Genomic DNA, 72,089 nt, shown 5'->3' with positions numbered 1-72,089 from the left:
CACATTTACATGTTTTTGGAGTTTTTTTTTTACCATTAACTAATGATTGTCTTTATCCGTATTAGTGCTCTTTTTATATCCTATTTTTTTCTGATATTACTTCTTCTGTATCACCTCCTTCTTAGTAATGGTATTTTTTTGACTATTAAATTTTATGTGTGTTTCTTATAACATCAATTGACTGGATTTTGTTTTTTATCCAAGTTAAGAGTCTCTGTTTTAAAATAGGTAAGTTTAATGTGTTTATATTGATTGAATTACGAATATACTTATACTTATTCTACCATCTTCTTTTGTATCTTCTATTTACTGTATTTTCCCTCCTTCTCTTTCTTTGTTCTCCTTTCCTATCTTCTTATGGGTTTTCTTTATTCCATTTTTCTTCCATAATTTTTATTTATTTTATTTATTTTCTTAAAGGGGAAATCTCTTTCTTTTAATGAAATGCTGACAAATAAATATAGAAGGAATGATAGAATTAGTAAAAACCATTTTAAACCACTACAGCAGAGATTGAGGCAAGAAAAAATCCTCCATAGATGCTAAATCTGGAAAGGAAATTTTGATAAGGAATGGGTTATTTATATGGTCTCAAAGTGTCTCCCCACAAGTTACTTATTAATTACAAAAGGACAGATTTTAGGAAGATGGCGGCGTAAGAGGACGCTGGACTCACTGCGTCCTGCTGATCACTCAGATTCCACCTACACCTATCTAAATAACCCAGAAAACCACCAGAAGACTAGCAGAATGGATTCTCTGGAGCCAAGTACAGATGAGAGGCCCACCGAAGAGGGTAGGAAGGGCGGAGAGGTGGCGCACTACACGGACTGGAGGGAGGGAGCCAGGTCAAAGGGGCAGCCCGCTGGCCAAGCAGAGGCCCCGAATCTGGCTTGCAAAAACAGAGGGGCCAGACAGAGTGTGTTCAGACAGCAAGCGGGACTTAACATCTGGAAGGTTATAAGCTAACAGCTCTGCTCGGAGAGCGGGAGGGCTGGAGGACAACGGGAAGAAGAGTTGTTGAGCCCTGGACACAGAGCTCAGCATGGCGGGGAACAAAGGCGCTCGCCAGTGCCATCACCCTCGTCCATCCCCCAGCCAAAATCCCAAAGGGAACCAGTTCCTGCCAGGGAACTTGCTTACACCACGCAAACACCCCACGCTGTGCTTCTGCAGATCCATCCCTCTGGGGACAGGTCTGACTCCCTCCCGGTGTCGCAGAGCCCCTCCAGAAGCGGATCACCGATGGATAAGCGAGTTGAGCCTGCCCCTCCCGCCCCTGTGCACCTTTCTGATCCACCCCAGCTAAACCGCCAGATCTCTAGCACCACAAGCCTGGCAGTGTGCAAGTAGCCCAGACAGGCCACGCCACCCCACAGTGAATCCTGCCCCTAGGAGAGGGGAAGAGAAGGTACACACCAGTCTGACTGTGGCCCCAGCAGTGGGCTGAGGGCAGACATCAGGTCTGACTGCAGCCCCGCCCACCAACGCAAGTTATTCAAGACAGCACAGGGGAAGTGCCCTGCAGTTCCGCACCACTCCAGGGACTATCCAAAATGATGAAACGGAAGAATTCCCCTCAAAAGAATTTCCAGGAAATAACAACAGCTAACGAACTGATCAAAAAGGATTTAAACAATAATAACAGAAAGTGAATTTAGAATAATAGTCATAAAATTAATCGCTGGGCTTGAGAACAGTATAGAGGATAGCAGAGAACCTATTGCTACAGAGATCAAGGGACTAAGGAACAGTCAGGAGGAGCTAAAAAATGCTATAAATGAACTGCAGAATAAAATGGAGATGACCACGGCTCGGATTGAAGAGGCAGAGGAGAGAATAGGTGAACTAGAAGATAAAATTATGGAAAAAGAGGAAGCTGAGAAAAAGATAAAAAAATCCAGGAGTATGAGGGGAAAATTAGAGAACTAAGTGACACACTAAAGAGAAATAATCTACACATAATTGGTATTCCAGAGGAGGAAGAGAGAGGGAAAGGTGCTGAAGGTGTACTTAAAGAAATAATAGCTGAGAACTTCCCTGACCTGGGGAAGGAAAAAAGCATTGAAATCCAAGAGGCACAGAGAACTCCCTTCAGACTTAACTTGAATCCATCTTCTGCACGACGTATTATAGTGAAACTGGCAAATACAAGGATAAAGAGAAAATTCTGAAGGCAGCAAGGGATAAACGTGCTCTAACAAATAAAGGGAGACCGATAAGACTCGTGACGGATCTCTCTACTAAAACTTGGCAGGCCAGAAAGGAATGGCAGGCAATCTTCAATGTGATGACCAGAAAAAATATGCAGCCGAGAATCCTTTATCCAGCAAGTCTGTCATTTAGAATAGAAGGAGAGATACAGGTCTTCCTAAACAAACAAAAACTGAAGGAATTTGTCACCATTAAACCAGCCCTACAAGAGATCCTAAGGGGGATCCTGTGAGACAAAGTACCAGAGACATCGCTACAAGCATGAAACCTACAGACATCACAATGATTCTAAACCCATATCTTTCTATAATAACACTGAATGTAAATGGACTAAATGTGCCAACCAAAAGACATAGAGTATCAGAATGGATAAAAAAAACAAGACCCATCTATTTGCTGTCTACAAGAGACTCATTTTAGACCTGAGGACACCTCCAGATTGAGAGTGAGGGGATGGAGAACTATTTATCATGCTACTGGAAGCCAAAAGAAAGCTGGAGTAGCCATACTTAGACAAACTAGACTTTAAATTAAAGGCTGTAACAAGAGATGAAGAAGGGCATTATATAATAATTACAGGGTCTATCCATCAGGAAGAGCTAACAATTATAAACGTCTATGCACCGAATACCGGAGCCCCCAAATATATAAAACAATTATTCACAAATATAAGCAACCTTATTGATAGGAATGTGGTAATTGCAGGGGACCTTAACACTCCACTTACAGAAATGGATAGATCATCTAGACACACGGTCTATAAAGAAACAAGGGCCATGAATGATACATTGGATCAGATGGACTTGACAGATATATTTAGAACTCTGCATCCCAAAGCAACAGAATATACTTTCTTCTCGAGTGCACATGGAACCTTCTCCAAGATAGATCACATACTGGGTCACAAAACAGCCCTTCATAAGTATACAAGAATTGAGATCATACCATGCATACTTTCAGACCACAATGCTATGAAGCTTGAAATCAACCACAGGAAAAAGTCTGGAAAACCTCCAAAAGCATGGAGGTTAAAGAACACCCTACTAAAGAATGAATGGGTCAACCAGGCAATTAGAGAAGAAATTAAAAAATATATGGAAACAAACGAAAATGAAAATACAACAATCCAAACGCTTTGGGATGCATCAAAAGCAGTGAGAGGAAAATACATTGCAATCCAGGCCTATCTCAAGAAACAAGAAAAATCCCAAATACAAAATCTAACAGCACACCTAAAGGAAATAGAAGCAGAACAGCAAAGACAGCCTAAACCCAGCAGAAGAAGAGAAATAATAAAGATCAGAGCAGAAGTAAACAATATAGAATCTAAAAAAACTGTAAAGCAGATCAATGAAACCAAGAGTTGGTTTTTTAAAAAAATAAACAAAATTGATAAACCTCTAGCCAGGCTTCTCAAAAAGAAAAGGGAGATGACCCAAATAGATAAAATCATGAATGAAAATGGAATTATGACAACCAATCCCTCAGAGATACAAACAATTATCAGGGAATATTATGAAAAATTATATGCCAACAAACTGGACAACCTGGAAGAAACGGACAAATTCCTAAACACCCACACACTTCCAAAACTCAATCAGGAGGAAATAGAAAGCTTGAACAGACCCATAACCAGCGAAGAAATTGAATCAGTTATCAAAAATCTTCCAACAAATAAGAGTCCAGGACCTGATGGCTTCCCAGGGGAGTTCTACCAGACATTTAAAGCAGAGATAATTCCTATCCTTCTCTAGTTATTCCAAAAAATAGAAAGGGAAGGAAAACTTCCAGACTCATTCTATGAAGCCAGTATTACTTTGATTCCTAAACCAGACAGAGACCCAGTAAAAAAAGAGAACCATAGGCCAATATCCCTGATGAATATGGAGGCAAAAATTCTCAATAAGATACTAGCAAATCGAATTCAACAGCATATAAAAAGAATTATTCACCATGATCAAGTGGGATTCATTCCTGGGATGCAGGGCTGGTTCAATATTCGCAAATCAATCAACATGATACATCACATTAATAAAACAAAAGATAAGAACTATATGATCTTGTTAATCAATGCAGAAAAGGCATTTGACAAAATTCAGCAACGTTTCTTAATAAAAATCCTTGAGAAAGTCGGGATAGAAGGAACATAGTTAAACATCATAAAAGCCATTTATGAAAGGCCCACAGCTAACATCATCCTCAATGGGGAAAAACTGAGAGCTTTTTCCCTGAGATCATGAACACGACAGGGATGTCCACTGTTACTGCTGCTGTTTAACATAGTGTTGGAAGTCATCAGCAATCAGACAACAAAAGGAAATCAAAGGCATCAAAATTGGCAAAGATGAAGTCAAGCTTTCACTTTTTGCAGATGACATGATATTATACATGGAAAACCCAATTGACTCCACCAAAAGTCTGCTAGAACTGATACATGAATTTACCAAAGTTGCAGTATACAAAATCAATGTACAGAAATCAGTTGCATTCTTATACATTAATAATGAAGCTACAGAAAGACAAAGAAACTGATCCCATTCACAATTGCACCAATAAGCATAAAATACCTAGGGATAAACCTAACCAAAGATGTAAAAGATCTGTTTGCTGAAAATTATAGAAAGCTTATGAAGAAAATTGAAGAAGATATAAAGAAATGGAAACACGTCCCGTGCTCATGGATTGGAAGAATAAATATTGTCAAAATGTCAATAATACCCAAGGCTATCTACACATTCAATGCAATCCCAATCAAAATTGCACCAGCATTCTTCTCGAAGCTAAAACAAGCAATCCTAAAATTCGTATGGAACCACAAAAGTCCCCAAATAGCCAAAGTAATTTTGAAGAAGAAGACCAAAGCAGGAGGCATCACAATCCCAGACTTTAGCCTCTACTACAAAGCTGGACAGCATGGTATTGGCACAAAAACAGACACAAAGACCAATGGAATAGAATAGAAACCCCAGAACTAGACCCACTAACGTATGGCCAACTAATCTTTGACAAAGCAGAAAAGAGCATCCAATGGAAAAAGACAGTCTATTTAACAAATGGTGCTGGGAGAACTGGATAGCAATATGCAGAAGGTTGAAACTAGACCACTTTCTCACACCATTCACAAAAATAAACTCAAAATGGATAAAGGACCTGAATGTGAGACAGGAAACCATCAAAACCCTAGAGGAGAAAGCAGGAAAAGACCTCTCTGACCTCAGCCGTAGCAATTTCTTACTTGACACATCCCCAAAGGCAAGGGAATTAAAAGCAAATATGAACTATTGGGACCTCAGGAAGATAAAAACTTCTGCACAGGAAAGGAAACAATCAACAAAACTAAAAGGCAACCAATGGAATGGGAAAAGATATTTGCAAATGACATATCAGACAAAGGGCTAGTATCCAAAATCTATAAAGAATTCATCAAACTCCACACCAGAAAAACAAATAATCCAGTGAAGAAATGGGCAGAAAACATGAATAGACACTTCTCTGAAGAAGACATCCGGATGGCCAACAGGCACATGAAAAGATGCTCAACGTCACTCCTCATCAGGGAAAGACAAATCAAAACCACACTCAGATATCACCTCACGCCAGTCAGAGTGGCCAAAATGAACAAATCAGGAGACTACAGATGCTGGAGAGGATGTGGAGAAATGGGAACCCTCTTGCACTGTTGGTGGGAATGCAAATTGGTGCAGCCACTCTGGAAAACAGTGTGGAGGTTCCTCAGAAAATTAAAAATAGACCTACCCTATGACCCAGCAATAGCACTGCTAGGTATTTACCCAAGGGATACAGGAGTACTGATGCATAGGGACACTTGTACCCCAATGTTTATAGCAGCACTCTCAACAATAGCCAAATTATGGAAAGAGCCTAAATGTCCATCAACTGATGAATGGATAAAGAAATTGTGGTTTATATACACAATGAAGTACTATGTGGCAATGAGAAAGAATGAAATATGGCCCTTTGTAGCAACATGGATGGAAGTGGAGAGTGTTATGCTAAGTGAAATAAGCCATACTGAGAAAGACAGATACCATATGTTTTCACTCTTATGTGGATCCTTAACAGAAACTTAACAGAAACCCATGGGGGAGGGGAAGGAAAAAAAAAAAAAGAGGCTAGAGTGGGAGAAAGCCAAAGTATAAAAGACTCTTAAAAACTGAGAACAAACTGAGGGTTGATGGGGGAGGGGAGGGTGGGTGATGGGTATTGAGGAGGGCACCTTTTGGGATGAGGATTGGGTGTTGTATGGAAACTAATTTGACAATAAACTTCATATATTGAAAAAAAAATTACAAAAGGACAAATAATAACTGTACAGTAGGGAAAGCAGAACAAAATACAGGCTGTTCCCTCAAACATGTCCAAAGATTTTCACTTATTCCTTACTAGGAAGGGAATGAGGAATAAGATCAGATCCCACTGACTGTATCACATACGTCTTTGTTATAAATTCTATGCTTGAGTTTACCACACAAGGTACGTACACCTAGAGGTAGGGTCATAATTAACTACTCCCTTTACCCTTTCCATAAAGCCTGGGTTTTGTTAGAGAACCGTGCCACATCCAGATTGAGCCCCACCTGATCCTCCTTCAAAATCATCAGCATTCAGTATTGAGAAACAAGGCAAGGGACTGTGAGTGAAAGTGAGTGAGTTGAGCCTTCACTGATGGAACCCTAACAATGCCAAGGGCCCTCAGGCAGACAACCAGCACATATGTGTGCTACCACTTCTGTGCCATTCAAATCACCTTCCAGTCCTGTTGTATCTACCTAATATTCAAACATCAAATTGTGGCCTATGTGTCTTTCTCTACCTCCAGCAGAAAACCCCAAAGGTTAAGGAACTTTTCCTTTTTTTTAAATTTTTAAATGTTTTTTTTTTTAATTTATTTTTTAGACAGAGACAGAGCATGAGCAGGGAAGGGGCATAGAGAGAGGGATACACAGAATCTGAAGCAGGCTCCAGGCTCTGAGCTGTAAACACAGAGCTTGACGTGGGGCTCGAAGTCACGGACAGTGAGATCATGATCTGAGCCAAAGTTGAATGCTTAATCTACTGAGCCACCCAGGTGTCCCTATTTTTTAACTATTTTTCACATTCATCATTTAATATCAGAAATTTTTAAACTTCTTTAGCAGCAGGTAGTGGGCTGAATATATGTCCAGTCCACATCCTAATTGCCAGAATGAGTGAATGTGATTTTATTTGGAAAGAGACTTTACTAAAGAGTCTTTCCAGCTATTATTAAGTTAATTAATTAAACTACATTAAACTGATCTTTTTAAAAATATAATTTATTGTTAAATTGGCTAACATACAGTGGGTACACAAAAATAAACTCAAAATGGATGAAATACCTAAATGTGAGACAGGAAACCATCAAAACCCTAGAGGAGAAAGCAGACAACAACCTCTTTGATGTCAGCCACAGCAATTTCTTGCTCAACGCATGTCCAGAGGTAAGGGAATTAAAAGCAAAAATGAACAATTGGGACGTCATCAATATAAAAAGCTTCCGCACTGCAAAGGAAACAATCAACAAAACTAAAAGGCAACTGATGGAATTGGAAAAGATATTTGCAAATGATATATTGGATAAAAGGTTATCCAAAGTCTATAAAGAACTTACCAAACTCAACACCCTAGAAACAAATAATCCAGTGAAGAAATGGGCAGAAGATTGAATAGACACTTTTCCAAAGAAGAATCCACATGGCCAAGAGACACATGAAAAGCTGCTCAACGTCACTCATCATCAGGGAAATGCAAATCAATACCACACTGAGATACCACCTCACACCAGTCAGAGTGGCTAAAATTAACAACTCAGGAAACAACAGATGCTGGCCAGGATGTGGAGAAAAAGAAACCTTCTTGCACTTTTGGTGGTAATGCAAACTGGCCCAGCCACTATGGAAAATAGTGTGGAGGTTCCTCAAAAAATTAAAAATAGAACTACCCTACAACCCAGCAATAGCACTACTAGGAATTTATCCAAAGGATACAGGAGTGCTGATTCATAGGGGCACATGTACCCCAATGTTTATAGCAGTGCTTTCAACAGTAGTCAAATTGTGGAAAGAGCCTAAATGTCCATCAAATGATGAATAAAGAAGATGTGGTTTTTACATACAATGGAATACTACTTGGCAATGAGAAAGAATGAAATCATGCCATTTGCAGCAATGTAGATGGAACTGGAAGGTATTATACCAAATGAAATAAGTCAGTCAGAGAAAGACAGAGATCCTATGTGGACCTTGAGAAACTTAACAAAAGACCATGGGGGAAGGAAGGAGGAAAAATAGTTACAAACAGACAGGGAGGGAAGCAAACCATAAGAGACTCTTAAATAGACAACAAACTGAGGATTGATGGGGGTGGGGGAGAGGGGAAAATGGGTGATGGACATTGAGGAGGGCATTTGTTTGGATGAGCACTGGGTGTTGTATGGAAGCAATGAATCCCGGGAATATACCCCAAATACTAAGAGCATACTTCTTCCATAATTTTTAAAGTTAAACACTCAATTTCTATTCTTCTTTTGATTATCTTATTTTTGATATGCATTTATAATTTATATTTTAAAAAGGCAAAAAGCTAATCAATATGTTTGTCTTATTCTTCAAAAAGTCAAGGACATCTAACCTTTCTTCCATTTCCTACATTATTATTATCTAGTATTAAAGCTTCAGCATGTTTTTAATTGTCTCTCCAGAGTAAGTTATGATTAAAATTTTAAGAGCTACTTTTTTCTAGTTCTACCAGCAGGTCATTCTAATATTTTTGCTCAACATTGCTTCCTGCATCCTACTCTAGTTCACTTTTCTTCTTGCTAAAGCACTGCCTTCATGGGTCTTTGAGCAAGAGACCAGAAGATAGTAAAATCTCTTAGATGTTGTTCATCAGAAAATGTATTTATTTTAGTTTCTCACTTGAATGAGAGATTTGCTAATCATAAAAATCTAGGTTTTCAGTTATTCTTTTCTATCACTTTGAAGATATCATTCTGTGGTCTTCTGACATTTGTCACTGTTAATGAGGAATCTGAATACTATTCCTTTGTAGATAATCTGTACTTTTCCTTCAGTAATCTGTATTGCCTGCAGTAATTTTTAAGATATTTCTTTGCCTTGTTTTTGTGTTATTTTTTTTTGTAAATTCATCTATTTTTTTTTTGTATATTTGTTTTCCTTGAGATATGGCACAGTTTCAATATAAAAAGTCATCCAAATTACATTATTAGAGATAATCTGATGAACCTGGAGTTGCAAAATCATAGAATTAAGTTGTCTAAGCACATAAATTTAGAGGCATGTTTTAAAAAACATAAACACACAGCTACAAAAAGATAGCCTATAACACAGAGCAGAATCCTGAGCAGATAGGAGAGTTTGCTGTCCATTTAATCATGAAAAAGTTTCTGCTCTTTACCTTTCTATGATTTTGTTTGCTCATGCTGAAGGGTGCAAAGAAGAGGACAGAGGTAATCTTGTGGTTGCAAAGGAAATGGCTAGATATATATTTAATTAATACAAAGCTGCTGAACAGGAAAGATCAGTTATAATGATAATTTTTAGAAGGTTACAAATAAGGAAAGTGACAAGGCAAGAATAAACCCTCTAGTGCCGGATTTATAGGAAGTATCATTAGGAACTCATGGTTTTCAATATAAAGGTAGATAGGTAGGTAGGTAGGTAAGTAGTTAGGTAGATAGATAATAGAACTCATGATCTTCAATATAAAGATAGATAATAGATGATGATGATAGACAGATGATAGATAGATACAAATATGTGTCTATGTATGGGTTAGTATAAAAAATACATTTATTTTCTAGTCCTGTTTGCTTAAAGGGTCTAGAAACTATGATACACCAATAGCAATGAACGCACATAGTGCCCAGATCTTCATTTCTAAATACCAGTCTTCAATAAAAGGAACCAAAGATCCATGAAGGACTGACTGATTCCAGGGCTAGGATAGGATAAACGCAATAAAAAGTGCCAAGGACATATTGCAGTACCAGAAAGTGAGGAAATGTTCAAAAAGGGTGGAGCTTGTCAAAAGGGCATGGAGAAACCAATTGCCAAAGCTGACACAATTTTAGCAACAAAATAAATAGCAAGAGCATTAGTTATAACCTACAGAATAAAGTCAATATTTATGAGTCCATATTAATAAATACGTAGTTGAGTAAATAAATATTATGGGGAGAAAAGACAGCTCTTCCTTACAGAAAAATTCCAATTAGTAAAGGTACAAAGAATGAAGAGAGTAGAAAATGGCCATTAGAAATCACAGAAATAGTTATTGCAGACAAGATCCTCTGATGGGTGTCAACATTAGTGAGCCAAAGTTTGAGGAGAAATGGGATATTTGCATAGTCTCAAAGTATCTCCCCCAAGATAGTATTAATTATAAACGTAAAGATAGTAACTTTAGAGTGGAGAAACCCAGCTGACATTACTTTAACCAAGTGCTCAAGGTCAACAGCAGTAGTAAGAGATAGCGACATAATTTTTCCCTTGATATCATGCGCTGAGGAGGGCACATCAATTTTGTGATATTCTTACCAAAAAGGTAAAACCTTAATTATCAGACAACACCAACCTGAGGGGATATGCGACAAAAATAACTGACTGGTATTCTTCAAAGTGAAAGATTATAAAAGATAAGGAAAGACTGAGGAATCACCAGAGATTGGAGGAGACCAAGGAGCCATGATGTCTAACACAAGGGGAGCCTGAGCTAAGTGATTTGGGGCAGCTCTTCAAAGGTGGAGGAAGGTAGGAAGACAAAGGCATACTTGAGAAAATATGATTAAACCACTTGGTAATTCTTCAATTATGTATAATAATGTAGGATGTTTAAGGTAACTGTCCGTATTTTAGCATTCAGTTTTTTTTAAAAAAATCCTGCTCTAAAATGAATTCTATATTTTTATTTAACAGCATAAAATGTTCATGTTTCATTATTGCACTAAAACCTTCTGCTTTTAGTTTATAATAAAAATATGATTGAACTGAAAAGCACATGAGGCTTAGTTAACTGTCCCTCCTTGATGAGCCACGGCCTCCTCACCATTCACCTGGTGGGGGCTTATCCTAACATCTGGCAAAACATCACAGAAAATGAGCCATTATATGCAAGTGTGTGTTCTTTTTTTTAAGTTTATTTATTTATTTTGAAAGAGAAAGATCAAGCAAGCAGGGGAGAGTCAGAGAGAGCCAGAGAGATAGAATCCCAAGCAGGCTCCGCACTGGCAGTGCAGAGCTCGATGCGGAGCCCAGATTCACAAACCATGAGATCATGACCCAAGCTGAGATCTAGAGTCAAATGCTTAACCAACTGAGCCATGCAGGTGCCCAGATGCAGGTTGGTTTTGTAAACCTGCAGCTTTAAAAAGGCATCCAACAGTACAGACCAAAAGCCTGAGCAGAAAAGAGTTTGCTGTTTATGTAGTCAAGGAAAAAATTTCTGCTCTTCCCTCTCTACAATTTTGTTTGTTCACACTGAGGGTAGCAGAATCCTGAGGAAAGAAGCAGCAGAGAGTTCAATCATATCTTAAGAGCATTAGCAGCCTGAGAGGATGGGGCCTCACCTAGAATTTCCCTACTTTACCAAGGATTCTTGGGGCAGGCTCTTCAACCCCCTGAAATCCTATAGAAGATCTCCTCCCAAAGTAAGACATGTATACATGTAGACAGCAGGTCCTCTTCATGATTCCAGAAAAGAATGGTCCCTCCACCCAATGGAGAGAGCGCCCAAGGACAGAAAAAATGTCTCTTTTTTTTTTCATAGAAATGTCTCATAGACATTGTTTGTAGAAATGTCTCATCTTTTTTCCCCTAGAATAAAATAAGTAATTCATGGGTCCGTGAGATGCAGATAGTCTTCTGGTGACTTTGGAAGAGTGGAATCTTATGAGAAAAACCTTGTAGTCCTTCATCCATCAAGGTTTAAGTACTGCCTGTGCCATGCCCAGCACTGAGACAACTTCTTAAGAGAGTAACTAGATAGTTTTGTTCACCAGAAATACTGAGTAAGAATTTCTTAGAGGAAAGTTTTCAGTGTTAATGAAGGCCAATGCGCAAGAAAGCCAGCAGCAGAATTCCTGAGGGGACCCTGCAGTAGGGGTGAGTTGAAGGCAGGATGGAAGAAAAACAGGAAGTGGGTGGGGAAGCAGCATGGCAGTGTGAAACCAGGAGATGGGAGAAGGAGAAAGATCTAGTGGGTGCTCCCAGTATGGAACTTTGGAGGGGAATAACATATAAGGTTTCTGAGAGGCTTACTCTATGGTACACTCTGGTACACTGTTTAAACCCCTAGAAGGAGCCTCATTAAAACAACAAGTCTACTGCATTTCTTTATTATTCCTCTGGGCTAAAGTTCTTTGTTTTTTGTTTTAGTTTTTTACATATATATATATATATTTTTTTTCTTTTTTTGGAGACAGAGAGAGAGACAGAGAGAGTGTGAGTGGGGGAGGCACAGAAAGAGAGGCAAACACAGAATCAGAAGCAGGCTCCAGGCTCTGAGCTGTCAGCACAGAGCCTGATGTGAGGCTTGAACCCATGAACCGTGAGATCACCACCTGATCTGAAGTAGGACACTTAACTGACTGAGCCACCCAGGTGTCCCTGGGCTTATGGTTTTTAGTTGCAATCCATATGGAGACTGGGCCTGGGTGGCCCTGGCAATTTACTATGGCTCCAAATGATGGATTCTGAGATTTCTTCCAAATCTAATAGTTAATTATTGTATGCTTTCTAGAAAACAAAGCTAAGACCGCACAAGCAGACAAAGTGAAGAACGAAGACTTTATCTGAATATTAAAATCACTCAAATTCTTCTCTGAAAAGGGGGGGGGTGCATTCAACAGTCTGGATTAGAACAGTAGCCCAACTCTACATCATGATGTCATCAGTCTCTCACTTTGTTCTTTTGCTATTTTTATGAATAGACATTATATATATTTTTTCCTTTGGCTTGGCCGTTAGCAGGAGACGATGGAAGCTTGTGAACTGAGCCTTTAAGGCATCTGTCAGGTCCTCCTAGGGAACCTGGATTCCTTCCTGCAGAGGCTTTCCTCCCCCCCACCATGTCTATTGACGCTTAGTAGGAACCAGACCTTGTCTCCCCATTTCCCTGTCCAATGGGCTATGGCACTTCTCCCTTCTTTTTTTTTTTCTTCTTTTTCTTTTGTTGAAAATCACTTCTCAGGCTGTTAAACATGAGAGAGACTAATCTTTCCACTTTTTGTATTTTTGGCTATTTTCCCTCAACTTAGAGATAAGTTCACACCCCGTACTGTGATTACATGCTGAGTCATTCATTCCTGCCACCCTCTCCTTCCCAGACTTCATAAGATTCATGTTGCAGAGGAACATCATGGAGCCAGAGTAGGCTGGATGAGTTCATAAACCTTCCCAGCAATGTTTTCCCAGAAGTTGCTTCAATGAAATGTGAGAAATGCTGAAAACATTTAAGGCCACAGAGCAGGCAGACTTTCTGCAATCCGGTCCCCATATAACTTTCTAGTCTTATTCCCCACTACACATCCACTTTGTCAATATCTATTAAGCCATTGTAGGTGCTGGGAATTGAGCTACATGCTGAGGCTATAGGGGAACAAGAACTAAATCCCTGCCTTCATGAGGCTCATAGTCTAGTGGGAGAAAGGAATATTCAACACTGAATTGCACAAATAATCCATTTTAGCTGGGAAAAGTGCTGTAGGTATTGTCGGTACAATGAAAAACTGTATCTGGTTTTTGTCTCAGTTCCTGGCACAGAGTTGCAGAAAGTTTTAGTATTTCCTGGGTGACAGGAGTGTCCTTGTTATACTAGTGAGGTAACCTTGGTGGCTCCTAGAGAGCTTCAGGATGGGACCGGTCACCAGAAAGACCAACCACGTGATTTGGAAGTTGGAATGTTTAGCTGCCCAACCCTCAGGGAAGGCAATGGGGCTGCACATTGAGTTCAGTTGCCTGGCCAAAGATTTAATCAGCAATACCCATGTAATGACACCCCAAAGGACATGAAGGCAGCGAGGCTCAGTGGAGCTTCCTGGTTGGTGAATACACTGATGTGCTTTGAGAGTGATATGCCCGGATTCCACAGAGAGGGCATGGAAGTTCTGTGTTCCCTCCTTCCCCCATCCTTGCCCTGTGCTGATCCTGATTTGTATCCCTTACAATAAAATCATAATCATAAAGATAGCACTTTCCTGAGTTTTGTGGGTCTCTCTAGGAAATTATCAAACCTAAAGGGAGGTGTGGGAACCCCTGAATTTGTAGTCAAGCCAGAAAAAAAGAATGTATGTGGCCTGGGAACCCCCAAAGTGCAGCTCCCATGTAAAGTGAGGATAGTCCTGATGAGACTGTGCCTTTTGATGTGTGCAATTTGATGCTGACACCAGGTAGTTAAACTGAGCTGTAGGACACCCACTTGGCATTGGAGAATTGGCATCAGAATACAGCAGCACGTGACAAGAGGAATGGGCCTGCTGAAAGGGTCCAGGAATGCTTGAGTCATGGCACTTAAGCTGAGACCCATGGATGTGTTGAAGAGGTGAGGGGAATACTTAGTCTTTGGTGCTCACTCATTCGGCTCTTGCATCTGGAATTCCTCCTCCCCCGTCCCTCCAGATCTGACTCAGAGTCACCTTCCATATGCTTCTCCCTGCCCCGCTTGAGTCCCAAAGCTCCCACCTTCATGTCAGCTACCACAGCCCTCCTTGTCTGCTTCACACCTTTGGGACTGATGGGATGTTGTTCCTTTGCTGATGTGTCTGTTTTGTTCAGAGTCTAAACAACTTGGATTCAACGGCCATGCTCTCCACACAGTAATAATGATAATGGTTAGGGAGGTCTGGATAGTTCAGTCAACTGAGTGTCCGACTTCAGGTCATGTCATGATCTCGTGGCTCATGGGTTCCATCCCTGGGTTGGGCTCTGTGCTGACAGCTTACAGCCTGGAGCCTGCTTCAGATTCTGTGTCTCCCTCTCTCTCAGCCCTTCCTCCACTCATGCTCTTTCTCTCCTTCAAAACTAAATAAACATTAAAAAAATTTTTAAATAATAATATATGTATGTATAGTCCTATACATTGCTAATATATATTGAGTAGGTAATTTGTACCAGCCTCTATACTAAACCCTCCCCAGGAATGCCTCATTTAAACAGCATAACAAATTTATGAGGTAGACATTAGTGTTCCCATTTCAGAAATAAGGAAACTGAGGCTGGAAGAGGCTGAATGATGTGACCAGGTTTCCATAGCTAGTAAGAAGAGAGCTGAGCTACTAGGACCTCTGCACACTTGTCTCATCCTTGCAGTACTTTTCTTGATGATAATAAAACCTGCGTGAAGGCAGTTGATGAAAATCTAAAACTTTTGATAATTGTGGTAATTGCTACAAGATGATAATTATGGGGTGCTAATGCAAGAGCTCCTTAGCCTATATGGTGCCTTCGTGTGAATTAAAAAGATGTGTCCCTCTAAGTGGGCCCAGGGCTTGACTGGCAGGACTTGTGGAGTGAAGAGGCACCTTACCTTTGGGAGGCTGCCTGCCTCTGCTCACCAGGCCATAGAATGCTGAATGTTAGTCCCAGTCAGGCACTCGGCTGCCTGCCTTGGAGCAGAGCATTGGTTCTCCAGAGCATGGAGGCATCTCCAGCCCAGACAAGCCAAAGTGTGGGGGCGGGGACAGCAGAGTGAAGGAGCCAATAGCATGTCTCTAGGATCGGAGCTAGGCTCAGAGCCAAATCTCATTCCCTGTGTGACCTGGAGTGAACCAATTCACTACTGAGCTCATTTTCTTCATCTAAAAATTAAAAGGAAGGAAAAAATGGTGATGATGGTGATGATAATGATGGTGGTGGTGATGATGATGAGATAGCTTTATTTTGATGATTAAATGAGAAAATGCTTGTAAAGCCCATGGCACAGGACACACTCTTAATAAACGTGAGTTCTTCTTATTTTCAATAAGCCAAGACCTGAAGGATCAATGACACCTGAAGGATCCCTAGGAGAAGAATGGGACAGTGCAAAAGGGACTCTAAGGAGCTGAGTGTGGACTGCTCTCACCCACATGTTTGCTATAAGCTGTCCCTGGATCTGGTACATGGTCTGCTGGCACTTCTGGGAGCTGCTTGCCCCGTCCAGACACCAGCTCTTCCAGGAAAGGATGGAGCTACAGCACTGTTGTCCTGTCTTCCAGCAACTGCTGGGAAATTCATCCCTCTCCCTCTCCACCCCAACACGAGGACAGCCAGTGAATTCTGAGGTCTGCAGTGGATGGATTAAGTGCCATGGATTAATGGATTAAGCTGGTTGAGCTCAACTGTCTGCTAGTGGCCAAAATGGCAGGGACCAAGTAGTAACAAGGAAAGCCTGCTCCCAACCACCTGGCCGGTTCCTCTGGCCATAGTCAGAACTCTGTCCAGACTCCTGAATTAAAACAAAGACAAAGAGAGACTTCAATAACACATCTGCTGAGTGTGTGTGTGTGTGTGTGTGTGTGTGTGCATGTTAAAAGAAATGGCAATGTCAGAGGTGAGGTGGGAGCCATTTATTTAGTCACATTCTCCCCCAGCTGTTTCAGGAGTTACCACCTCTGGAGAAATAGTGCACTCACAACCCAGCATGCAGGGTGACTGCAGCCCATAGCTGAATTAGCCTTTCAGATTCTCCCATTTCTCCTTTAATGCACATGGTTATGGAAACAGAATCTATAAGTAACTGCTCCTTAAGGATTTCTCTATGCCACCTGGAGGACTAAAGCCCCAGGAGACCTAGCCTCTCAGATCAAGAGAATGTGAGTTTGGAAGTATATATAGAACCCTGGGTTGAAAACTTGATTTTATTCAGATACAACAATCCATAGGTTCCCAGAGAAGAAAAATTTGCTCTATTACAGCTTCTTTTTTTTTAGTTTATTTATTTATGTTGAGAGAGAGAGAGCACATGTACATGCAAGGGAGGGGCACAGAGAGAGGGAGAGAGAATCCCAAGCAGGCTCTGTGCTGACAGCACAGAGCCTGACACTGGGCTTGATCTCATGAACCATGAAATCATGACCTGAACCGAAATCAAGAGCCAGATGCTTAACCGACTGAGCCACTCAGGTGCCCCTGCTTTATTACAGTTTGTGAGACCAGGATGGATCTTAGAACTTCACTTCCCTCTCTGGAATCATGACAGACTTCTGCCATGATTTGAGGAGGTGTTGTCAATGTTTGCCCTTTATGAGATGCAGTGAGCAGATTGCTATAGTTGTCTGGAAAAGAGATGGTGGTGAATGGGACTAGCCAGTGGCAGGTGGCAGTGGAAAAGAAGAGAGGTGAATGGATGTGAAATCTAATTTGGAAGTAGAATCTACAGGATTTCTTGATGGCATGAGTGTGGGGTAGGAAAATGTTGGGGCTGTGTCAAGAATGGTTCCCAAGTTTCTGGATGGGTAGATGAAAGTGCCATTCACCAAGATGGAGATTGCTTGGGGGAAAGTAGGTTTGGAGAAAGAATAAAGAAAGAGAGAAAGGAGAAATAAATAAAGACAGAAGGAGAGAAAGAAAGAAAGAAAGAAAGAAAGAAAGAAAGAAAAGAAAGAAAGGAAGGAAGGAAGAATGGAGAGATAAGTTGCTTTGGACATGTTAACCAGAAGAATATGAAAGGAGGATTTTTTTTTTTTTTTGTGGTAGTAAACACTACACCATATCTGCACCCAGTAGATAGAGAGGTTGAAGAGGATATAAGAGGAAACAGCAAGGGAGTAAGATTCTTGAAAGATTGAGAATGGATGGGATCAGGAATTCCATGTTGAGAGACTCTGGCCCACAAAGAATAAAGAAGAGGAGAGTAGATGCAAATAGGTCTGTGGATTTGGCAGCAGGAGCTCCCATCTGATGGCTTTTTTTTTCCATTGGAGTGTGAAGCAAGGTCATCAGCTGAGAAAGAATGTGGAGAGGTGAGGTTTTGGAAAACATGAAGGTAAGAAATAATCGTTTTGGAGAGTGGAAAGTTCAGCTTAGCGGAAAAAAGAGTAAGACTACAGGGCAGTGCTAGGTATTCATTTGGGAGAATGATTACGAATTTATAGTGATGTGAGTCTGCTCTGCTGTCTCCAGAAACATCTTACTGAAGTAAGAGGACTGAATGAGTTAATTCACATAAAGTTCTTAGAACTGTGTGTGGCTCACAGTGAGCACTCAGTGTGTGTTAGGCTGTTATTATTGTAATATTCACAGCAGCAGCGGTGGCAATCAGAGTAGTAGTAGTGCATCAGTTCAGGCAGGGAGAAGGCAGATGGTTGGGCACCAAAGCTTACGTGAAGAGAAGAGGGAGAAGCCAGGGAGTTGAGAATGTTTGCAAGAAACCAGTGATAATGATGGGCCATGGAAGAGGGACTGAATGAAAGCGTTGATAGACTGGAAGAGCTCCAAAGTAAAAAAAAAAAATTCACAAATAGAAAAATTCATCTTAAAATTTATATGGAATCTTAAGGGACCCTGAATAGTAAAGATAATATTGAAGAACAAAAGAAAAAAGAAAAAAGGTAGAAGGTTCATACTTCCTAATTTCAAAATTTGCACAACTACAATAACCAAAATAATATGGTGCTGGCATAGAGACAGACACATAGATTAATGGAAAGGAGAGTCCAGGAATAAACCTCACATATATGGCCAAATGACTTTTGGCAAGTGTACCAAGACCATCCAATGGGGAAAGGACAATTTTTCCAACAAATAGGTCTGAGACAACTAGATATTCACATGCAAAAGAATGAGGTTGAGCCCTTACCTTATACCATATATAAAAATCAACTCAAAATATTTCAGTGATCTAAACATAAGAGGTAAACTCTAAAACTCTAAAACTCATAGAGCAAAAGCTTCAGGACATTGGATCTGGCAATCATTTCTTGGATATGACACTAAAAGCACAGGCAACTAAAGTAAACAGATAAGTTGGACTTGATCAAAATTTTAAAACTTTGTGCATCAAGGAACACAGTCAACAGAATGAAGAGGCAACCCACAAAAAGGGCAAAAATATTTGCAGATCATATATCTGATGAGGGATTCATATCCAGAATATGTATGTTCAAAAACCATACAACCCAACAACAAAACAACCTGCCTGAAAAATTGGCAAAGGACTTGAATAGATATTTCTCCAAAGAATGTATACAAACAAATGGCCTGTAAACACATAAAGACATAGATGTTCAGCGTCATTGGCCAGTAGGGAAATGCAAATCAAAACCGTAATGAGAGACTGCTTCACACCCATGAGGGTGGCTATTATAAACAAACAAACATGTAAGTAAGTAAATAAGTAAGTAAAGAAATAAACAAAAATAACAAGTGCTTGTGAGGATGTGGAGAAACTGAAATTCTCGTGCATTAGTGGTAGGAATGTAAAATGGTACAGCAGTTATGGGAAACATTTTGGTAGCTCTTCAAAAAGCCAAACTATATGACCCAGCAGTGCCATCTTTGGATATATGCCCAAAATAACTGAAAGCAGGGACTCAAAAAGGTATTTGTATAGTCATGTTCATAGCAGCATCATTCACAGTAACCAAAAAGGTAGAAACAACCCATCAACATATGATGGATGATCATATCCATCAACATGTAAATGGATAAACAAAATGTGGTCCAAACACGTAGTAGAATATGATTGAGTCCTAAAAAGGAAAGACAGTCTGACAAGTGCTACGACACAGAGGAATCTTAACGACATTGTGCTGAGTGAACTAAGCCAGTCAAAAAAGGACAAATACTGTATGATTGCACCTATAGAATAGTCAAACTCACAAAGAGAGGAAATAAAATGGTGTGTGCCAGGGGCTAGGAGGAGAGGGTGGGAATGGGGAGATAGTATTCAATGGGGACAGAGTTTCAGAAGATGAAAAAGTTGTGGAGATGGATGTGGTGATTGGATGCACTACAATGTGACTGTACTTAGCGCCATAGCACTGTGCACCTGAAATGGTTTAAGTGGTAAATTTTACGTTGTGTATGTTTTACCACAAATTTTTTTTTAAAATGAGAATCAGTGAGCCAGCGAGCTAGAAAGAACAGGAAGTTGTGGCCAGAGACTGACGTGTTTGGTTTTATTATTTTGGAGCTGGTAATTATATCATTAAAGTCTAGAGTGTGGCCATGACAGTGGGTGGCTTAGGGGGAGCAGGATGAGATGTTACTGGGAGGAAAGAGATCAAGGAGCTAAGGCTGCAAAGTCACCATCCCTGTGAGTGAGGAGAGGGACTTTGAACAGTGCTGCCCCCTGGAGGTCAGGCATGACTGGGGGTAGAGAGGCACCAGCCTCCTTCATAAGGGGAGGGAGCTTTTGATCAGCCTGGGATAAGATGCAAAGTTTGGAACGACCGGGCTGTAGGAAAATGAGCATTCTCCACTGCAGTGGGTGCAGGGAAAGGGGTCCTGGGGCAGAACCAGGGCTCTGCTGGATGAGGTGAAGTCAGGCAGGGAAGGGGCGCAGGGGCCCTGAGAGGCTGCTCTGGCCATCTGGATGGGGTATCTCAGAAAATCTCAGCCACCTCATCAGCAGTAAGAGTCCATATCTGTCTTAGGATTGAGCTCCATGTCCTTGGCTCTGTTGGTTTCCAATTTCATGCACTCCAGGCTGGGAGGAGAATTTGTGCCAAAGATCTGTTTCATGAACACATTTTACAACAAACGATCAAGAATGCAAACACATAAGAAATCTTGGCAGAGCTATCACCAGTTGAAGATCAAATATAATCTGGCCCCAGGAGCCATGGCCCAGAGACAGGGTCTAAGCACATTTCTCCTCCCTGTCCAGAAAGTATAGGCAAAGTCGCTTTTCACACCAGCAGACAGCTGCATCCTGAAGTCAGCATAAGTCATCACTGAACAAACCCTTCTTTCCATACACGAATGAAATCATCAAGAGGCCTTGTCTCCCCTGCCAAACGCGGTTCACATAGCCTCTTGTTTACTAGTAAACCCGCACTGCACACGCCAATTCGTCGTCTTCAATAATTAATCCAGCACATATGAATAATTAAGGCTCAGTTGAGACCTATAGCTGAGAAATCCTACGGTCATTAGGCTTTCTCACGCAGTGTAATGGAAGGAACCAAGAATTCTTTGACAAAGGTACAGTGACAGAGTAGGAAATACTCATGCAGGTGGCCAGTCCCACAGGGAGCCAGATGAGGCACCAACCACCTGCTGCCCAGCCCCGAGGCAAAGTTACACAATCTCACCCCCTTATCATTTTACAGCCCAGTCCTTCTGGAGCTGGTGTTTCCTTGTGCTGTGTGAGACTTCGGGCTTCCTCGATCCTTGTGGTGGCAAAATTTTCCAAATTCCAGAACATTCACTTTTCGTGAGGGGAAAAAATTTTACTAGCATTTTAATAATAAGAAGATGGTACCCCCCCTCCCCACCTGCCGGTGGCTCAGTCGGTTAAGCATCCAACTGTTGATCTTGGGTCAGGTGCTGATCTCACAGTTCATTAGATCAAGTCCTGTGTTGGGCTCTGCACTGACAGGGTAGAGCCTCCTTGGGATTCTCTCTTTCTCTTTCTCCCTGCCCCTCCCTAATTCTCTATCTCTCTCAAAATGACTAAATAAACATTTTTTAAAAATAAGGAGAAGATAGGCATTCACAGTTCTTAGAAAAAAGAGAGTACTGGGGGAAAGGCAGCCAGTCCCACAGGGTAGCGGGCCAACACTGTGCAAGACACTTCATATTCACCGTAGCCTTTCACTTGTCCTCTTGAACAATTTTGGGGAAAAGCTGGTAAACAAAAGTGTGCCCAAACACTCAGGGTCAAGATCCTTCCTACTCAGGGGCTGTGGTCTTACCATTCCTCTCTGGAGCTGTTCTTTCCTACCACCACCCCCTCACTAATCTTCCCTCTTCATTTCAGTTTACCTGTCACTCCCTCAGGAAAGCCCACTCAGACCCTTGTGCCACACCAGCTTCCTCGATTTACATAAGCTCCTGCTCAACTCTGCTTCCCTGTTGTGATTAAACACTGCCTGATGTGTCCCCGTGTCGCTGTTCCTCCTGCTAGAATGCAAGCTATCTCAGGATGAGGGTCTTCTTCTGTCCTTTTATGCTTGCAGCCCCGGGGCCTGGTCCAGCTGTAATGCCCTTCACATACTTACAGGATGACTCAGCCCAGGTAGGAATGAAGATTTAAACACGCATGGCTCGGATTCCAAAGCTCAGGTGCTTTTGACCACACCAAATGGCAGCAGAAGCGGGGGAGGGGAGGAAGGACTTTAGTGCTCATGATCACAGCTATAATATGTAAGTGGCTTAATATAAACTAAAATCGTAGTGTCCTCCTGAACACTTGTAGAAGCTGCCAGCTGGAGGTGGCAGTGGTAGAGCAAGGGCTTGCCTAACGCGCTTGCCCCAGGGTCAAGTCCAATCATTGGGGAATATGGCTCCTCACAGTCCTGAGGCAACACCTGGCACTTCATCACAGTGTGCTAAGACAATTCAGGGTCCATGCCCAACACTATTTCAGTGTCCGCCTCTGGCTGTTATTGTGATACTGAATCCCCTATTCGTCCCTTGTGCACAGAGACCAAGCCCTGAAGTCCCACCCTCTATCTGCCCTTTGGTTTGAGATTTTGATCCCCTGGTAAAACTTTTAATACCCAGAGGAGGGATGACTCCCTATACTTTAGTCAAGCTTTGGTGCTCCAGGAGAAATAAGCAGTCTGGGAGCTGTGAGAGGCTGTATGTGAGGACATGTGGGGGGGACTCAGGGCCAGACAACAGATACATGATTGACATGGGGAGAGAGATTGCAGATCTACATGGCGCCTAACACCTTTCCTCTCTGAGTTTGCATAGTGATAACAAAAGATGGTCAAAGCAAAATACAGAGTCCTTCACCCTTTGTCTTCACCCTATTTTCCTCTTGTTCCTTGAGCATATTCCTCAGATGCATGCTGAGTGTTTTCAGCCGAATTATCCATGAAAACATCAGACATGAGTCCGTTGGATGATCTGTCCAGTTCACAGTCACCAGCATGGAGCATGAGATGCCCACGAGAAGGCAGCATTTGTACCAACCTCAAAGCCAACAGGTCCCTGTGCCCACTTCCTCAGTTTCCCCCTGCCACAGCTGTAGATATGCAAACTGCAAGTCACTTAATCCTTCTGGTACTCACTTAGAAATAGAAATTTGTATATATAAATATGAACAGTGTGCTTCATCTTTAAGAAAGCAAACAGAAGTTGTTCTAGACCAAATTCCAATATACATTCCTTCCAAAATAGATGCATAGAGCAGAATCTATCATCTATTGCCCACATATTATTTCCTAGACCCTAGAGTTTCACATTCCTTATTTCATTAAAATTATTTAACAAATCTATGAAGAAATTACCATTGTCCATGTTTCCAGCTGAGTAAACTCAGACTCAGAGAGGTCATGCAGCCAGCTGAATTTATGGCCATTCAGTGGTGTGGTGAGATTTGAACCAGGTCTATCTGGTTCCAAGGACTGTACTACAACTATGATGTTATACTGCTGGCTTTGTAAGTTATCACAGCAACTTTGAACCTTGTCCTTAATACATAACTATAAAAGAAGAATTATAGTTACTATTTCCCCACTAAAGGGTAACAATTATGAACTACGATGACCTAACAAGAGACTGGCACTTGAACCCAGTCTACTTAAGATAATCAGAGAGGGAAAGTAATAAATTATGGTTTACAGAAAAGGTTTGGTGGAAAAAGCCAGGTCATAGGAAGAAGAGGTGATACCTACCACCAACAATCAGGCCACCCCAAACCCACCGACACCAACCTAATCTTGGCCCTGCTTGGTATTGATTTTCAAATTTAATTTTTTTAAGTTTATTTATTTATTTTGAAAGAGAGAGAGAGAGCACATGTGCGAGTGAGGGAGGGACAGAGAGAGAGTGAGAGAGAAAGAATCCCAAGCAGGCTTCCCACTGTCAAGCCCATGAACTGTGAGATCATGACCTGAGCCAAAATCCGACTGAGCCACCCTGATGCCCCAAAATTAATTTTCAAGCTGATAAGAATCCGTGAAATCTAATCAAGCTCTTAGATTTTTAGAAAATATTGGAGAAAATAAAACGTCTTAGGAGTTCTCCATTTAATTCATCATCGAAACTCATTTTTATCTCACTGTGACAGAGCCAGCAACACAGAATGGATTGTGTGGGTTCTAGGCAGTGTATTTGGGGGTTTTGGGGGGGAAGGTTTTAAATTTTTTTTTTTATCGTTTTATTTACTTTTGAGACAGAGAGAGACAGAGCATGAACAGGGGAGGGGCAGAGAGAGAGGGAGACACAGAATCGGAAGCAGGCTCCAGGCTCTGAGCCATCAGCCCAGAGCCCAACGCGGGGCTCAAACTCACGGACCGCGAGATCGTGACCTGAGCCGAAGTCGGCCGCTTAACCGACTGAGCCACCCAGGCGCCCCAATGGGGGGCGGGGGGGAGGTTTTAAACAAAACATGCCAAGTGATAAATCTACTGGAAGTCAGAAGCCCCACTCATGGTGGTGCAATGCTCTGCTGTTGGCGGATGATGGGATGGTGGACCGTGGGCCACAGGGTTGTGGCCACAGCTGAACTGCAGAAGCAGGGTGCCTTGGCAGGAGATGGGCAGGCTGTCAGAGCTCCACACAGAACAAATTGGATTCAGGAAAGGCCCCACCCCTCAGGCACCTGGATACTTCAGCAAACCCAGACTAAAGTCCTGCCTTTCCAGCGAGCAGATGCGTCAGGGGCTGGAGCAAAGGCAGCAGCTCCTGAGCACCCAGACCACAGCCCACCTGCTGGTGGGGAGTAGTTTGGACTACCCAGCTGCTACCTGCTGTAAGAGCTGGGACCTTTGGAATCCAAACTTGTATGTTGCTTCTAGTGATCCAAGCAGCTAAGTAACCTATCATCCACAGGCCAGGAGAGCACACCCAGGGTCTTTGTCATCCTCAGGTGCCAGTCACAAGGATTTTCCCATAGCAGATAAGCCAGACACAGAGAAAGTATGGTTTATGCTTCCTCATTCTTTCTTCTTATTTTCTTTGTGGTGAGCAAGAGGAGAAATCCCTTCTGGTGAGGGACACGTACAAGCCAGGGCCCATGCTCCCACCCCCACCAGGACTACTGAAGATCAAGTTGAACCAGATTCCCAGAGAGAATAAATAACTCCCCAGGGCACTGTGGGTGTTTGGGGAAAAAGTATTAACCCATTCCGGCCATAATGACATGCTCTCACGACATGCCACCACTTAGCGCCTCCCTGTGTGCAAAGCATCTTTCTAGGGCTGGGATGATGAGGTGAGCAAGACACACTGGGTCGCCAGTCTCACTCAATCAGATCCCAGGCGCCCTGAAGGAATTCCCGAGATTTTCAAAGTGCTCGGCTCTTGTCTGCATGCCGATCTCATACCAGCGGAGTCTAGTTCTAAAGAAAGAAGTCCCTGGGCTTGTGACTCTAACTCGCAAATCCTAGCTCAGAGTGCAGACCAGACTCAAGCATAAAGACCACACAGGCTGTGGACACTGTGCACCCGGCCCCACACTCAGAGGTAGATTGAAAGCTCAAACTGTTCTGTGAGTTGACTAGTATCTTGAAACTAAGCAGAGGTTGAAGGAGTCGGGGCCCATCTACAATGGTTAAAGAGCACCTTCAAATGCCCTACCAGGCAGTTAGTCAGTACACACCTTCTCACTATCCTTGCTTTTCTGGAATTCTTTTTCTTTCTTGTTTTTCTTTTTCTTCTTACTTATCTCCTCCTTCTTCTCCCTTTCCTCCTTCCTACTATGTTTTGTTTCATGTTTTCACAGGCTAGCTGCTGTCAACTCAAGACTTAGCATCTTAGACACCTCTGGACACTTAATGTGTTGAGCAGTGCCTGAGACATAATAGATGCTCAACAAATGTTCCTTCTCTTCCTCCTCTTCCCACTCCCTGTCAAGGGCCTTCCGTGATTTCCCAGGCCTGGATGTGGATGACAACAGTCATGTCACACCAACCCTCATGCCTCAGGGTTGGGAAGTCATTGTCAGCTGTTTGCCTAAATTCTCAGAGGACTAATTTCATGGATTTTATTGCATGCTTCTCTCTCCCAAACAGGAGGCTCTTGGGCTGACTTAATCAAGTCAACACCACTCACAATATGAAAAGAAATAAATTGGGTGGAGAAGTGTCAATCAGACTATTCTCAATGAGTCAAAATTTCAAGTCACTGGGGAACTTTTAATCTAAACATCCATCCATTCCAGTCCATTTCTGAAAGCCCTAGCATGAATGTTGTTTCCATTTAAACACATTATCAGCTGAAATCAGCAAAATCTTGCTGGGTTGCATGGGATGCCTGAGGGATACCTGATCATTAAGCTCCTTTTGAGTGAAGGAAAACAAACTGTTCATAAAATAAAACTTTATTTTCAAAACCACAAAAATGAGGTGCATCCCACATTGGGTAGCAGCCTTCCTCCCTGGGTCTCACTCCCACTAAATCTATGTCTTTTCAGAAGAAATAAACTCCAGAGCGAAAAAGCTCATATTCTAGACCTGAAACTGCTTTAGAGTCCAGGGCTTGGAGACCATAACTCATGTGTCTTCCACCCTAGCACAGTACCTGGCTTTATTGATAATAGGGACAAGACTGACCCCAAATACTTAAAACAGAGAATTAAGATTGGGCCTTTAAGGGATATAGTGGATTCATTGCAGTAATGGCTCCAACTTGTTCAAACCTCCTTGTACCCATATTGTTGGTAGTGTCTTTCCACGTGGACCTGAGTCCATGGACCTGAGGCTTAAACCAATGGACCGTAACAAATGTTATGGAAACAGCCTTGAAAAACATTTGCACATTGGGGCTTCCCTTCTTTCTGCCTATGGAATCCTGAGTTCCCATGTGAAAAAGCTTGACTTGACCAGCTGGAGGAGGAGAGAACACATGGAGCAGGAATGATGAGCCATCCCAGGAGCTCTCCTACACCAGCTCTCCTGCAGAGAGCCCAGCCAAGATTGGCCAAGAGGGGTCCCAACCAGCAGAACTACCCAGTGAATCCCAGGACATGGTGCTGATCCACAGAACTGGAAGCTAAATAAATAGCAGTTCAATCACTAAGTGTGGAGCTTGTGTTATGCAGCAAAAGCTAAGTGATACAAAGGCTAATTTCCTTCATTGAAAAATGAAACAAACAAAAAACTCCTACACATCTTTCACATGTAAAAATACTTCTACAGCCAATAAGGCTTTATTTAACAAATACATTCATTCTTATTCGTGAGAAATTTTATATGCTCAGGTATACTTTTGCTTCTTACTGTGGCAATGGCAAAATTTTTGAAGCAATCTCACTTTCCATCAATAGAGGCCTAGTTATATTCACATGAATTGTTGGTGGGTGTACAAACTGGTCTAGCTCCTGAGGAAGACAATTTGACAATGTCTACCAAATTATAAATTAATGTACCCTGTAACCCAGATCTCTTGCTTTGGAGGGATTACTCTACAGATATACCTAGATGTGTATTGTAAAAAGGTTCTTCTCTGCAATATTGTTTGTAATAGCTGAAGAATATTGGAAACAATGCACACATCTGTCTGGGGACAACTGGTTAGATAGAGTACTTCCACAATGAAATGTTGTGCAGATGCCAGCCAAGGATGAAGAAGCTCTTTCAGAATTGATAGATAAAGACACTCAGGGTATCTTTTTAAGTAAAAAAGCAAGATGTAGAGAAGTGTGCATAGTATGCTGCCTTTTGTGTAAAAAAAGTGGAGAGTACAAAAAAAATGGGTAAATGTATGCTTATATTCATATAAAAACTCTTGGTCGACAGATGAGGAACAATGAAAGTGGTTACCCAGCTGGGGGTAGAGGGTTGGGGGAAATGGTATATGGGGAAGACAGGAAGGAAAATTTTCATTGGTTATCTTTTTATTCCAATCAGGTTTTTTCCCTCATTATTCCACCAAAACTGCTCTTGTTAAGGTCAACAATGACTTCCACTATGCTAAAATCCAAAATTCTTTTCTCCATTGTCACCATACTTAGTTATCAGGAGCATTGAACACACTTGATCTGTTTCTTTTCCTGAAATACCATCTCTGCTTAGCTTCTGGACTCCACATTCTCTCAGTTTTTCTCTTACCTCACTGGCCCTTCTGATTCTTGTTTTCTCTTTTCTTCTTTTCTCTCAGTGTTGAAGGGCCCCAGGGAATAATCTTCGGAACTCTTTTCTGTCTACACCCACTCTTATGGTGATCAAATCCAGTCCCATGGCTTTAAATAGTTTGTCTTTTATTTTGGTAATTCCCAAATATCCACCCTCAGATCTGCTCTCTTTCCTGAACTTCAAAGCCAAGTAATAGTGATAGTCATTTCAAATTTAACATGTCCAAATTATTTCCTGCTCTTCCTTTCCAAAACCTGCTCTGCCTTTGGCATTTCAGTTGAGGGAAACCAAATGATCTGGTGCTTGGGCTCAAAATCTTGTAGTTACCCTCTCATACCCAGTGACCAACCCAGCCACGGTTCCTTACTTCCAGTGTTACCACCATGGTCTACAATCATCTCCTCCTGGATTACTGAAACACCTCCTGACTAATCTCCCTACTTCTACTCTGCCCCCTCAGTCCTATTCTCTACCCAGCAGCCAGAATGACCCTTATATACATCATATCTTATTACTCCTCATTTCAAATTCTCCCTGGGGTTCAATCACACAGTAAAGCCAATGCCTTACTGTGGCCTATAAGATCACCCCCAGTATGTGCATATGTTAAAGAGCCAAGTGAATACATTAAAATGTATATACATTCATATATACTTCTGGAGTATACCCGAGAAACTGGTCATAATCATTGTCCCTAGGGTAGCTAGGGCATAAGGACGAGCAGGAACTTGCTTTTCAAAGAGCACCACTTTGTATTATTTTGAATTTTGTATCATGTGCAAACAATATCTACTCAGAACATAAAGTCAAATAAGATTGCCATTGAGAGTTACATTCCAAAATTAACACTTAATTGATTAGAATTAAGATATGCGAATTCTCCTTTAATAGGAAGAATGGATCCCAAGATTTGACTGCAAGACATGTCTGAATATATTCAAGTGTCTCAAGAAAGAATGTGTCTCAGAGAAGAAGTGCATTGCAGAAGCAAATCTGTTCAGTGCCTACCAAGCACCATCCATTCGAAAAATCTTGATCCACCCAACCAACTCTGAGTTTTTGGTCCAGTAGGAAGCCATAATTGTTCAATCCAAAAGAACATAAAGGATGAAAATTTATATGCCCCCACCTCCCACTAACAAACTCTTCCTGGAGAAGTGTTTCCCTGCTGAGCAAGGATGCTGCAGGGCCAAGAAGAGGGTCTACCCTCCCATAATCCTCGTGTGAATATTTGAGTCAGATAGGCAAGGCCATCCTGACTTTGGAGATGTTACTGCTTGTAACATTGGTGAGGTCATCTCTATTGTCTTTTCATTCAACTCTTGGGTTTCCAGTAATTCATTGCTTGTCCATGACAAATTTTCACTTGCCTGCAGAGAGATGAGAAAAAAAACATAGTCACTTTTAAAAACTGTGAATCTCTTGACTCTGTGTGGTGTCAAAATGCCTTCCATAAAACTCTAGAGTCTTGGTATCACTGCTATTTCTAGTGGCATTTAATATAATTAATCTCTCTTCTAATTTCCATATTCATGAACAAGCTTTAGATCATTATTCAACTTTTCTCACTTGCCAGAAGTGAAGGCACTGGCCAGCCATAACTTCTAAGGATTCTGGTTCCTGGATCAGTTGTCTCTGATGTAAATAAATAAATGACCAGGCCCTTTGGTGTTTAGACATCTGTCTCAAGATTGTTTAACGTGAATATGCCCACAGAAAAAATTTGCTCTTGAGATTTACTGTCTTAACCAAGGGCAGCCCCTAGCTTATGGCAAATTCACATTCATCTGTCAATTCCTACCACTCCTATCCTCACCCCCACCCCCAAAACAGACAGGAGCAAATAAGAGAAATGCTAACACTGTGCCCAACTATCTAATAAAATTAAGCATGTCTAAGATTTGATATACTGCACACCTGCCAAGTCAGTTAGCTGTTCACACTCTCTGATTAGGAGCAAAATTTATCAAGTTTGAGCAGACTATTGAATTCTGAGGTGCTTCAAGACACATTGTTATTGACCATGAATGCTAAGTTATATAGACTTAAGAAGACTTCTTTAGTTATTGTCTAAAAAAATAGGTATATTCATATTTGTTTGGTATTTTCATAAGGAAATATTAGAAGCCTGACCTAGAAACTAATCGGTATTAGGGAAGATAGGATAGAGGCAGGAATAGGAATGATACTTTCTGTGCAAAACCCTTTAAATCATTTTGAGTTTTGCACCACAGGAATATATTACCTATTCAAATGAAGAAAAAGTAACATCTATGGGGTGCCTGGGTGGCTCAGTTGGTTGAGCATATGACTTTTGATTTCAGCTCAGGTCATGATCTCACGGTCATGAGATCAAGCTCTGTATTGGGCTCTGTGCTGATGACATGGAGCCTGCTTGGGATTCTCTGTCTCCCTCTCTCTCTGCCCTTTCCCTGCTCATTCTCTCTCTCTCTCCCTCTCTATCTCTCAGAATAAATAAATAAGTTTAAAAAAAGATTTAAGAAAAAGTAATGTCTATATCTATATGGAGACCTGTACCTGTTGGAAGATTTTTGCCTGAGGCACAATGTCATGCCGCAAGTTTGATTTTCTCTGTGTCCTCATCAGGGGATAAAATCAGATCCCTCTGTAGACCAAGGACTCATAGGGATTAATATGTGTAAAACAGCATCTTCTAGTTTCTGTATTTGATGCTTAGACATCTTGAGGTCTTGCTCATATTGGAGGGGCTTTCCCTCCACGGATTAGCCAAGTCCTAGAGATAGTGAACAACTTGCCTTTGAGTATATGAAAACCAACCAATGCAGAGTCCACACCCTCACCACCTCCTTTATGGGCTTTCATACTTTGGGTCACTGTCCACCTGCCATAATCTCCTCAAGGCCAGGGACAGCCCTGTGCCCCAGAGCCCACTGAAATTATTCAACCTAGCCAATCCTAAAGCTGCTTACCCTGCCTCTGTTTCTGTCTGTAGAAATAATGAAAAGGCTCTTGCCCCCAGGCCCTCCCTTCTCTGTCTCCTGACCAGCTCTAGTGTCTCTCCATGTGGTCCTACATAGTGTTGTGCCTCCCTCCTTTTGGGATCTGTGAGTAACAAACTATCTTTTCAATGGGAATCATCTGATCTGGTGGCCTTGCCATACCTGTATAACCATAAAATCTACAGTTTAATTTTTTTCTTTTTTTTTTTTTTTTTTTTGAGAGAGAGAGAGAGAGAGAGAGAGAGCAGGGAAGGGGCAGAAAGAGTATCCTACACCAGCAGCACTGAGCCTGATGCGGAGCTCAAACCCATGAACCATGAGATCATGACCTGAGCCAAAACCAAGAGTTCGACTCTTAACCAACTGAGCCACCCATGCACCTTCCCTTCCCCTCTCCCCCTGCTGTAAAATCTACATTTTAAAACAGTAGGACCCTAGAGTAGAATACTGATCTGCAGCGGACACATTAGTGCACCCGACATGGGTCAGAAACTTCACCTGCAATAAAAATGCTTGTAATTTGACAGAATGCCCTCTTAAATGAAGACCAAGAGTGCATTCTATCCCCAGCAGGAGAATGCAGCCAAGGTTAGGACACATTGCTCAGGGCAGTTTGGCTGCCAACACCCCTGCATATATTGCTATTAATGAATGTTCTATCTGTGAGAACTGTGTGGTTATTAATCACCCCCCAGCCTGCTCAATTACCAGGTAGCTTGTGCTTGTCTGCTGTCCCACAGCAAGGACGCGTCCTGCTCAGCATGTCAACTCTGCAGGCTCGTCAGAGGGCAGACCTAGATCATGTCCTCATTGTGCATCTTCCCTTCAAGCAAACCTCCTCCGTGAAATACAGCATCTATTTACGACACAAAGAGCAGATGACCACACCCACACCCACCCCCCCACCCCCCGCCTATAAATAGCCTTTGCTGAAGGTTCCTATTGAATAGGAAACTTAGGCAACTTTCATTTGATTTGCTAAGAAATTGTTTTAACTGCATACCCCTTCGCAGGGGCCTCTCTAGCAGAGTAAATGAACTTCTTGACAGTAGTCCTCAGGATTCAGTAATAAAGGGCAGTATCCAGGCCACCCCTGCCAAGGGCCTCCTGGCTACCAGGGCAGCACAAGGGACATGTCACAGAAGAAATAAGATGAGAGGCAGGTTGTTCTAAAAGCATTCTCTGGAGAAACATGTGAGGGCAAGAGTGCAAACTTCCCACATGAACTTGAACTCCTCTGGTGTTGATTCTCTGAACTGATGGTTTAGAAGCTCAAAGTTCCTTATTCTTTTACTTGGAAAAGTTTCTCATCACTGTTGTTTTTTGTAGCCCTTCAAAACTGGAATATTTCATATGAAAAGTCCCAATTTCCAGCTCCTACTGAAAAACTGGGAGAACTGGCCACACTGGGCTCACACTACTGGCTGGAACAGTCCGCTAAACTGAGCGGTGGGAATGGGTCCCTTTCTACAGTGCACAAGCTGTGCATTTGCTCCAGTCCCCACTGCTCCACACTGACCTTCCCACAGTGAGGTTGAGTGCCAGCAACCAGTTACCATGCCACTTAAAGAACTATTTATCTGTACTTCTGTTTCAAATGTGGGAACATGAAGAATGAGCCTACATTGTGTTTTTTTGGGGAGGGGGAAGGAAACCAGAGAATATTCTGATGTGCTTCATAGAAAAACAAATATGCCAACAGCTGACTCTTAGTTGAGAAATCTTACGGTGTGTTGACTGGAAATAGTGAAGCTTCTTTAGTGAAGGCAGATAGGGAGCTTCTGGAACCAACCTTGGGACCTGATGGGGAAATACAGTCCAAGTCAGCTGAGAACCACAGGCAGCTGCCTGACAGTGGCTGGACAGAAAGGAGAAGCACTTCTGGGTAACAGGGATAATGAGGATCAACAACCGAAATCTAGGTGGTGATTAACTAAATGTGGTGATTGATTTCCAGTCTTAACTGCCAGGCAAGCAGCCCTATCCTTGGAAAGAATGCACTTCACCCTGCAAGATAAGAAAGGCAACTGGTCAACCGCCATCAGCCACCCAACAGCCTATTTGAAAGCAGGGTGTATTAAACCAAATGCAGCTGGAAGGCAGAAGGGAAATGTAAGTGCCATGGAAATCCCATATGCTATGCACTTGGGTCACGGAGGAGGTTTCCTGGGACTGCCAAAAGGAACATGGAGAAGGTGGACAACCTGAAGTAAACAAAGAAATAAAAAAAACAAAAAAACCCACACACACACACACACACACACACAAAACACAAGCTGTTTGCTCACATTTCAGTTTGGACAGATTATTCCTAGGGTGAGAACTGAACACATTTCCTGCAGAACAATGAGACCAGAGTGCCCCGTGGCCAGCTCTGAGGGTGCACGGAATAAAAAGAGCCATACCTTGACACACCAAACATCTTAAATCCACGAGTAGAGTAATACACTTTATTTAATTAAAATAGATTAAAAAACAGACTGTGTAAAAGAATTAGGATTCTCAATAATTTACTAGTATTTACATTAGCAAATGTTGGTCGTTAGTAGACACCATGAGGAGAGGAGCACACAGAACCCAGACCCGCCCGCCCAGGGGCAAAGGGGAGACTTAGCGCTTTCCTGTTGATCCCCCCCTGCAGGTCAATACAGCATGACATCACTGAGAGCTTGGTATACAGCAGGAGAGGTGAACCTCCCACGGTCCGCGGTCCAGGGGTTACAGCACTGTTACCCCACACTGCAGGGCTGAAGAGGGGCTGGCAGGCCAGGCAGGAACTCTCTTCCTCTTGAGGAGAATCAGCACTTCTCAGTATCCGCTCACGGGCACCTGCTCAGCAACGGCTTCCCCTGTCTCCACAGCCAATATGCGCCATTCACAATGACTCTTCTGTGAAGAGCCCCTTTGGCTGACACAAAACCCACAGTTTCCAGATAGAAGATGAAAAACAGAAACGAAAGCCACACATCCTGGTTCCCAGGGAAATCCTGGATTACCTAACATTCCCCGTGTATGTCGTCCAGAACTTGGCAACCCAACACAATCTCACAGGCAATGTTTTGTGCACTTGTTGTATGAAGGAATGGTGGGGAGTGAGGGTGGCCGGGTGGCCTTGGGCCCCCAGCACCCAGAGGAAGGCTCCTCTCCAGGAAGCAGTCATGGAGAAAGGAGGAACCTGGCTGGGCCCTGGGTGTCTACCCTGGCACCCACATGTCCTGCAGGCACTTGTGGGTCTCCCACATGAGGGTGAGGAGCGAGTCCCAGGGGTGCAGAGACAGGCTGGTGGTGTTGGGTGCAGAGAGAAGAGCCCTCAGAAGCAGCAGGCTGTGCGGGACTCTGGTGACCTGGCTGACCTGCGAGTCAGCCCTCACTCCAGAAAACCCTGCTGCTACACTGGCAGGACACCTGGGCCTCCCGGGCACCATCCCCACAGAGGCACCACCTGGCCCAGGCCTGGGGCAGCGGCTCTGCCCACTGCAGCCAGTGCCGAACCAGCAGTCAAGGGTTGGGGAGCAGTGGGGGCCCAATAGAGACTCAGTCCAAAATGTCCGTCTCAAAGGGGACCAGGTGGTAATAGGATAGGTTGGTGACATAAGCCGCTGGGTCATCGCCATCCTCCAGCTCTGAGGTAAACTCACTGCCATTCTCAAACCTGAAATGGAAAAGTCCAGAGGTGAGGGCTGGGGCTGGCTCACTGACTCCCCACCACCACTGAAGAGGAGAAATAAAGGGCAGAAGGTCATTGGCAAGAGGGCGCTTCAGGGTCAATGCCAAACACTGTGAGAGGGCCTGTCCACAATGCTCTTCAGGATACACAGGTGCATCAGACCAACAGGCACAGTCCTTTCAATGCATGAAGTATGGGGAAGAACCATGATTACAAATTAATTAGGTGAAATGGACCCTTCTCTAAAGACTGTGATAGCTCTGCTTTTTACTGCCTTAGAGACTGCTATCTGTATTCATTAGCCAATATTTACTGAGGCATTCATTCATTCACAGAGTGATTATTTTTCTCTATCTAGGGATCCATTCTGTGTCTGGGGACACAGCACTTAGCCAGGCAGGGAGTGGGTCTGTGGGTCTGTGGGAACGCAGACAACAGCAAAGATGAGTGAGAGAAGCCACTGTGGTCACAAGCTCACAACCTAACCACATCCCTGGGACACGTGCACAGGGGACTACGGGGACTGAGAGCAGCGGTCCAGAGAGGTGTGGGCAGGGCAGGGGGCAGGGGAGGTTCATGGAGGGAGGGCTCCTCCTAGAGGGGGCCTTCATCTGACTGGGGGGTGTACCTGGGGGGAGGGGAGGCAGGTGAATATGTACCCCAAATGTAAGGTGACTAACACCTTCCTGACATTCCCCCATGAATTGAAACCATTTCTAATCCCTGTCTAACCCAGACAAGGCCTCCTAAGCTAGAAAAAAAAGACTCTAAATTAAAAAAAAATGCCTAAAAGAGAAAGAAGCACCTGAAGGACACTCTCCCCAGGAAGGGAAACAGAGAAGTTGCTTGGGCTGTTTCCACTTTCCTAGGCTAAGGATCAGTCCCAAAAAGCGGGGCAGGGCAGAGGTGGGCTGATGCAGGCTCCCCCTCGGCTCTCCCAGGAAAGCAGAGGCCACAGTGCACACTGTGTCCCTATGCTGATTCCCGGCACTAAGCAGTACAGCTGTAAGAGCTCTGCTGTACCTGGAAAGGTTTGGCCTAACCAGGAAGGGTACGAACCGAGCAAACGAGACGGCAAGGGGAGTCTGCTTGGCTGCACCGGCCAGGGGGCCAGGGGGCCGCATGGGGTTCAGAGAAGAAGCCCAGCCCATGCCTGCAGAGCACACTGGGCAGAATCCCGCAGATTCAGAGGTGGAGCTCCCAGGGAAGCAGGCTTCCTCTCAGTGGAAGCTGAAATTTAAAAGTGTTGGAGGAGGTTCGAAATTGGACAGAAAAGGCCACAGAAGCATGTCTTCCTTTAATTCCAGAGTGAGGGGTGTGTGTGTGGATGCGTGGGGCCTCCCCACACCTGCAGGGGAAGGGCTGGGGGCTCAGCTACTCCTCCCCACACTGCCCGCCCAGGTGGTAGCTCCAGGCTGCGGAGAAAGAGATGTAGCGTGGACACAAGTGTGCGCAGCCAGCCAGGCAGCATGTCTGGTGGAGGGAAGACCAACTCTCCAACTTTATTACAGGATGTGAAGTCTCTTCCGGAAAACCAGCATTGGAATGAATTAAAAGAGACTTGGGTGTAGGGGAAGGCTCAAGCCAGGGGAGGGACAGGACCAAGATACAGCCCTGTGGGGACAACTTCTCACCCTTCCTACACGCCTGCCCTCAGATCAGGTGACCCTGAAAACCCAGGCAGGGAGGGGAGGCTGGGAGGCTGGGGAAGGTGAGTGACCAGGAGCAGATACCTCTGCTCCTATCCTGTGAGGACAGGGTGGGGGCTGCCTCAGCCCTGAGTGAGTTTCCTGGGAGCCCGGGCACCACTCCAGCCAGCTAGGATGGTCACCAGGCAGAGGCCCCACTGTCACGCTGACTCACATCTCTGCTAGGCATACCCCATCCCCCGTTCCCTGAGTGCAGTGGGGTCTCTGTCCTATCTGCTTGGCTTTACAGCACTGGTTCTACTGGCAGGCTCAACAGCACCAAATTCCCAGTGTCAGGGCCAAATGGTAACTCCCAGGTACCACTGAGGACAGCTGTGGCAGGGAAGCACAGCCTTGTTACTCAAACGTCATCTCTGCAACCTCCTGTCCCATCATCACCCCCCTCCCCTGCTGCAGCTCTGTGCAGTGTTAAAACAGGCTGCTCTTGAGAGACTCCAGCAGCAGACCGTTAGCTCAGCTGTGCTGCTCTACATTAGGCACCTAGAGAAAATCCTGGCAAGCCCGAGTCAGGAATTTCCTCTAAATGCTCCCCTGAGCCATTTGGAGGCAGACGTTTCTTTGTTAAGCTTTTCTGGGATCACAGAGGTTTTTCTTGCTGGCTTCCTGCCAGCTGGGCATCCTGGAGCCAGGGGGCCACATACTGGGGGTGTGCCATGCTTGTCCATGCAAAGCCACGGGGGGGGGGGGGGGGTGTCACGTGACCACCCTTGCTTTCTCTCTGCGTGCCTCTCCTCGGCAAAACTATCCACAGGTTCAACTTGCTTGTCAAATCTGGCCAGGTGCAGAGATGGCATCCTGAGGCCTCCTGACGATGGAAATGGTCCCCCCTGGGAATACTGTGGGGCCAGAGCCAGGGCCCTGCAGGGTGATGAGGGAGGGTCTCCACCTGTTTCTCCTCCACCAAGACAAGCTCTCTCCAGAAGCTCCTCCTGTGAAGGTAAAGGGCCTCTCCTTCCTGTCACCCACTTAATGCACAGCCATCTTGTTCCCCCATGATGCCAGCCCCATGCCAGCACAGAGGACCGTTGAGTCAAGAACTAATGAGCTACCTATATACACATACAGTGGGTGCGATGCCATGTGGTGTCATGGCAAGGCACGCAGAAGAGACAATGGCACTTCAGAGAAGGGCCACCCCTCGCAGCCTCACCAGCATATCCTTTTAAACAAGTATTTCATGACATCACCATTGTGAGGGATCCCTGTGCCATCCACCTAAGAGACACCTGGGAAAGTGGGTGCTGCTGGCCAGAGCCAGTTCCATGGGCTGGACAGGGCTCCTGCTGTGCTCCGCCACACAGGAAGAGTCCAGTAGAGGAGGCTCCAGTCGCCTGTACATCCTGGGGTCATGCTCTGTTCTGCATTCAGCTGGTCTGGGTGTGTCTCAGCACATGAGTTTTCCTAGTTCATTTTTATTTGCAGCTCAGTTGGGTGGGGCAGGATGTAGGACCCCAAGGCCCCTTGATCCTGGGATGAGCTGCCCATGTACCCACAGGGAGACCCTGAGCACCCAGAGCTGCCTTCAGGGGCTCCTGGGCCAAATGTCTCACAGTTACCATCTGAGATCTTTCAGTGACCCTGTGAGAGCATAGTGGGCCCCACTTTGAAGAAAAGAAGCCAGAAGAGGTTAAATAGCTTTCTGAAGTTCACACAACCAGGAAGAGCCCTGGGATTGGCCTTGACAGGTCAACAGAAGCCAAGTTGTGATGTCCCCTCAAGCTGCCTCCCATGGACTCCCAAGGACATGACCTGGAAGTGAACCAACGATGAAGGTGCCCCTCAGAGACCCCAGGGTTGGGCTTTCCTAGAGCACTTATCATGGTCAAAGTTCCCCATTATTAGGAGAAAGAAGAACAGGGAAGGCAGTGGTGTCTTTGGTGGTCCCACCTTCACTAATCAGACTCCATTAATCAGCAGGCCCAGCAGGGCCAGGCCTTAGCCTGTGAGCCACACAGAGGCCACCTCAGAGTCAGGAGAACCTCCAGCCCTGCGATGTAAGACCATGCAGGTGACACTTCTTCCCATCCCAGGAGACCACACCCTTTGAATGAAGAGGCTTATGGACCCTATAGCCCCAGCTATAGATCTGAGCCTGGCAACTTATCCTCAATGCCCCCTCACAACCAGCCACTTGGTCCCACAAAGTTTATGAATCAAGCTCTCACCATCCTCTAGAAGAGGCAAACACTTAGGATAAGTATCCAAATACAGATAGGATGGCTCAATGTTTCTGGCCACATCTACTTCCTCTAGAGCTCTGTCTGGGGAGAGAAATCCAGTCCCTGGCACCAGCTGACCATTCAGGCAGCCCTTCTATAAAACTATATTCAAATCAATGTACTTACAAATGCTCTGTGGGATCCACACCCAGGTGTTGGTCTTTTCCGTTCGGTATACTGTGGTCAATAACAATTGTTTCTGTATTTGCTAAGCAAAATCCATTGGACCTCATGATTTCTGAAAAATGAAAGCAACAAAGTAAATATTCAGGAGAGGCCAGAGTTTGAAGTTTTGGGCTTATACCAATCTCCCTATTTCCCCCTCCATCTACTGCCCCAGATTCTCCCCCATGCTCTGAGAGAACGTTCTGTACCCCAGAGGCCCATTCTGGAGCTCTACCACACAGATTCAGGAGCCGATGCCAGAGGTTGGCATCAGCTCCACAGAAACCACACCTGTGGACCCCATGCAAGCCAAAAGCCACATCACTCCCCCAAGAAAGATGCTCTGGTTGCACAGCACCCTCCCCAAATGCCTTCCCCATTGGTTTACAGCTGGGGTAGAAAGACTACTGAGCTCATATCTATTGGTCTGGCACACACTGCCATGAGGCTCTGCACAGGGTATCCAGTCTCCCCCGTGCCTGAGATGGGGATAACACTGTCTACCACCCTGGGTTGCTGGGAGGGTCAAATGAGATCAGTATGCATTTTATTTATCTACATATATTTTTTTAAGTTTATTTATTTATTTTGAGAGAGAGAGAGAGAGCGCGTGCACAGGGTAAGGGCAGAGAGAGGGCGGAGAGAGAGAATCCCAAGTAGGCTCCACACTGTCAGCACAGAGCCCAACGTGGGGCCCAAACTCACTAACCATGAGGTCATGACCTGAACCAAAATCAAGAGTTGGATGCTTAACTGACTGAGCCACCCAGGTGCCCTGAGATCAGTATGCACTTTAAACCAATGGGCAAATTGTTTTTTACTTTATATAATTCTATAAACAAACTGATTTTTTTTTTTTTACCTGTAAGCACAAATCTTGGTAATTTAAAAAGGCCAACAAAGAATGCGTCTTCATATGCCTATGTTGGCTGTATGGGGACAGCTTCCAAGGATGGAAGGCTGGTGCTTACCCAGCACTGGGAGAGGAAAGAAAAGGGATGCGTGAATGTGTGGTAGCTGAAACAGCACTGGCTTGGGGCCTGGACACTGCACCTCAGCCCAACAATGAGTTCCATGGTCTTGGGACTCAGTATCCTCAACTGGAAAGTTTCAGAATACTGCTGGGTGATCTCCAAGGATCCTTTCTGCTCTGAATTCCCATGAACTTCCAGATTCCATCATGTCATCTGGTCCATTTAAGTATGAGGAGCCAATGTGGCTTGATTCACTTGTAATATCTGGCATAGCTTTTATTTACCTTTCCCCAGGAATGTGTTTCTTGTCACTTCAGTAGATTAAACATACTCCAAGAATATATCTGGTAGCCATTACCAGTTCTCCTTGTTGTTGTAGTTCTCCATCTCTCTGTGAGGCTGGCTTAGCCCCTAACCTCAGCTCTTAGCTAAGCTCCATGTTTATGGCCCTTGTCTGTCTTCTCAAATCAGGCCCTCCATTTACCTCATCTTAAAAACATGCTTAAGAGGTGCCTGGGTGGCTCACTTGGTTAAGCATCCAACTCTTAACAGCAAAGCTCAGGTCATGATTTCACAGTTCGTGAGTTCGAGCCCATGGCAGGCTCTGTGCTGACAGTGTGGAGCCTGCTTGGGATTCTGTCTCCCTCTCTCTCTGCCCCATCCCTGCTTGTGCTCTCTCTCTCTCTCTCTCTCAAAATAAATAAAAATAAACTTAAAAAAAAAGGCTTAAAATAGACTCCAAATTTCTGGGGCATTCTCAAATTCAAAGGATTATCCTCTCCCCATTCAAGGTCTAACACATAGAAACACACACATCTCTAAATAGCTTTCCTCTCCTACTGGCCCAGCCCAGCCAACAAGAACATTCCTCACTATCCACAGTCTCAGTGGGCATCTGATGCAATTGTTTGGGGGATTGTTTCCTTATATTTTTTTCTTATATCTTGTTGTAATTTAGGTTATTTTATTCCCATGTGTGGATTTGGTTTTTTCATAAGTATAATTACAACTTCCTGTTTATTTTTAATCTTTCTAGGTATTTGGTTCACAGTTCTTCAAAGTTTTCTCCATACAAAGAGAATTAGGGAAACCACACAAAAATGAACAAAGAAAAACAGAAGATTTCCTCCTTACCCCACAGGACTAAAATGACTCTTCCTCAACCAGATTTGCCAAGTCATTGCTAAAATTTCCTCCCGACTTTCTGCAGAAGTGACAGGTCCAGTGCCTTTGGTCTTTTGAAACACCAGCCCAGTTAATCACACTCTGGGTGACATCAGCACATTGCTCTTCCTGCCCATCCCACCCCTCTGGATTGAAGCCCACCTGCCTTCCCTGTGCAAGAACAAGCATGGAGAGCCTAAGTCATGAGAAGGAGCACCAAAACCCTAGGAGAAGTCAGTGCTTGGAGCCTCTGGGAACAACAGCATTTCTATGTGAGAGAAGATGTTTACCAAAGTCTCAGTGAACAGACTCTGAAGATGACTAACTCTTAACAGGAAAGATTAAGATTCCCTCGCCGCTCAAATAAAAATCTATGGCAGCACAGAACCACTATCTTTACTGTGTTTTCCTGACTCAAATCTGTCTCAGAAGCACATAAAACCTCAGCCAGCTAATAGTTTCCAGCCCCTCTCCCGCCCCTTTGCTAAGGGAATTTGGAGGGGAAAACCCTACAAGTGAAAACGAATGTATATGCAGCAAAACATTTCTGAACATGTTTCTGAAGAGTTACCTTGCATGGGAACTTTTGAACTTCCTAATTTTTCTTAAATATGAAATTTGGAACTCTAAAACATGGAATGTTTGCCAGCCCCCCAAAACAGATTTGTAACAAATCATCCCTTAACTGCTTATGCAAAGAAACCTCTGTACATAGTCATGTGGTTTAATTTTTTACAAGGCAAGCTGGAAACTAGTTCTGCTACTTGTGCATGAGGAGCAGGTTACTGCTTGCTCGGTTTCTTCATCTACAAAATGGGAATAATGGTGCCCATCCTAAAAGACCTAGGTGGAGATGACATGAGATGGTATTTGTAAAGAATCTAACAAATGTGGAGGGCTTGAAAAACGGTAATGATGGTATCATTATTGCTAATGTCAAGCAAATAAAAAGAACCAAAGAAAATGTTATTATTACAGAAAAGTGCTAACCTCTGAAGGCTATCTTCAAACATACTTAAAATGTGAATTTCTTAGAAGTCAGCTTAGTACCTATAGCAAAAATCACTGGCCAATGTAATTGCCTTAATCACATACATGACTGATTCCACGAAGCCGTTCACTTTCAAGCTACTTTTCTGCATTCATATTTTTTTTTCACATGAAGAGTTCTGCTTTGCCATTTAACTTTTTATTTTGAGCTAATTTTAGAATTACAGAAAAGTTACAAGAATAGTACAGAGTTCTCATGGAGCTCCCCCCAGCTTCTCCTGATGTTAATATTCTACATAACTATGGTGCTGTGAAGAAAGCTGGATATAACTAAATACTTCCCCTACTTGAGTGTCACAGGCTTTTTCACTAATGTCCCTCTTTTTTTTTTCTGTTCCAGACCCAATCCAGGATCCCTTATTGCCTTGAGTTGCTGTGTCCCAGTTTTGTATGACCTCTGATGGTCCCTCGATCTCTCCTCTCATCTCTCATGAAAGTAACACGTTGGGCAGGACTGGTGAGGTATTTTATCGAAGGTCCCTGGATTTGCCTGATGCTTTTGCGATGTGACCCAGGTGGTGCATTCCAGGCAGGAATCCTGCAGGGTGACCCTGTGTCCCCTCCATGCATCCTGCCAGGGGGTGTCTGATGTCAACAGGCCTTTTTTCCAGGATGTTCATCAGGATCACTTGCATAAGAAGTTTCTGCCACATTTACTCTTTCTCTTTGTAGTTAATAAATATCTCAGGGGAGATGCATTGAGAGTGTGTAAAACCTTAAACTTTGCCCTACTATCTTAACAGGAAGGATAGGGTCTTTACTGCAACAATTATACTTGACCCTTGAATGATACAAATTTGAACTACATGGGTCCACTAACATGTGGATTTGGTTTTGGATAAATATAGTACAGTACTGTACATGTATTTTCCTTATGATTTACTTATTAATGTTTTCTTTCCTCTAGTTTACTTTTATAAGAATATAGTGTGTAATACATATAACATACAAAATATATGCTATCAACTGTTTATGTTATTGATAAGGCTTCTGGTCAACAATGGGCTACCAGTAGTTAAGTTTTGGGGGAGTCAAAGTTATACATGGATTTTCAACTGTGGGGAGTGGGTGCCCCAACCCCCATGTTGGTCAAGGGTCAACTGTACTACTGTGGTGTTTGCCCAGTGGCAACTTCTCTATCTTTTTATCTGTAGCCATGTTTTCATATGCCCCCTAGGCCATCATTCCTTCAGTTCAGTAATTCATACATTCCTTTTTTCAGCAGACATTAGCTCAGTCCTGAAAGCATTCATAGCGTAGCCACCCTCCATCTAAATCCTCTCTCCCATTATATTTTCAGTGTAGTCCAGCAATAGAACAAAATCCAAAGCACCACCTTTTTATTAATTGGCTAATCGGACTAACCTTTTAAGGTAAAAGTTAGAGTTGAGATTGTACAGATGTTTGGTTAATGAAATATGAAATTATAGGTCATTTCCAGGCCCCCCAAACCTGAATAATTAGATTTTTATGGCTTATGTTGATGAGTCCAAGTAGCCAGATCTCAGCTGGGGTTTATGCTTAAAAGCACAGACACAGCCACAGTGTAGAAAAGAACATTTAGGGTTTTTTTTTATTCCATAAACATTTAGATTAACACAGGATGAAGAATGTTTAAGTCTGTACTGGCCCAAAGCATTGCTGAAGGGGCCACAGAGTTTCCTGACTGCCTTTCCTGGGCCCCAGGATGTGGCGTGGTTCCCACACTGCTAGCGCCTGGCGCCATCTAGTGGAGCCCCGACCACAAGGCGGTCTCAATAGGAGAAAGAAGAGGCTGTGTGCCCGCCTACCCGTAAAGGGAAGCAAGCCTCTGACAGCCTAGGTCAAGTGCCTGTCCCCCATGGTGCCACCTCCATAAATGCCACATCCACAGCATAAAAAGACATTAAGAAATGAGACAGGAGAGGAGGAGGAAGGGTGCAATGAGTCGCAGGAGGCAAGGACGTTTTCACGACTGAGTGCAATTTAGTGGGTTTTTACCACTGAATGGAATTTAGCAGGATGTGACAGACAGGCAGAGTTTGTGTGAACAGAGGGAAGACAGGGGCCCACAGCCCTGCAAAGCCCCACTGAGGGGAGGCTGAGGGTCTGGAGCAAAGGGTTCTATGGTGACAGGATCAGACTCCGGCATGCCTGGAATGACTAGGGCACTTGGCCTTTACCATGAGTGTAAGGTCGTGAGAAAATGGGTGAGCCCAGGAAGTCAGAGTTATGACCGACCTCAGTATTCAGGGTGTATCCTGGGGCATGTTCCCAGGCTGGCCATGCTCTCCAGAGCCTGAGGCTCCCCGAATTCATAAACACCCACACAGGGGAACCAGCCAGCATAATATGGCTTGCCCCTGTGCAGACTAGTTCCCAAAAGGGCTGTTTGTGTTACTGTAAGTAGAAGTTTCACTGAAAAGTATTTTTGAATTTACTATAGTTCATTGTCTTACTGGATTGGTTTCCTCCCTCTGTGAATAATGAAAGTACATCTTACTTCCTGGGGAATGCCCCCTCACTGCCTGCACATGTACACACTAATTTATGGTGAGAAGCACTCACTCAGACAGAGTGAGGGCTGGCTACTCCTGGAGCAAAGATGGGAAGCCTGGGAAGCTTCCAAGGGAGAAGCCCCAGACTTGGTGCCCAATAGATTAGAGCTGATGAACAGGATAAAATCCCCAGGAGTCAGAGAATCTTAGCCCTGGAGGGGTGGAGAGGCTTCTCACAGTCTGCTAACCCTGAGAGGGATGCCTCTGATAGGCCCCCTGGCCTTTGCACGGAGTGTAAGTCTTTCAGCACAGATTTACAATAGATGTTTACAGACTTCATTGTTAGGCAGGCACAGTTGTTACAAAGCGTTCTGTGCGGAGCCAAAATTGTTCCAGTTTCTTCCACCTACTGCTGTGTCCCTGCAGGCTGAAACCTGTCCTGAGTCCTCGCAAATAGACCCAGAGAATGTAGTTCAAATCTCACCTGAGACACTACAGTTACCCCTGTTAATTTTCACCTCATTACTCTCAGCCCTTTAGGGTAAACATGGGTTCTGTGTTTATCCAAGCCACAGGTACAAACAGGACATGGAGACAAAGGGAGTGTTCCAGCTTGCTGCACTCCAGGAATGAATCAGAAGCAACTCCATGCAGCTCAGCCACCAACACAAGGTCTGAAAGGGTTCTGTGGCTCTCTGTTGTCCTATTTGCTCAAAACAGAAAGAAATAAGGCAAAACAGAGACACCAGTTCTGGGACTTTTCTGCTCAGGGCTAAAGAACAGACACTTGCCCACAGTCCCGGTGACAGCAAGTAAAGCCCAACATGACTGACAGTTAGGTTCCCGGAGTCCTGGTTGTGCCCTGCAGGACTGGGGTCCGTAGACACCCAACCAAGATAAGTGACTGCCATTTCTCTTATAAAGGAGTTTCTGGGTGCCAGGTGCCAGCTAAGCAGAGATGCCCAAACAACCCTGCTCTTTTAAGAACACACAGGAAGACATCAAAAGCACCAGACCCCAACAAACCCAGGCCTAACAGCCATCCTGCTTACATGTAGCCATATCCAAACGTATTTTCCACTCCAGGGCCCCAGGACTTGTCCATCCTGTCCACACCACCACCGCACACAACTAGGAATCTCAACCCTGCTGTGTGACACATAGCTGAGTAAGGACACTTTTCTACCAAAGATATCGGCTGCCACCATCCTGATTTGTCCTATGTCTCCCCATCACCATGAACCCCCCATGCCTTCTTATGAGCCAGCTCTGGGCTCAGATGTGCTCTCATCTGTGGACTCTTCTTCATCAACTTCCTGAGTCTTCCTCCTCCACTGCTTCTTCTTCTCTCCTCCCTCCTCCATTCAGAAATAGATCCACTGCCTGGGGGAGCCCCGTAGCTGAGGCTCCCAGGACAGAGCTCTTTTCCCCACAAAATGCCCCTCAGCAGCCTTCACCACAATCGTACTGCAAAAATAAAAGTCTACTGTCCTAGCAACAGGTGTGACCTAGATTCAGAAAGCTACCCAACAGGGTGAAGTCCAGGCCCGCCCTCCCTTTCCATCCACCCCACAGCTGAGCCAGCCAGCAGCTCCTCCCAGCTGACCATTCGCTCTTCCTGCTGCTGGGACATCTGCCTGTTCGGCGCTAGAAGGCATGGCCCGGCATCAAGACTGGTGATACCCAAACTGGCTTCCCTGTTTGTCCTGGGTGCCCTAAAACCAAATTCATTGCCACCTTACAGAAACCATCTTATTTTAGCACGCTAGGCTCCCGATTACAGTAGTTCGCTTCAAAAAGCCTTATTAATGTTTTCATCATATCTTTTTTTTAAGTGTCTTTATTTTGATAGAAAGAGAGAGTGAATAAGTAGGGGAGGGGCAGAGACAGGGAGAGAGAGAATCCCAAGCAGGCTCTGCACTCTCAGTGTGGAGGCTGACTCGGGGCTCAAACCCATGAACCGTGAGATCATAACCTGATCCGAAACCAGGAGTCAGACACTTAACCAGCTGAGCCACCCTCTCAGGCCTCTTGTTATGCTATTTCTTAGGTAAGTTCCAATTTATATGCCATGTTACTCACTTTGGAAACAGGAAAAGTGTAAATGCAGGTCAGTAGGTAGAAAACGCAGTGTGTCATGAAAATCAGGCCACAGCGTATACCCACTATTCTGGATCCCCTAGGGCATCCCCTAGATGCCCACCACACAGACACTGAACTGGAAGGTCTTCTGGGAAACCGCACCCATCAACAGCAGCACCTGCCCCCCGCCATGCCTTCCCTGTAGCTCTTACCTGATATTTTCACTGGGCTTTGAAAGCTGGGTTGAATTTTATGGACATTGTCATTTTTTAACACCTGATCCAAAGGAGATCTTTCAAAGAAGGTGAGCACAACTTCTGACCTAGAATACTGGGAGTAAGTACATTAATTACTAAAACTTCATCCTCCGTCATGGCAGCCTCACCTGATGTTAACGTCCCTGCACTGTTCAGACGCTCTGCGGGACTGACCACACTGATGAGGCTTCAATAATGGCACACTCTTCATTTACTTTGGGCCCCACGTGGCAAAACTGCAAGGCCCCAGGGACAGATAGGATGGGGTTAATGGAAACGCTGGTGAGTTTTTCTGAGCGCTTGGTATGTGCCAGTGTTCCGCACACAGGTCCCTTCACTGTACAATAAACTGCGGTGTGTCGACTTTCCCTGTTCACAGGTGAGGAAACGGATGCTATGGTAGTCAAGTGGTGACTGCCTGACTAGAGTCCAGGTTCTTCCTCACGACCCCACATGAAGCTTGCAAACTTCATCTACTAACACTCTTCTTGGCTCCCATACACCCTCTTCCAAAACACCAGCTGCAAGACGAGTGGGCTTCTGAGTGGAGGCAAGAGAGCAAAGACCACGGCAATGGAAGGACCTTGCCTCTTCCTACTCAATGCCTCCTCGGCCCTTCATTCCCGATTCTTCCCCAAGGAGAAAACAATGGAGTCATAACACCCCACAAAAGTCTTCCTTTCCCCTGGCTATTCCTACCCCCCCAGGGAGGGGGCAGCTGGCCGGATGTGTCCTGACCTCCCACCTCCAGCCCAGCCCAGGTGCTACTTACTTTGCACGGCATGCTTATGATGGTTTTCAGCAACTTCTCCACTTCATTGAGCCTGGTCTCTATATCATGCGCATCCTTTATGGCGACCAGTCCTAGAATTGAGACAGAAATGCCTTAAAGCCAAAAAGTCAGACCAAGAACTGTGCCCCTAAGTTAAATACAGAACAACAGGCATCCCATGACAAGGATGCCCTGTGCCATCCTCCATAAAAGATGTCTGGGATTATTTCCTTAGTCCTACCCTGAAAGACCTCCTCTAAACCTCATTTTGAGTTTCAGTGACCCATTGAATGATTTACACATGTGCCGAAGTGGACAATGTCAATCCAAAAGAAGTCAGGCAGGCTGGGGACAGTGGAATGAGTGGGGAAGGAAGGTGTAAGCCACATATCAAAGTCTCCTCTGAATGGGACAGTCTAGGCCAGCCCTGTAAACACCCTGGAGAAGGCCACAGCTTGGCTGGGGACCACTCAGCCCCTGCCAGCGTGGTGGCCACAGCCAGGGGAGGCTCCCCAGGACCTGCCTACCCCCAACCACACAGTGGAAGGGCTTGCCCTGCCAGCCTCAGCTGACCTCACTGCAGGGCATATGTAAATGGAGCCCATATTTAGGCAAGTCATTTAAATGCTGGGTTTGGAAGGGGAAAAATCAGACCTTTAACCAGAAAAACCCAAAGTGGGTATGACTCACAGCACTTTTCAGGAATCTGAACATCTATCCTTGTTACACTTACCAGAAGTCCCAAGGGGCTGTTAGAAAGTATAGTCCTTTGTTTGTAAAATACTACAGCTGGCAGCCTGGAGGTCCGGGGTATGTTTCCCTCTCCCCAGGAACAGTAAAGGACACAAACCTTCCCCTTTCAGTTTCTCCACATCGGGGTCCTAGAGACAGAGGAATAGGAGATTCCCATGGGCACTGGCCTCTTCTCCATACTTCGTGTGACCCAGCATGACTGTCCCTGAGTCATGACCAAACCAGACGCCAGAACCCCAGAACTGTTGTCACTTGCTGAATCTAAGTTTTTCATTTCTGGTTTGGTTTTGCTTTGCAGGAGACAGGTTCTTTTTTTTTTGTTTTGCTTTGTTTTTTAATTTTTTAAGTTTATTCATTTTGAAAGAGTGAGTGGGGGAGGGGCAAAGAGAGAGGGAGAGAGAATCCCAATCAGGCTCTTTGCCGTGTGGGGCTCGAACTCACGAACCACGAGATCATGACCTGAGCCGAAACCCAAGAGTCAAGCGCTTAACCAACTGAGCCAACTGAGCCACCCAGGTGCCCCAAAAGGGTTGTTTGTTTTTCAGGCAAGTCATTGACTAAGACTACATCATGATAAAATTAATTGCCTGAACTATATGATTAAAATAAGACAACCAGAACATACATTTCTTGGAGCCAGGGACACCCCCAAACATGAGTGAGGACATTTCTAAAAGCCTGGGTGGTAGCAGGGGGATCCCTCACATCAGCATGAGTCAGGGACAACTTGTAGTCAAGGCTGAGAATTGTTCTCTCAACTTCCTAAAGTACAGGCCACCTTGGGTATCAGAGGGGCCGTCTGGCCCTGCCTACCTCCTCAGCCATGCAGGCCCAGGTGGCCAGCCTGTAGCTGTTCAGGGAGGAGTCCCAGAGGTGGGTGGGCTGTGACTCGCCTGCTGAGAAACCTACAGCCTCTGTCCACTCGAACACACACCCCAGTATGACATCCCAGCAGTCACTAGAGAAAGGGACCGGGCCTTCTCCCCTTCTCCTTGGGTTACCAGGCCCTACCACACCACCCTTCATATTGTGGGAAGCAGGGAAAAGAAAGAAAATAGTGCCAGATTCTCAGGATGCTTCTCCCCTAGGCCCTAAATTCCCTGCTTAGAAACACACACACACACACACACACACACACACACACACACTGTGCCACCACCCTTGGTACCAAAATGCTTTCTTCTTCTGCTTACCACATGGGAGTTTACACAGGAAAAGAGGGCCAATGCAAAACCCACTGCAAAACTGTTTTTAAAGAGAGGACAATTAAATAAATCATCTCCACTGAATGCATCTGTATCCTAAGATGATCAAAACTATTACTAAATTACAACTTTGATTACCTCTGGAACATAAGTTTTAAATCAATCAAGTTTATGACACAGTAGCTGTATTTTAATATTCTGTACGTACATTTGTAGGAAGATTAGCCTCTCATATAATCAATGCATGCAACATACTCAAACCCATTTTATAGAATATAAATCATAATTTAACAACCTTAAGTTAGCACAGAGGTTTATAATTCTTGCATTTTTGCCTTAATGACACAGTTTTGGTTACATCTTTGATTTCATTAATGTTCAGCTCCTGGTTGGGTCTATGACCTCAAAGGGTAAGATTTAGTCAGATAAATACATTCTTTTCTATACTGATTTTTTTAAGCATGGTCGGGTTTAGCAAATAAAACATGGGACACTAGTTAAATAGGAATTTCAGATAAGCAGTGAATAATACAATAGTATGGATAGACTTCTACTGAAAAATTATTGGCTGTTTATCTGAAATTCAAAGTTAACTGGGGGTTCTGTATTTTATCTGGCAATGCTCTCTTCCTGGTAGAGTATTCCATTTTCCAGAATGAAGTGGAGAAAGGCAGGAAATACCAGAAGAGGCCTCTGGAAGTATCTGATGAAGAACCTGATGAAGATACTGGAAAAAGTATGGGTATCTGAGCTCAATGCACAGACCCTCCATGACCAACCCCACCCCACCTGCCCAGCTCTGTGCCCTGCCATCCCCATACTCTCATGACATCGAGAAGGTCCATGCTACCCAAACCCCTTGACCTTCCCCCACCACAGTATTTGCTACTTGGCACTGTGACTGCTCCTCGACCTCTGGGTCTCCCCAAGCCCACTGTGCAAAACTGAGGGTAGGACGTGCCTGTGGCTCATCTCACCTTTATCATCACTGAGCACAGGGCCTGACACAAGCAGGGGATCCATGTTTGTTAGCCGTTTGCTGACTGAGTAAAGTTGCATAAGAGAGCACAGAAGTCTAGTATTAGCGAACACAAGTCAAGCATGTGTTATCTTCCAAGCGTGTGCTCTGTCTTGCCCACGGAGCAGTGACCCTAATTCCTGCTTCTCAGCACCACACTCAGCCAGACCCCAGCTAGAACCTCCTGCCAGCCGGCTCTAGGTCACAGGCCTCACAGGAGAGCTGCCTGAGAGCAAAGGGGCATACCGTATGAGTCACCGGCCAGTCTGGCTCGATTTTATTTGTGAAAGTGTGTGGAACCACACTGCTTCCTTTGACCCGTCTTTATGTTTCTGAATGGCGGCCAGATGGTCCTCCTTGGAAATGTAAACATGTTTCCAAACAAAAGGAGGCTGAGGAAATTTAACCAGGGAAAGGAAGATGCTGGAATCCCTCACTGCAAGAACAGAAAGGACAGATGATTACTTTTTAAACTCTGGGCCTTTTGCTGGGGGCACATTTTATCATTTGCTTCTCTCTCAGGGCTTCCCAGAGACAATCACGCTGGCAATCTGGATCAGCTTCCTCAAGGTGCCGTCCCCCTCTCTCTGAAGAAATGTATCCACGGGGTGACAACTAGCACTGGCCTCTTCCCCAGCAGGGGCCTCAGCTAATAAAAGGCAGAAATTTATGAAATGATGGATCTAGCAGAATGTGGTGAAAGCCGTCTAACAGCCACCACCAGAGCTAAGAGCACAGCAAGTCTCCCAACACCCCAAACGCGGGCATGAAGGAGTCACCACTCTCCAAGCAGCCCCTGGCTGCCTGGCCAGACATCTGCATTTTCCTTCTGTCCTGGGCCCTGGACATCACCCTTCTGGACTGCTTTAAAAGTGCCTCCCATTGAACAATGGGTACCTGAAATGCTTTAGGAAAATATTTTTAAGAAGACACACCCCAAACGGCCACAGTGCAAAAATGAAATAAGTATTTATTTTAAAATTTCTAATTGTTGGGGTACCTGGGTGGCCCATTCGGTTAAGCATATGACTCCTGGTTTCAGCTTGGGTCATGATTTCACGGTTTCGTGAGTTTGAGCCCCACAACAGGTTCCACACTGACAGTGCAGAGCCTGCTTGGGATTCTCTCTCTCCCTCTCTCTCTCAAAATAAATAAATAAATTTTAAAAAATTTAAAATTTCTAATTGTTTCATACTCACTGGTTTCCTTTCAGGTTTGTTTCATAACTGGTGGAAACCTTAGACACCTGCTGGCGACACTCAAAATTATTATAAACTCTCAAAATGCTACAAGCGCTGATGAGTGAAGTAGTGAAGAGAACCCACATGTGGGTCATTGCGTTACTTTTCTGTGGCAGGTGGCCAAGAACTGAGCCCATCCCAAACAGACTAATTCTATGCATTGGGGTTGTTTTCTACCCTAACGGTTGTGTTTTTCCTTTGTGACGCAACAGCTTTGGTTTTTAATGGCTGCTAAAGCTTCTCCAGATAGCAACTGTTTACAGTGAATAACAATTTTAAAACTTATTTCAAAAATATGTTTAAATACAACAACGTAAATACTTTTAGGTTTTTATTCCAAATATTGTGGATGAAATAATTCTGTGGAGATATTGTTTGGCTCCGTTGTACTGAGATGGTGATAACAAAAACTGCAGGCGGGCCAACGGCTGTGATTTTGCACAGCCGGATGGAAAAACTTTATTATCTATTGGTACTGAGAATGTCATTCCAGAACTGGCCAGCAGAGGGGGCCAGCACTCTGTGGAACCCACGGGATTTAATCCAGTGAGGATAGAAAGATAATCGTCCACCTGCATGTTTTAGTTGTTAGGAAGTTGACTCAGAAAACTTCACGGCCCCTGGCAATTTTTCTAATTTCTGATAAAGCATAATCACTTAATATAACCTCAATTTGTAAAATTACAATCTACACAGTTTGTGACGTGGAGATTTTAACCAGATTATCCTAAAATAGAGATTTGAATCCGAAAGACTGATAATATGATTATATGTAAATTACAGTGCGCCAATTTAACATACATTTGGTGGCCAAAAATCAGCCTAGAGCAGCCAGGGTGCCCTTTATTTCTAAACTAGTTTGGCACTGAAAATTGAGAACAGAAAATGTGATTCTGTCACCTTTCAGGATTAACCTCTTCATGCAATCATAAACACCTGACTTATTCTTGGAACCCAAACTGAACATTTCAGGGTCAGCACAAAGACTTATCAGTAAGAGCTAATGTAAACAAACCAGTTTCCTAACCTCAGAAACGTGGGTCCAAAGTCCCACTGTTTCAGTAAGTGGAGGCTTTGGGATGAACTCCTCTGATAACTGAGCCAGGCTTTCCCGGGGGGCTGGGCTTCAGAGGTCGGAATCTAACCTGAGTGCCGTCTTCCATCATTCCAGAAATAAAGACAAGGTGCCTCTTGGGTCAATTGGGAAGGAAGAACGTCCTTTTCAAAGCACATTAAGAAGTGCTCATTACCCTAAGAACACAAGTCTCTTAGAGGAGATTCTCAGAATACAGCCCTACGGAAATTTTCTGTAAAGTGACCTTTCAAACTGACTCAAATAATAAATTACATTTAAAGAGGTCCTTTTCCATTTAAAAAAATGTGTCCATGAACACACTGTACAGCAAGGCAGATTGCTCGGGTGAGGTGAGGAATGCAGAGTCATCCTGGGAGCATAGGAGTAGGTATTCTTTAAAGGTTGCGTATGAGTTTTAGAAGCAAAATATTATAAATCTTCTAAGGGAAATTTTCAGTGCTCATTTCCTAAGTGCCTGTTTTCTAGGTAGGTACTCAACATTCAAGAAGTGGCAAGTAAATAATGATTTGCTTGACAATGTGACCCAGCTGGTTATTTTGTGCGTACTTAAGCATCTCAGTGGAAGTTCTAATTCCCTGGGAGCCCGTGGTTACTCTATGCAGGTCTCCTTGTTCCCATGTGTGGGGTATTGCACAGCATTTCTGGAAGGACAGAAACCCTGTCTGTCCCTCGCTCCCAGCTGACGGTGGTACCTACCCTCCCTCTTATAGGCTGCTCTAGTTCAGTGATGCTCACACCTGCTGTAAGAGTGGGAATCCTGATGGGCATTAATTTCTTCCCTGCATCTTTCCAAGAATGAAAAGCAGGGGACAGAAAGGAGGAGGAGGACACAGAGAGGCAGAGAAGAAATAGCACTTCCCTGAGGATCGAAGAAGGGGCTGAGAGAAGAAGACCCTCCTTCCTTTGCTTCTTCTTGCACCTGGGAGGTGCTCCCTTGAGTGACACATCCTTTTACCAGCACAAGAGAGTGAGTGCTTGACTTAAACGTACTGGTCTCTACTGTGCCCTTTCCCAATCCCTCCTTCCCTGGGCCTCTTCATTATTCTCCCCCAATAAAAGCACAGTTCCCTTCCTGAACTTCACACTTCATGAGTTTAAGATCCACTCACTCGGCCAGTCTGTCTTCAACCAACAAAGGTATTCAGGGCACCCCATCCCATGCCACACTCACAAAACAGGAAGCATGTATTTACCCACACATGCTGAAGTACTGACTGGCCAGGCACCCTGTCAGGTGGGGGTGCCGTGGCACCCCTAGATCCCCAGAGTTTTCCTGAGAGCCAGGAGAACGGAGCTGTGGCAAACACTGGACACAAAGAGTAGGGTGTCACATGGGGGGCTGGGAAGACTCCCAGCAGGGAGACCACCCTCTCTAGGCAAGGAAGCCTGAAGGGTGAGCAGATACAGGAGGCAGGGAGGGAGGACAGGAACACGGAACAGGGTCAGGAAGTGTAGAGGCCCTAAGGAGGCTGGAAGGTGAGGACTGAGACAAGTAGGCCCTTACAAACTGCATTAAGGGTTTGCCCTGTGGCAGGCAATGGGGAGCCGTGGCCTCCTATGCAGGCTCTGGTCCCAACTCTACCCACTTGGCAGTTCTATTTCTTACGGTTAATACATATACCTGCCCTAGGAGTCCACCCTAATCTGCCCCCTGTAAAACCGCCCCCTGGAGCACAGTCCCCAAGCATGACCCATGTCAAACACCAAATTCTAGTTTCTGGATAAGCAAAGCCACAGACCTGGTCTGTAAGCATCCCACTGAGGTAATTTCGGTGACCCCCTTTGTGGGCTCTCTTTAGCCTAGGCAGGGGCTATCACCATCCCTGCCTCCTAGGGACATGAGGACCAAGAGCCACACCTGGAGAGGATGCTGTCAGGGGCAGCAGACCGGGCAATGATACTCGCACTTGCCCATCTGGTTGACTCTCAGTGAGGGAAGGCTGTGTGTTCGAGAGCAAAGGGCAGAAGCTTCAGGGACACATGGTCCTGAGTCCAAAGCAGCTCTCCAGTGTCCACCAAGGTGCTGGGTACTTTGTGGCTGTCACTGCTTCGGTACTCCAGCAGCCTGCCTGTGGATATCATTACTGCTCTTTCATCAGTCAGGCAGTGGGGCTTGAGGAACCAAGCAGCTTGCCTGAAGTCACCCAACAAGTAGCAGGTGACAGAGCCAGAGTCTGAATCTTCACCCATCTGGTTCCAAAGCCAATGCCTTCAACCACTCAGCCTGATCCTCTTCCACGGTGACACTGCTGTATCCATAGGTGAGTCACTATGACCCTGACCTCTCCCACCTGGACCCTCTGTCCCCAGGTGGGTCCTCAATCTTGCAGGGCCTTGGGGATTTTCTCCTGAAGGACACAGGAGGGGCTTCTGGTGGGATTCAGATTCTCTAGGTAAAAGCTTTAATCACATGTTATTCCTTCCCTCCTCCCTCTCTACCCTCTGTCGAATTGCCGTGCATCATATTTTTCCTGCTGATTCTAAGTTACGTACCTGCAAAGGGTGATTAAGATGTTTTGTTCTTAAGACAAATATGAAAACTTGCCAGTGTAAATCAGCCAAAGAGCTAAGTGGCTCTGTCCACAGTCATGACTCAATTTAGGGGGTGGGGTGAGGAGGGTGGACTGGAGGAGTCTGTCTGGAGAATACGATCATCCCCGCACATGGGTCTGTGCCGGGCGTGACACATCTGTGCTCTCACCATTTAAGGGAGGCTGCAGCCTGGCCAGGAAAGGATGGGGCATGGACACCTTCGCCCCCACGTTGTCCCTGCCCCACCCATCAATCAAAGAGAGGATGCAGATGAAGCGGCCCCGGGGAGCTTCCCAGACCTGTTCTAGGACACGGGGTCCATGTTTCAGTGATGACGACCAAAGTGTCCAGTGGATGCCTACTGTCACCCAAAAAAGTAAACGTGAACACAAACACCAATAAAAAGCTATTTCCATGGATTCAGTGGACCAGCAACCAACTACCGATGAGGACTCACTTCAGTTTACTGTCTCTCCCACTCCCTCCCAAGGACACACAAAGAGTGGGCCATGGCCAACGTCTGTCGGGGAGGCCATGAGGGTAAAATGCACATTGGGTTCATACTCCTAGCCTGTCCTCACTCTCCCGAATCCCACCCCCCTCCACACGGAGCTTCACTGAGAAGTGGCAAACTGATCAAATTATTATTATTTTTTTATTTCTTAAATACTTATTTTGAGAGAGAGAGAGACAGAGACAGAGTGTGAGTGGGGGAGGGGCAGAGAGAGAGGGAGACCACAGAATCCAAAGCAGGCTCCAGGCTCTGAGCTGTCAATATAGAGCCCAATATGGGGCTCGAACTCATGAGCTGTGAGATCATGACCCAAGCTGAAGTCAGACGCTTAACCAACTGAGCCACCCAGGCACCCCAATCAAATGCCATTATTTCAGTAACTTTGCGTGGCACTGTCACCATCCACTAGCACTTTGAATCTTCCTTTTACTTGATTCTTCACAATACAGAAACATCTTTCACCGTTTGGAAAAGTGTCTATAAAAACAGACAGCAGAGACACAGGAGGCCCAGACTTGTTTTAAAAGGGAAGGGGACCTGTGTCTCCAGGGGGCTGGTTCAAGGGCAGCCAAGATGCCACCAGTAGGTTCACAATGCTGTCTGCTCAAGAAGCAGGCCAAATTTCTCCCTGGAAATTGGGCGGAAAGTCACCGTGACCTAGAAGCAAGCTACCTAACCACCTGTGTAAGTTTCTGGCTGGCTCCTTCTCCAGCTGAGAGGTTAGGTCAGGTCACCGGGGGCCCACAGCACAGTCTGAGATCTGATGGGATAAGATCACAGGACCAAGAACCAAATTCAGCCACGTGGCCACTTAAAGAGAAAGGAGAGGGCCCTGGAGCACTGGAAAAGGAAATCACAGCAGAGGCTGGGTGGCAGCAGGGTGCACATTTGGGGAAGAAAGAGAAAACAGAAGGCAGAGAGGAGAGAACAAGCTACAAGGAGGCGGAGGTCCTGGTGCTGGGCTAGGGCGGCACAGCATACCCCGGGGGCCTGGGAAAAGCACACCAGCCCTGGCGCCCTATACATAGAAGAGATTCAAAATACATCTGTGAATCAAAAACACCCCAAATCCCTGTGAGAAGTGAAGTTGCCCCAGTCAGAAGGGGCAGGATGCCCTAAAGTGAAGCCATGCATGGGGCCTGGGGAGCTGTGTCAGACCCACACCACTGAGAACCACGCTGCAAGGGTCCACTGGGCTAGGCAGAGGTGGGCTTTCTGTCTCTGGTCTGCTGCCTTGGGACCTGTGTGGCCTCTAACCTTTTTTCAGCCACTTTCACTAAGAAAGTAAAGTCAGTGGCTTTGCCCCTGCATCAGGTGGTGATCTCCCCTTTAGTTTCAGGGTAGCACAGACCTTTGCCCCCACAGTCCACATGAGAATAAGCATGCAGGCTTAGGGCCTGGGGGCACAGTCAGGCTTGTGCGAGCTGGGCAAGTGGATCCATGGCCAGCCCTTTCTGCTGCTGTCCTGGATGCCTTAACTCCATTCCTCGGATCTCAAACTGAAGAATAGACCGTCTGCGATATGCAGGTAGATTAACGTCCTTGGTGATACAAGTGAATACGGGCCTGTATGCTAGCAGCACAGCCAGGCCCTCAATGATGGGCTTTATTTAGAGAAAATGCTCAAATACCACACTCAAGCTGGGCCCCAACACCAGCCCTCCTGCAGGCTCCCCCATTCCAGGAAATGGCTATTCTACTTCTCACACTGAACGCTGTGGTGTGGCCCTGACCCTCCCGTACTCCCCACCTCTGGTCTCTCAGTAAATCTCATATCTCTCCCTTCCACACACATCGGTGTTTGACCACTTCTTACACCTGCTCTGCTGCACCTGGCAGGATGCCCTAGCACCTGTCTCCCATCTCCTTGACTCTCCCTTGCCCACCTCCAGCCTTTCTCAGCGGCCAGAGTATTCCCAGATCTGCCCATTCCCTCCTCTCTGGTCACCTACTCTCCATATCCTACTCTCCACTCCAGCCATGAGGGCTGCCTCCTCACTTCTTGAAGCCATCAGGCATATGCTGGCCTCAGGGCCTTTGCACTTGTTCTCACCTCTGTCTGGAATGCTTTCTTCCCCAGGTATTGACAAAATGGCTTGTTCCCTCCCTTCCTTCAGGTCTCGACTCAAAGTTCATTTCCTTTGAGATTTTCTGGAGAACCTTATCTGAAAGTTAACTCTTCCCCTTAGAGGTCATAGGCCCTTTCCTTGCTTTTTTCTTCTGAATACTTATTACTATCTAACATATTATTTATTTGTCTTTCTTGTTTATTATTAGATTTATCCCAACAAGAGAATGAGAGTCATGAAGGCAGGGATTTTTTTTTTTTTTTTGTCTCTTTTGATCACTGCTGTGTCCCCACCACCTAGACTAATTCCTGGCACATGGTAGGTACTCAGCGGATACTCACTGAATGGATGAATGTGAAATCAAAATGTTGACTTCACAGTAGTGAGGAATCAAAGATCACCTGACTATTTTGGAAATAGAATTTCTTGCTGCAGTGGTGACCAGATGACTTCACAAAGCCTGATATTGGTGCTATTAAAAAAACAAAAATCAGAATAGTCCAAGAGCCCCAAATGGTCAATCAGAGATTCTACAAGCTGATGTTTTAACATGTTAAACCTTCCCAGATGTAAGGGATGTAATAGGCAGGAAACCTTGGCCACGGTCAGGAAACTCTGAACCACACAAGTATTATGCAGAGGGAATTCAACTTAAAGACCCAGCCCCACTGGGTAGAAGGTGTAGAAAAGGCAAAAGGAACCCCTTGGTCACCCAGAGATAATATCCACAGGAAGCAGCTGTCTCCATCTTCTCAGGCTGGGGCCCAAGAAAGGACGGGGTGGTCAGCCCTGCCCAGAGAGGAGGCCAGGAAGGTAAATTAGTGAGCACTGTGCCTCTACCCATGCAGGGCTTTAAGTATCTCTGCGCATGTGTCTCTGTGAAATATTCAAGGCCCACGGACGGTTGCCGAGATTAACACCACAGTGCATGTGCACAAGGGAGAAAAAAGCACATTCTCTCCACATAAACATTTTCCTCCACTGCAGTACTTGGGGGACTAAGAAAAAGGGCTCAACAACCCTTTAATTGCATGCAGATTCAAAAATGCAAGTAGGGGCCAAGGCTTTCACACCCCATGAGGGTGTTCAGTCAGACATTTATAAGAGCTACCAGCCGGCTGCCAGCGTGAGCTCTGAAACCCAGATTTCCTCACAAAGCTTTTTAATAAAAGTAGAGAGCCCAGATCTAGCCCAGCCCAGAACTATTTCAATAAATTTCAAGCGAGGGAATCTGATGGGGAATTATACTGAGAAAACCTGGCATTTCCAATAGAATACATGCACCTGGTTACCTTTTGTATTTACAGTTTGTATATCCAGACAATGTTTTTATGCAAATAATAAACCTGCATAGAAATAAGGTAGAATCTTCTCTTACATTACTGTTATGTGTTTTACTCTGTGAACAATTTCCCTGGACTTAAAAGGATCTAAGAAAGGAAAAGGGGTTCCCCTGGGATTGCGCCCCAAAACTCAGGTAGTGCAGGAGGGGTCAGTACCAGCTTGCCCCCAGGCAGAGAATCTAGGACCGGAACAAAGAATTAAGGTCACGCCTTCCTCTGGTCCCAGTGCCCCATCTCCTCCCCTCCAGGGGGTGCCAGCCCAGCCCTGGCAGGAGGTCTCCACTGGACAGGACTCTAGCCCAGGAGGTAGTGCCAACAGTTCCAGTACAAAGCCAACCACTGGTCCCCGTCCTGATCACCTCCACCGCCCCTACCTCTACCAGCAGCCTGGCTAACACCCAGTTCTAGTCCCCCTCAGATACCTGAGCAGCCATCCTGTCCCTCTGGATCTTCTTTTCTCCCTGATAATCACTTTCTTCCTAAACCTTTCTCACTTGTAGATGCTCCATCTTCAGACGCATGCTATGTGTCTCCGCATCACGAACCCAGAACGGATCCAGAGCGTGAGCACAGAGAGGACAGAGCCTGGCTGCGTGTGCAAAGTAAGTCTGGTGCCTCACACTCACCCCCGCTTCTGCTCCAGGCAAGGTGTTTTCACTACCATATCCTGGGGCCTCCCAGCTGGCTACAACCCTTGCCAGAAGTGCTGACGCTGAGGGTAACAGTAACAACTAGAGTATAGGAAGGACTAACTATTGCTGGACACTATACTATGCATTGTAATTCTCACCAAAAAAAAAAAAAAAAAAGGAAAAGAAAAAGACAAGAATAGGAAAAGTACTATGCTACGGGGCGGGGTGGGGGTGGGGGGACAATTCCAGCCAATCTACCTGCTTGGGGTCACACACCTGAGCTGTGTCACCTGACCGGAGTGAGACCTAGAGCAGGGGTGGAGGGGGTGTGTGTGGGGGGGAGCACAGAGGGGAGGGCCAGCTCTCTGGGGCTCTCATGGTCAGCCTTGTTCCCGCAAGGACGTAAGTCAACAATAAACTGCTGTTCCTGCATCTAAGCTTTCCTGATTCAGGCATTCATTTGGTAAATCAAAAAATACAACAACATCCACACCCAAATAGCAAATCCAAGGAAAACTCTGCCATGCTGAAACAATACAAAGCTATCTCCATATCCGAAATCAATGTGAGAATCTGGGGGGCAAAGAGAAGCCTGAAAGGCAGGCCGTCTGGCTCAGGGCCTTCAAACTTGCTGGCTTTGGGAGCCTTTCCAAAGGATGTGTCATGAGAACTGAGCTAATTATCCATATAATTCACACACTGGGGCGGGGGGCAGGGGGGATCGACCTGGGGAAGTAGAGGTTATCATAAGACCTCAGGCAGACCAGCAGCTAAGGAGACTCGTCCCGGCCACCCTCTGCTTCAGTAAAGTGCCCCCAAAGGAGCCCCCAGGTATGTTTAGAAGACTGTGGACAGGACGGCCTCTGGGTGACGTGTGACCATTCTCAGCGCTGCAGGTGGTCACAAGCCATGGTGGAGGAAGGTTGCTCAGAGCCCTACAGCCTTCCCTGGCCCCCTCTCTCCCAGCCCCTCCTACTTCTAGGCTCGCCTCGCTCAGGCGCTTCCTTCCCTCTGGCGGCCGGCCGCCTCTCCTACTGCCTCCCAAGTGCAGCCCCTGGAAGGGCGTCAGCCTGGCAGAAGGAAGCCGCGGCAGTTCTCTGAGAACTCAAATCTCCAAGGGCCAGGGCAGTCACAAGGCCAGGGAGGAGGCTGCCGCGGTTAATCAAACCCAAATGTTGGACCCACCCCTGGGGTGGGGACCGGGCTCTCCCTAGTAGTCGCCAGAAGGGAGGCCCCTCCGGAGGAGTGACAGAAGGCTGCGTGGCACCTCGCACCCAGGCTCCTCCGTCACCGGAGGAGACCGGAGACACAGCCCCTTCCAGCGGAGCCCTCGGAGGGGCGGCTGCCAGAGCCGACGCGACCCCAGCCGGACACTGTGGTTAACTCTTCCCAAATGTTTCACCGACTCTCTCCTGTCCCCTTCCGGGCGAGGCGGGGGTCGCAGCCCGCCCTCCCGGGGGTTGGGAGGTGGGGAGGCCGCCAGTCCGGAGCAGGGGCTGGGTTCACCCCAACACTGGCCGCTGCACTGGTACTGGTCAGGGACTCGTCCCTGGGGACAGTCAGGGCGCCTGTCTTGCCAATCTCGGCCCGGAGGCCCCAGGGCTCCACGGGCTGACTCCTTGTCCTCCGACCACTGCCGCCTCGGGCGCCCTTCATTTGGGAGCGGAGGATCTGAGCGTCCCGTCCCGTGCCAGGGATGGAGGGGAAAGCCGCAATCTCGGTTTAAGTAACTTCCCCTCCTCCCTTCATTGCGCTGTAAGACGACCATGCAACCACATCTCCGGCTAAGATCCCATCCGAGGCGCCCCCCCGGCCCCACCCCGGTGCCCGCGGCCCCCGAACCTTGTCGCAGCGGCGCGCGCGCTAGCTCGGGCCGGTCCTCGGGGAAGGCGTCGCGGAGGCGCTGCCAGAGGCGGCCCAGGTCTGCGAAGCTGCGGTGCAGGTAGAGCACGCTGCGGTCCGACCACTCGGTGCGGATCTCGAAGAACTCCTCCTCGTCGCCGCGCCGGCTGACGATGAGTCTGCGGATGCCGTTCACCCAGCAGCCGCGCACGAACATGTTCACGAGCGAGGTGCCCTCAAACACCGCCGAGGCCATGCCGCGGGCCGCTCATGCCCCCGCCTCCGGGGGCGCCTTCGGCCCCCGCTCGCCCGCCCGCCTGCCGGGCCGGGGTGGGTCCGAGGTCTCCGGAGCCGGGATCGGGCCGCCGTGTGCCTGCGGTCTGCCCGGGATTGAGGTCTATCCGGGGCCAGGGTCCGTCCGATGTCTGTCCGGAGCTGGGATCGGGCCGGGGTCTGCCTGTGGTCCGCTCGGACCCGGGATGGGGCCGGAGTCCGCCGGCCGTCCGAGGTCTGTCCGGAGCCGCGGTCCGTCTGGCGGCTGTCAAGGGCCGGAGTCCGTCGTAACCCCGGTCTGTCTGGGGTCAGCCCCCGGCCTCTGCGCGCACTCCAGGGGAAGCGCGGCGGCGAGTCGGTCGGGCCCGGCCGAGTTGCGGCTTTATAAGGCACTTCCCATCGCGGGCGGCGCGGTCGTCGACGTCGAGGCCGCCGCCGCCTTCCTCCCGCCTCCGGGTGAGCGGACGCGCCGCGGGCCGCGGGCCGCGAGCGGAGGGGGTGGCCTGGCCCGCCGCGCACCGCGCCGCCCACGCGAAGCCCGTGCTGCTGGGGCCGCCGACACCCTGGCGGCCGGGAGCCCGGCCGAAACCCGAGCGCCGGGCCCCTCCCCCGCGCCCCCCGCCCGGTCCCGGACCCGGACCGCCCCCGCCGCTTCCTTCCCCTCCCGGCCCCTGAGCCGCCGGCCGGTGACTGGACGAGAAGCTGGGAAGGGAGGGCGGGGACGGGCCTGCACTCCCGGCGCTCGCGGTGCAGACTTTCTTCTCTTCCGTTTCTCGGTCCTGGGGAACTCGTGGGTGGGGGGCTGCGCGCCCCACCCGGCCGGCGACCGGGAAGGAAACTGCACGTGTGCCGGGGCCGGGACGAGGGCTGGGCGGAGCGCGGGCGAGGCTGCGGTGCCAGAGGTCCGGTCGCGCCGGGCGTCGGGACTGTTGGCTTCGCCCTAGTCCCTGAGCCGTCGCCCACCCACCCCAGGCAGGGCCGGGAGCCGAGGTCTAGGGCAGAGACCCGCCTGCCCCGCGTTCTCTCCGCGCCCGGCGTCCCCTCCCCGTGCCCAGCGTCTCCACACACCCCCCCCCCCCGCGTCCGCTCCCCGCCCCGCGTCCCCCCGCGCATTCCAGTCGTGCTGCAGCAGCCCGGACGCCTGCTGTAGACCAGGACGCGCCGGGATGGACAGACTGAGAAGGGGCGTCTCTTAAGATCTCGTCCGGCCAGCCAGCCAAGCGGTCGCCCCCAAAAGGAAAAGAAGACCCCAAATCTTTTTAAGAAGTGGGACAAACCGGTGGTGGGAAAGGCGTCTCCTCTGAAAGAGCCTCCCCCGGAGCCTGGTAGCCCTTTGTGAGACTGGGATTTCGGAAGTCTAAGTGGGTTAACTGCCCACATTGAAAACTGGGATCTATAGCAGCCTTGATTTCTTAGGCTGTTCCTCATTGGTAGATAATTTCAAGCGATAGTTTAAGAATTGGAAATTGGGTCCTGAAGTGTCTCAAGTGACTTCACATCGCTCTAGGCAGGGGTGGGAGAGACCGGGTTGGCTCTTCACACTTTGCAGAGTTCTAGAAAGTATCGAAAGGCCAGCTAGTGCACAAAAACTTTAGAGGTTGAGGGCGGGTTGCTGGTCACTTGACTGACTCCAGACCCAGACGTGTCCTCCTTCCCACCCCCATCACCCTGTTACCACCACCAGGTTTTATTCAGACTGCTCCAGTGACTTGTAGGTATCCTACCTTCATGGTTCACCATCTAGGTTTATCTTAAACCACCCCCCACCCCCGCCCGGTCCCCCGTGCTGGTCATAGTCCCCATTTGCTGTGCAAACTGGGAGGAGAAGGGGTTTTCCACAATTTGGCATGGCCTCCTGGCACTGTGGTGGCAATCAGTAAGTGTGGTGTGATTGATAGGCTGACCCCAGGGAGTCTGCTCTGTGCACCCAGGGGCCTGAGGGCAGAGGCTGAAGGAGTGGAGCAGGGCTGAGTTTGACCTCCCTCAACAAAGCCCCACTGAGCCCCCCAATTCTCCCCCCCCGCCTGCCCCTTACGGTCACCCTCCCAGGACACACACCCTTTTTCTCTTACTGCCACTGGGCTGAACAGCCATCCCTAGTACTTTAAAGGCCAGAATTAAGGTGCTTTTAAGCATTCTGTAAAATCTTGCCTAGGAACAATCAGGTCTTTGGGCCCCTGTTGCTAGGGAGACCTAACTTTGTAAAGTTGCCCCTCAGTCTGTGGCGAGCATTCCTGGTCACTAAAGAGAAGAAAGTGTTTTCCTATCAGTGATATTTGTTTCAAGAGACCTGGAAGGAGAGAAAACCAGGGCTAACTAAAAAGTAATGACTGTCCCAAAGCCACTAGTAATTACAGAACTTAAGATTGAAACACAATGAACTACCATTTTTTAATACATTGCATTGATACAGGTTTCTAAAAATCTGTTAAGAAACTTATCCAATATCTAGAAAGAAGGCCAAGAGAATAGTCACCCTCTCAATCTATGTCCTTTCATAGTTATTGGGCATTGTTTCAAAGCCCAAGGATTACTTAATTTTCTAGCAGAATGCACCATTGTTTGATGTTGCTATTTACTATTAATGAAAGGCTAAGACTCTATAAGGTTATATATTAACTTGTAGATTTGTGCTTGGTAGAGATGCAGATAATTTTCGCCCCAGAGAAAAGATAACTTCACAGGTTATAATTTATTGCCCTGTAGGACATTAACCATTTTTTAAAATTTTATTTATTTGAGACAGACGCAGAGAGAGAGCATGCACGTGTGCATGCGAATGCAGGGTAGGGGCAGAGAGAGAGAGGGAAAGAATTGCAAGCAGGCTCTGTGCTGACAGAGCTCATGTGGGGCTTAATCAGGCTTGATCCCAGCAACCATGAGATCATGAACTGAGCAGAAATTAAGAGTCGGCTGAACAGAAATCAAGAGTCCGATGCTTAACCTACTGAGCCAACCAGGCACCCTGGACATTAACCATCTTTATGTCTAGTCTAGCAATATTGTTTTAATATATTTTAAGGATTGTATAAACCTGTTTCTTCAAATGGTCTTCGAATCAACTTTTTTATCTTACAGATTTTCTCATTAATTGATGAAGTAAAAAAAAATTTGACGTATGTGCATGCCATATTTGTAGAAACATTTGAGAGTTGTATTTAACTTTTGAAAAGTATACTTGGACACGTCTGACAATAAGGATTTTTGCAAGATTATGGACAGTCACGTACCCTCATACACTGATTTGGTTGCATCAGATGGGACAGGCTCTTTGGAAGGCACTTTAGTAGTTGTTAAAATTGCAAATGTGTGTAACTTTTCATCCAACAACACCTAGGATTCTATCCTAAAGAAGTATTTACACGTGGACAGCAAAAGAAAGGTACAAAGACACTCATTGTTGCAGTGTTTGTCACAGTAAGAAATTGGAAAGGGCTTCAACATTCATCAAAAGTGGAATGAATAAATTAGTGACACGTGATAGAATACAATACAGCTACAAAAAAATGGATCAGCTATAAAAGTATGATAGATCCCAGAAACAAAATGTCAGTGGAAACAGCTGATGGGTATAGTGTAGTAATAAAGATATGTATGACAAAGCAATTCTAAATTTAGAAAGATACTGCCAAATTCATAAAGCTACCTTTGGGGTGGTGAATGAGTCCAGATAGGAGGGTGTCAGAGGGATATTGGCTTTATACTGTTCTTACGTATATTTCTGAATTAGAGGAATTCACATACCATGTAATTTTTTTAAATGTTTATTTATTTTTTTTTGAAGGGGAGGAGGGGCAGAGAGATAGGAGACACAGAATCCCAAGTAGGCTCCAGACTCCGGGCTGTCAGCACAGAGCCTGACGCAGGGCTCGAGCTCATGAACTGTGAAATCATGACCTGAGCCGAAGTCAGATGCTCAACTGATTGAGCCACACAGGCGCCCCATATACTGTGTAATTTTTAAAAAGGCTAGGGTGCTGTGGGGGGCTGGTAGTACATAGCCAGAGCGTTCCCCAGTGCTAGCGTCTCGGTGGTGGGAATAATTGCTAATGAGATTTCCGTCTTAGTATTTTTTTGTTACTTAAATATCACCATCTGATGGTGATGAATGGATCTCTGAAATAAGTACTAGCACTTCTGAGTTCTGGTCCTGTCGAGCCACTGACTGATTCCAGCTGTTTTACCTCAAACCCACCTAAACTTTCTTGGCCTGGATATGCCTTTCTGTGAATTAGGAATTGTAAACAAGAATTTGGAAAAGCCCATGCCTGTTACTAGGACAGATAACATGGCAGGTGGCAGAAAGTGAGCCGTGAACACCTTTGAGGCCCGTAGTATATAAATGTTAGGACCAGATACACAGGAGGTAGGGTGGTTTCAGGCTGTAAATCAAGCTGATTATCCAGCTCAGTGCCTGAGCCTGCATAATAGCGTGTGAAAGTGGAGAACAAAGAGGAGCTCTCTGGCTCACCTTGTCCATCTTTCAAGCCCGGTGCAGAGTTACACAGGTGCAACGCAGGAAGAGCCCTGCTCTGGGTAAGAGCCATGGAAACCAGATACTTCAATAGGATTCATAATAGCAAATGAGCTTCAAGGCCTTTACTTTTGAAGGGAGGTTGGTTTCTCTGTTTGTTTTTCTTCTCTTGTTGTTTTGTTTTGGCTTTGTCGTTGTTGGTGGTGTTTTGTTTTGCTTTGTTTTAAGTTCTACCCTTTCTCTCCAGGCCTCACTGTTAAGAGGAAGACAGTGCAAAGGTTGGTAGTCACTTCTCCAGGTCACCCTGTGTCCCCCCTCCTGTGTCTGACAACACAACACTATAGGAAGCAGGGGGCTGATGCCAGGCAGTGAGCCGGGGATGGGGGAGGTAGTCCTGGCCCCAGGGGCAGCCCTAACCTCACAGCTTCCACCATTTGTAACCCCTCTCCTAACACTCTACCTCCACCAATATGCAGAATGACTACCTGTGCTTAGTATGCATTTGATAAACTATTTGTATGAGCACCAGGAATTACTTTTGAGTCCCACCTCACCAGTTCCAGACATGGTAAGGTAATTCAGTGAGCATCCTGGAAACCACAGCTCTTCGTTTTTCTTCCAAAGAAGAGCAGTGAGAGGCCCACAGCTGTGAACACCTGTAGCACATTAACGAATCTGAGCCTCCCAACAGCCCCTGGGGATGGGGGATGGGGCAGAGGATAATTGTCCCTTGGCAGGTGAGGACACTGAAGGCTCCAAGAGGATCTAAAGTGGTTCCAACCCATGGCAAGCCCCAGACTGAGGGCCTCCCTGCTCATCCCACCAGCCCCATCTGGTCTTGCTCCAGCCACACTGGCCTGTCTCCACTGTCTCCAGGTGGCAGGCATCTCCACCCAGAGCCCACTTATGGGCCTGACAGGCCTTCCCCATTCTCTCCACCACTTGCCATGGACTGCTGATTCCCACTCATACTTTAGACCGGTGCCCCTCAAACCCTCATGTGCTTGTGGGTCCCCAGGAAGCTTGGTGAATAGCAGATTGTGTTTCATTAGGTCTGGATGGGCCTGAGAGTCTGTATCTCTGACAGGTTCCTAGGAGATGTTGATGCTCATGGCCTGCAGTCCACTCTGGGTAGCAACAACCAGAGAAAGTGACTCTGGAATATGTCAAGAGACACCATTGTACAATCTCATAATGCCTGCATTCATTCATAATTGTACCTAAGTGTTAATCGTGTTTTCCTGGAGAGAAATGTAATCTCCATGAGGTCAGGGACTAACTATACCTGTCTTGTTCATATTTGTATGCCTCATGCCCAACACAGGGCCTGGCACCTGATGAATGCTCACTGAATAACTGCGGAATGGCTGAATGAGCCAGAGAGCCAACACTGTTCTCCTGCCAAAATGACATCCCTTGATTTCCAACAATTAGACATTGGGGAAGTTTCATAATTTATCATCCAACCCCAGGCATTGAACCATTTTAAAAAGGGACAGACTAAAATTTTCATGATGACTATTTCTCAGTGATGGGTTTTTATTTTCTTTTGTGCACTTTTGTATTTTCCAGATTTCATGCAATAATCAGGCATGACTGCAGTAAATCGAAGGTAATTTAAAAGTTCAAGTTCATCTAAGCAGATTCTTTCTCATACTGTCTACATGGTCACTTCTCCTTTGTCACTAAGGATATTCAGCTAGCTGTGTAGTCAATCACTTGTGCTCCTAATGTCTCTGTTTCCTGACTACTAAGTAAGATCAGGCTGTAGATGACCACTGAGACTCACTCATGCATCAATTCTCCCTGAATCTGTCTTTTTATCCATATAATCCCTCTCGTCCTTCTTATCCCCAAGGGATCCTAACCCTATTCCTATTGTGGGAAAGAAAAAATTCTTCCTCTATCTTTCGAATTCTTCTAGCTGGATAAAGAATTAAATTTACATAAGACAAATTGGCAGGAGAAAAAACCCAAAGTTTTATTAAATGTGCATGAAGGCCCAACAGTGAAATTAAGAACTAAGGAAATGACCAAACAGGCAGTTTTCATACTTTTTAGACAAAGAGACCGTAAATCTACAGGGAGTTGACAGAACGAATAAAACTTAACTTTGAGAGCTTCATTCAGTAAGAAATTCTAGGGGCACCTGGATGGCTCAGTCTGTTAAACATCCAACTTCAGCTCAGGTCACGATCTCATCATGGTTCCTGAGTTCAAGCCTTGCGTCCTGCTCTGTGCTGACAGTGTGGAGCCTGCTTGGGATTCTCTCTGTCTCCCCCTCTCGTTCTGTCCCTCCCCGCCTCTCTCTCTCTCTCTCTCTCTCTCTCTCAAAATAAATAAATAAAACTTAAAAAAAAAATTCTAAACAGAATTTGGGCTGGGTGGTAAATTATTAAAAAGTAGCAAAGGTTGTTTATACGGCCTTCTAAGCTCTGAATTCCCTCTATCTGGTGGTAAGGATATCTCTTTACCTCCTGGTACAAGGAGGGTCCCTTTTCCATGTGAGATTTATATCCTGCTTCTAGGGGAAGGGAGGACAGTCTGAAAGTCCTTCTTGCACTGCTGTATCTTAGGTAACTTTTATTTGAAATCATCAGTATGCCAAAGTGGCACATGTTGAGGTGACCTGCCCTCAGCCCCTGCACCGCCAATCTCGTCTTTGCTTCTGCCAAACTGAGTATTGTTTCACACTCTCCCTTTTCTGAGGATGGAATTTCGTTACTTAAGGCCTAGATAATAGATAGACTTCACCCTCCGCTGTAGCCAAGGTGTTTGCCTAAATTTAAGTTGCCATTTTTTAGCATGACACTCTGAAAATTCAATGAAAACCCAGGACTGTTTGAGACTATCAGCATTAGTCACAGCCCTAAAAATCCCACTGGGAAAGGCTGATGGTGTTCACACTGTTTAGTTACTGGAATTCTATATATATTCTTCAATGTATAGCCTGTGTGAGGTGAGTCAGCAAACAGCCTGTGGACAGACACAACATTTGTAGTTCTTCCCCGCACCCATTCCATTTCCTCTAATGGTACAAATGCATGAATATATGAGGTGATTTAACATAATTTTCTGGTTTCAAGATAAACATTGTTTTCACATTTATTAGCTCACAAAACATCCAGTCAAGCTGTTTTCTATTGGCCACCATGAGCAGAATTAGTAAGCTTGTTTGTGGAAACTATACAGGAAAAATAAGGAAACTTTAAAGATCAAAGTTGAAATACTTTTAATTTTTTTTTCATTTTATTTATTTTAGAGAGAGAGAGAGCACACATGCAGGGGAGAAGGGCGGAGGGAGAGAGACAGAGAATCCCAAGCAGGCCCTATGCTCAGCACAGAGCCCAGCATAGGGCTCTAACTCAAGAACCATATCATGACCTGAACTGAAACCAACAGTTGGACACTCAACCAACTGAGCCACCCAGGCACCCCAAGACCAAAGTTGAAATATTAAGGAATTGGCATTGTAGCTTGAGACACAGTGACTGCCCATAATATTCATATGAGGGCTATCTATTATATTAGGACAGATATCAGTCCTCTTTGAATAGTTAGATTAAATAAAGGATCGTGGTTACTACTAGGATTCTGAATTTCCTTATTCTGAATCAAAATAAAATTTCCATGCCTGAACTTGGTTGTTAGTGTTTTGAGCTAACATAGCGGCTCATATTAACCAGAAATGTTAAGCCAAAACAGGTAATATAATTTAAAATTTTTTTACTGCTTAGATAGATAGATTTAGAGATACAGATATGTCTTGTTTGATTCCACAAAAGATTTCAGGTGACTTTCCAAATTATACATGCAATAAAAAATGCATAATTTACAACTGAAAGTCTAAAACAATACAGGGGATGAGAAAGAGGAGCAAAGGAAATTTACTACATAGATATGCAGGCCACAGACCCGCATTCAGATACTAAATGCAGATTGTAAATGGCTTCCCATCTCAGAGTTAAACTCCCAAATCCAGCCTGTCCTCCAAGACTTTTACATGACCTGCTGTGTCACCCTCTCCCCCCAGCCCTCCCAGGCCTGCAGCCTATCCCCTACCATTCTTCCATTCCCTCAGTCTACTCCCCTGCAGATACGTCAGGCAGACCCACCCCAGGCCTTCACAGCTACTTTGCCTGGGCTGAAAGCTGCCCGGTGTCCTACCGGATGGCAGGATGGCTCCCGCCCTCCCTGGTCTCTACTCAAATCCACCACTTCACAAGAGAGTCACTCCCAACCCCCTACCAAAAGAGCATGATGCTTCCACCCATCACTAGCTCCTTCCCGTGTTTTCTTTTCCTTCAGAGGACTAGGCATGATCTGTCCCCTCACTGGCAGGGAAACTCTGTGAGATAGCAAATGGCTAAGGCTTTGACTCTGGCCAGGGGAGAGTGCAGGCATTTTTGCATTAAAGAACTCCATCCTGCTGTCTGAATGCTCAGCTGGTGTTTTTTTGTTTTTTTGTTATTTTGTTTTTCTGTTTTTTTTTTTTTTTTTTTTTTTTAAAGAGCATGGATATGCTCTCAATCACTAGGACAGGATTCTTGTCTGGATCTGATTAATCCTCATAACTGCGATGTCTGAGGAACATCCAGCACATATGGTTGTAGGGCAAGGAAGATCTACACCTAAAACTGCCCATAGCCCAGGAGCTGCTTTCCTGCCTGAACAAAACAACAGTCGAGGCCCTGGTATTGTCCACCCTCAAGATGGTCCACGGTGATCTGCGTCTAGGAAAAGGTCAGAGTAACATTTAGTAATTGGTTGCCACATGCCTATGCACATAGACAGATAACCAACTTAGATTACTGGTGATCCCACCAGGCTAACTTCATTGTCAAATAAAATATGCCTTCAAGTAACTGAGTTTGGAATACATTTACTAGAAATGAGAATCTGCATATTACAACAGTCTCAAATCTCATAAGTCATGCTTTCTGCCAATAGAGGAAACCAAGTGTTGAGAAGTCACACCTAGTACATCAAAGTAAATCTATTAATCAGCATAAAGAATAATTTTTAGACCATTGGAAAAGACGATGAACAAGATATTAAATGGCATTTCAGAATTTTTTTTATTTTCATAAGTGTAATAATGATATTTTGTACTGAAAATGTCCTTGTTTTTAGGCTTTG

General features: G+C 45.6%; 1 protein-coding gene across 1 annotated transcript; it reads right to left on the bottom strand.

Annotated features, from left to right (window-relative positions):
* Positions 1 to 33,858: 33,858 nt before the first annotated feature.
* Positions 33,859 to 62,572, bottom strand: PXDC1 (PX domain containing 1). The gene is made up of 5 exons (XM_060614926.3): positions 62,204 to 62,572; positions 47,959 to 48,050; positions 47,142 to 47,259; positions 39,144 to 39,255; positions 33,859 to 35,074 (listed from the first exon to the last, which is right to left on the bottom strand). The coding sequence occupies exons 1-5, from the start codon at positions 62,457 to 62,459 to the stop codon at positions 34,957 to 34,959; spliced, it is 696 nt and encodes a 231-aa protein (XP_060470909.1). The 5' UTR covers positions 62,460 to 62,572; the 3' UTR covers positions 33,859 to 34,956.
* Between the last annotated feature and the right edge of the window lie 9,517 nt (positions 62,573 to 72,089).

This window comes from Panthera onca, chromosome B2 (assembly GCF_046562875.1).
Source record: "Panthera onca isolate mPanOnc1 chromosome B2, mPanOnc1 haplotype 2, whole genome shotgun sequence".
NCBI lineage: Eukaryota > Metazoa > Chordata > Mammalia > Carnivora > Felidae > Panthera > Panthera onca.
Note: the sequence above shows the minus strand (reverse complement) of the source record. Positions and strands in the feature narration are given on the sequence as shown.

Coding starts and splice junctions, on each gene's coding strand:
- PXDC1 (XM_060614926.3), bottom strand. CDS start 62,459: ATGGCCTCGGCGGTGTTTGAGGGCACCTCGCTCGTGAACATGTTCGTG. Junction 48,051..62,203: donor GCGCGCGCCGCTGCGACAAG/GTTCGGGGGCCG, acceptor TCTCAATTCTAG/GACTGGTCGCCATAAAGGAT. Junction 47,260..47,958: donor TCATAAGCATGCCGTGCAAA/GTAAGTAGCACC, acceptor ACTTACTCCCAG/TATTCTAGGTCAGAAGTTGT.